The sequence below is a fragment of the Cetorhinus maximus genome, chromosome 2 (genome assembly GCF_964194155.1).
Source record: "Cetorhinus maximus chromosome 2, sCetMax3.hap1.1, whole genome shotgun sequence".
NCBI lineage: Eukaryota > Metazoa > Chordata > Chondrichthyes > Lamniformes > Cetorhinidae > Cetorhinus > Cetorhinus maximus.
In genome coordinates, this window is record NC_135880.1 from 132,049,364 (window position 1) to 132,121,452 (window position 72,089).

The 72,089-nt window shown below is 43.2% G+C and overlaps 1 long non-coding RNA gene across 1 annotated transcript; it reads right to left on the minus strand.

Moving 5' to 3' along the window:
- Window positions 1–37,459: 37,459 nt before the first annotated feature.
- On the minus strand, window positions 37,460–48,536 carry LOC144690585 (uncharacterized). The gene is made up of 2 exons (XR_013578908.1): window positions 48,247–48,536; window positions 37,460–37,850 (listed from the first exon to the last, which is right to left on the minus strand). It is a non-coding gene; the product is annotated as an uncharacterized LOC144690585 (long non-coding RNA).
- Between the last annotated feature and the right edge of the window lie 23,553 nt (window positions 48,537–72,089).

Genomic DNA, 72,089 nt, shown 5'->3' on the forward strand with positions numbered 1-72,089 from the left:
GGATGCAAAACAGGCAGCTCACCCAAATCACCCCTTTCCCACAAAGTTAAAATGAGCCCCCAAGTGTATATAAAATTAGCAAAAGCTGAGCAAAAGGAACCTTGACTTGTATCCTCATTGTGGCACTTGTGTTTCATCTGACATTTTGATTTGCAGTAACAGTGGTTAAAGTCCAAAGAGTACAATCTTACAGTTATCGTTTGGCTGAATGATTAGACCCATTATCCTGATATTCATTAGCAAAGCTGTGAGCCAGGCCTCCTTTTGTAGGCAGATGAACTGTGGACTCGACAGGTTACAGGTAAATTGCAGCAGTGGGTTTGAGCTTATGATAAGAAGTAATCAGGCAACCACTCGTTCTTTCTGCCTCAGCCACACAATAAACTTTCAGTGATCTATTGATTTTTGGATTCAGTCTCCAGCGTCTAAGAGCCATAGTGTTGGTAAAGTTTTAAATTGGTTAGCACAGTCCTCTGTCACGTCTTGCAAATCCGTGCCAGCTACTAATCTTTGCTCTGTAGTTTGTGGTGGCAAAAAAAAACGGCTTCCTGTAACAGATGAAGCTTATCTAGACTTCAGTCAGTGATTTCATTTCAGTAAATAGCTGGTACTATTGTTCAAACAAAACTTGTATGTAAAATGTTTCTAGATCACTGAATGCTTTTATAACCCTAGTGCTGACATTCACTCTTAGGTAGCTGCAGTCATCATTCCTTTACCAATGTTTGCTTAATTGTTTAATTTTGTGCTTTGATTTAGTGCCTTTTTGAAGATTATGAAGAGAATTGACAAAGTTGATCCAACGGCATTGTTCATCATGAGAGGGTTCAAATACCCTCCAAACACAAGTTTAAAACATAGGAAGTTAAAAGAAAGGAAATAAATCACATGAAACATTTAGCTCTATTGTATGGAATAAGACACCAGAGACTCTGATGCAGGCAATATAAATGGGTACAATAATATTTAGATACATTACTGCAGAGAGAAGGGCAGCAGTAACCCCCAAACACAATATGCTTCAGAGACTTGGACAACCTACAGAAGGCACCTCAAAGCACTGGAGAAGTGCCACCAGTGGTGCCTTCACAAGATCTTCCAAATTCAATGGCAAGAAAGGCATTCCGAAAACAGGGTCCTCTGCCAAGCCAGCATGTCCTGCGTCAAGGTGCTAATCACTCAAGACCAGCTCCGCTCACATGTCTGACACCAAACTCCTGAAGCAATTGTTCTACTTGGAACTGCTACTGCACAGGAGACTCCCAAGAGGACAGTGGAAACCCATTAGGGATGTCCTCTGCCAAAGTCTCCAGCTTGTGTACTGAACATATCAGCCATCTCAGAACCCATCAAACTGAAGCAAGTCATCCTCAATCCCAATTGAGGAACCTCCTAAGGGACAGAAGGTATTTATATAGCACCTCTAATGTAATGAAACGTCCCAATGCTTCACAGAATCATTACAAAACAAAGTATGACACTGAGCCACATGAGAAGATTTTTTTTTGAGGAGGCCCATACCTGTGATTTTTGGCTCGCATAGCAGTGTAAGAAATATGAAACAATTTTAACAGGTATTGATTAATTAATTCTGTTAATAATGCCACCCTGATCTTCTTTTGATGGAAAAAGATGGTCTATGACAATAGGATCCACTGTGGTTGGTGGAGCAGCAACTCAATGAAGTCCCTCACAACCTTCGAACAAAGGTTGCAGGCCTACAACCAGATGAAGACTGTCAGAGAATCTATGTTGAACTCAAAGGTGGATGCACGCCAGTCAATATTTTTACAAACCATGCTATTTTCAGATTTGGACCAACTAGCACGTGTGGCAAAGTGCTTTCACAAGAAGAATAATAGTTTTCAACATTACTGTACATTAAAGGGATCTGGTGAAGTGGCATGGTGTACTTATAAACAAATAATTATGCCTTCTGTTCATAATGATGCAGGAACTAATGAACAGAGTCAGAATGGGAGCAGCAGGTGCACCAAAGGACCTAACATTGACACTTGGGTATTCATGAAGTGTCAGCCCAATTACCAGCATCTAAGAATTCACAAATGTGCGGAGACAGGAGGAAGCACCAGGTGTTCAGGAGTGGAAAATGACAAAGGGGTGGATCTGGTTAAGGACAGCGGGTGGAGAGCAGGGTACTGTTGTGCTGACAGCACCCCCTCCCCTCCAACTTTATTCCCTTTAGGTGGAGCCTTTCTACAATCGGTAATTAATTTATTGAACGTATTGTGTGGAGAAGCCCCATGAGTTAGAAGCTCCTACAGTTAGAAGGATAGATAGATAGTTGGAATGCCACTGGAGTACTATTCAAGATAACGCGCTGTCCATCAAAAAGGGTTACAGACATCCATCAAAAGATCTTTCAAGATGTGTAATCTTTTATCCCCTGACATATGAAAGTGATTCCTGGGATACCTTGGAACAAGAGTAGGCTATTCAGCCTCTGGAGCAATAAAAGCAAAAAATGCTAGAAAAACTCAGCAGGTGTGGCAGCATCTGTAGAGAGAGAAGAAGAGTTTGCGTTTCGAGTCCGTCTTCAGAGCTAAAAGCTTCTTGAGCATGTTCCTCCATTCAATGAGGATGGTCTGAGCAGAGGCCTTTAAGCAATGGAAATTAGACATGTGCACATACACATAATATACAGAAAATATTTGTGGAAGTTGTGGAAGTTATTAAAAGTTGTGCTCTGTGGCCTGTCATAGAAAATTGGTCGAAACTCAGCTATTTAAAAAGTGATGGGGTTGGGGGGGAGGAGGAGGCCGCAGCGAGAAATAAATGGAAAAAATGTTTAGATGCAAATAAGAAACAAGTCTGTTTAAACATTGTTGGCCTGCTCGAAAAAAGATGGGTTATAAAGCTTGATAAAAGATGTAGCTTTTAAGGAATGTCTTAATGGAGGAGAGAGGCAGGAGAACACAGAGGTTTAGAGACAGAATTCTAGAGCTTAGGGCTCAGACAGCTGAAGGCATGGCAGCCAGTGGTGGGGCAATGAAAATCAGGGTCACACAAGGGCCCAGGAATGGAGGAGAACAAGGATCTCAGAGGCTTGTAGAGCTGGGAAGGTTACAGAGATTTGAAAGTGCAAGGTCATGAAGAGATTTGAAAATGAGGATGACAATTTTAAAATTGACACATTGCTGAAATGGGAACAAATGTAGGTCAGCAGCCACAGGGGAGCTGAATGAATGGGACTTGGTGTGAGTTAGGATAAGAGCAGCAGACTTTTGAATGAGCTCAAATTTATGGAAGGTGCAACATGAGAACCCAACCAGGAGATGACTGGAATGGTTGAGTCTAGAGGTAATAAAGGTATGGATGAAGGTTTCTGGAGGAAATATTTAATGCCATTACTGCCTTTCTCAAGGTATTGGGTGTCACCTACAAAGCTCACTTGGAGATAAGGGTGTGCACAGACAATCCCATTGCCAAAACAGCGTCACAAGTTTCTAATAAATTGAAGTGCAGGCAACATGCAATCCATACTGAATTTTCTTGTATGTGAAGACAGAGTGCCCATTTTTGACAGATGTCCATCAGCCTTAGCTAATTAAAATCATGAAATGCTTACAGCAGAGAAAGAAGCCATTCAGTCCATTAAGTCCTGCTAGCTCTCCACAGGGACAATTTAACTCATCCCACTCTCGCCCTTTCCCCATTGTCTTGCAGTTTTTCCCTTTATCTTCAGGTGCTCATTCAATTCCCTCTTGACAGCCATGACAGATTCTGCCTCCACCATTCTCAAGCAGTGCATTCCAGATCCCAACCACTCGCTGTATAAAAAAGACATTCCTCGCATCACCTTTGGTTGTTTTGTCAATCACCTGGAATTTGTACCCTCTGCTTCTCGACCAATGGTGACAATTTATCTCTTTCTACTCTGTATAGGCCCCTCATGATTTTGAACACCTCTAATACACCTCCTCTCAAACCTCTGTTCTCTAAGGAGATCAACCCCAGCCTCTCCAATCCATCCAATTAACTTAAAGTCCCTCATCCCTGCAACCATTCTCATCAATCTTTTCTGCACCCTCTCTCAAGCCTTCTGAAAGTGCAGTGTCCAGAGTTGGACACAATGGGCAGGATTTTGCTGACCCACATGATGACAGTGGGGGGCGTGGGGAAGTATGGAGCAATGGCAGATCGGCTCTGCTAGCATGCCCCACTGTTAGGGAATTATATTGGTGGCTGGACCAGCTTCAGACAGGCTTCCTACCACAAGGAGGCTGGTGGCAAATTTAAATATTCAAATTGCCCAATAATGACCATTTTACCAGGTGGTTGGCATTTTGCCGACACTGCGAGGTGAGGAGGCTGCCGGCTGAATGCAGGCAGCCTCACAGTGGCAGATGGGAGAAGGTGGATATCTTTTCATTTAAAGAGGTGGCCGCGGACAGGGATTGCAACCCTCGCAGCCCTTGTGATTAGCTCAGAGGGGTTTCCCCTCCGTCAATATCATTTTTAAAGTTTTTTTTAATGTTTCTACAGCCTACCTGGTGTAGGCTGCAGGACCCCTGCCTTCCTCAGCAGTGGCCACCATTCCTGGTGACTCTGCTGAGGCTGCAGAGCTGCTGGCCCTCTGATTGGGCTGGCAGCTCTCCGGGACAGGTGGCTGGCCTGAACAGGGTGGCAAGACTGGTGGCAGCTTATTCGTGAGCTGCCGCCTGCAAAATCAAGGGGCAAGTCCCATCAGCCAGCTGCACGTGTTGCTGACACACATTGCTGGCCGCTGTCAAGACTCTAACCTTTTTGATAAAATTCTACCCAATACTCCAGTTGGGCCAAGCCAGTGGTTTTTAAAGGTTCGTCATAACTTCCTTGCTTTTGTACTCAATGGCCAGAATTTTTCGGTCCCACCTACCGACGGGATCTTCTGGTCCCGCCAAAATCAATGGACTTTTGGCTGGCTCACTGTATCTGCCATGGGGGACCCCACCATGGCAGTGCTGGAAAGCCCCACCCTATGCCTCTATAAAGCCCAAGATCCCATGCGCCTTTTTAACAACCTTCTCAACTTGCCCTGCCAGCTTCAACGATTTGTGCACATATATCCCCAGGCCCCTCTGTTCTTGCACTCCCTTTAGAATTGTTCCCTTTATTTTATATTGCCTCTCCTCATTCTTCCTGCCACTTCAAACTCCCCTGTTTTAAATTTCCTCTGCCCCTTGCTTGCCCATTCTACTAGCCTGTCTATGTCCTTTTGAAGTCTGTCACAATTTTTCTCACAGTTCACAATTCTTCCAAGTTTTATGTCATCTGAAATTTTAAAATTGTGCCCTGTACACCCAAGTCTAGGACATTAATAAAAATTAAAAAAAAACAGTGATCCTGGTACCGACCCTTGGGGAACTACACTACATACCTTCCTCCAGTCCAAAAATAAATGCAGAAAGGTGGATTTGATCACACGACATCTCTCTCCATGATGATTAGGTATTGCATAGAAGGTAATGATTATCTCATGTCGGACAGACTTTAACTGTTGTGTTATGGCCTAGGTGATCAATTTTTAATGTCTAAGCCATCACTTCTGAATGCCCCATTCTTCCATGTGATTAGATAGGAAGAAACATATCAACACAGGGTAGCTATCGTTTCTGTAGACTCTCTGACTCCAGCCTGATAGAATGGAATGTAGCCGTATGGTGATTCAAAATGTGGCAGACATTTTAAGTTTCAGTCTATCTCTGAAGTAATTATTGATATCCGCAGATGTGAAATTTCATAGGAGGGTTGTCTGGGCATATCCCAGTTGTGATCCATATTGGAAACCTTTTGAAGCTTGACCAACATGCGGTTGCAGACATGTCAGGTGACCTCTGGCAGCCATCTAAAGTCAGCTTCTTTGTTTCAATTGTTGAAACTGCCTTTTTTTAAAAAGCTCCAGATTGAGTCCAGCAGATTAAATTGAACTTTAATATTTAACATCAACACAGCTCTGTAACAATTAACCACAATTCATTGAACCCAATAATATTACCAATTTTTGTTTTCTAGCACCAACAGAAAAAAATGCTGCAGTTTTAATGTCAGAAAATAGGAACCATTCATTAGGAACCATCCACTGAGACTTTTTTTATTCTTCAATGGGATGTGGGCTTTGCTGGCAAGGCCAGTATTTGTTGCCCATCCCTAATTGCCCTTGAGAGCAGGTAAGAGTCAACTGTATTGCTGTTGGTCTGGAGTCATACGTAGGCAATACTAGGTAAGGACGGCAGATTTATTTCTTTAAAGGACATAGAAAAATTATTTTTTGCAACAAGCAATGACAATTTCATTGTCACTATTACTGACACTAGCTTTCAATTCCAGATATTTTTTAAAATTGAACTCGAATTCTACCAACTGTTACAGTGGAATTTGAACCAATGTCACTGGAGCCTAGGCCTCAGGATAATTAGTCTGGTTACATTACCACTACACCACTACCCCACACTTCTCACCATAAGCAGAATATCAAACTTCACCACTGCCCCATATGATATATTTCAACGTAAATTGCTTCATTCAACAAATAATTAGCAAACATTAACAAATAAAAGACATTAAAAAAACAATTACACTTTTCAAAGAATAATTCTACCTTCAGCTTCTGCTCATATTCAAAATGATTGATGTTCATTTGTGGGGTTTTGCTCATTCTCTGACTAGAGGGTGTATGGTTTTATTTCATGTGTAATGTACCTTTAAGAATAATACTTGTTAAGGAAGATCACATGATCTGTAGTAACCAATAGGAGAGTAGCATGGGTTACCTCAGCAGTCAGTGTAGAGTTGGAGTTGAAAGCACACGTATAGTTGCTGCTGAATATGTAGTAAATAAACTTTAAGTTTCCACACAAGAAGTGTCTGCTGATCAATACTATCAATAGTGGAAACTCAGCCACCCTTACAACAAACTGGTGATGAGGATAAAACAGGATTGAACAGAAGAAATCAAGTTAAAAAGAAATTGGCACTGTACCTCATCCAGTGATTGTAAGTAGCAAACTCTGTTAGAATTGAAGAAGTAACCCCTCTCAAAATGCTGCAGTTTGGGAGAATTGATCCTTTTGAACCAGCCACAGGTAATTGGTGTCATTACATAGAACACCTCACATTTCAAGCAAATGAGGTTACGGGGGAAAAAAAGGGGCGAGCAATCCTCGTGAGTACTTGTGGGAGCTAAACCTACAGCCTGATTCGAAGCTTGATGGCTGGCACCCAATGCCCCGGATTCGAAAAATTTCGATGAATTGGTGGACCTTGTGAAGGGTCATTTTCAATCAAAGCCCTCAGTCACCATGCAGAGGTTTAAGTTTAATTTGTGAAATAGAGCCCTGGGTAAGACAATTGCATGCTACGTGGCAAATATGAAGCAGCTAACGGAACATTATGAGTTCAGTACAACTCTAAATGATATGCTCAGAGGTCATTTAGTGTGTGGTGTTAATGAGGACACTATTCAGGAAAGATTATTGTCTGAAGTGAATCTGGATTTCAAGAAGGCGCTAGAGATAGTGCTGGCCATGAAATGCATAGTAACAGATCCAAAAGCAGTACAGGGTGCGCAAAATGGCGCCGTCCTCTACATTGGGTGAGGAACCCCAGCCGAAAAGGGCGCGAAAATGCAGGACTCTGCCGAGAAGTGGGAAACAGCTGAAGAATAAAGAAAAATTACTGCAGCAAAATTGAAGAATAATTTTAATAGAGGTGGAAACGAGCAGTCTTTTAGCGATTGGCAGTTTAAAAAAATCGTATGCTACTATTGTCACAGAAATGGACATATAATGAGACAGTGCAAGGAAAGATTCAAGCAGGCTGGTAAACAAAAGAAGAAGCTCAATGAAATCTACAATGTAGAAGAGCCTGAAACAACAAATTCAGACATTTACTCATTGTTTAATCTGAAAGTTGGAAAGACAGAACCAATTTGTCGCAGTGAAAGTAGTTGGCAAACTTGTTAAAATGGAAGTAGACACGAGAGCTTCCGCTACAGCAATTGGGACATACCTTCAGATATTTAAATAATGGTGAACATCAATTATGTTTAGAAGAAACAGATGCCAAGCTAAAAACATAAAAGGGTGAAGACATTCAAGTAAAAGGCACAAGCAAAGTAACTGTCCATTATGGAAGCCAATCGGCTTGATGGTGGTAACAGGTGAAGGGCCAAGCATCCTGGGCTGAAATTAAGTTAAAGGAGATTAAGTTAGAATGGGCTGAAATTTTTGCAGCTGAGAGCAAGTGGGCTACCAGAGCTACTTCAAAAGTCTTCAAGGACGAACTTGGGAAAATCCAGAACATACAGGCAAAGATTCATGTCGATCCGGGAGCTACCATTCGCTTCATGGAGGTGAGACCGGTGCCATATGCACTGCGAGAAAAAGTCGACATTGAACTGAACAGACTAGGGAAACTGGACATTATACACCCTGTGCAGTTCTCAGAATGGGCAGTGCCCATAGTCCCCGTCCTTAAACACTACCAAAGCACTGAATTTGTGGAGACTACAAACTGACAGTTAATGAAGTAGCTAAGCTAGACAGACACCCCATTCCAAAAATCGAAGACCTGTATGCCAAACTGGCAGGAGGAACTACCTACTCAAAGCTTGACATAAGTCATGCTTATCAACAACTAGAGTTAGCTACGAAACACATTTTCCCTTCACCCCCCCCGGTGGCATTCCGCAGGGATCGTTCCCTCCGGGACACCCTGGTCCACTCCTCCATTACCCCCTACACCTCAACCCCCTCCCACGGAATCTTCCCATGCAACCGCAGAAGGTGCAACACCTGCCCCTTCACTTCCCCTCTCCTCACTGTCCAAGGGCCCAAACACTCCTTTCAAGTGAAGCAGCATTTCACTTGCAATTCCCTCAATTTAGTCTACTGCATTCGCTGCTCCCAATGCGGTTTCCTCTACATTGGAGAGACCAAACGCAGACTGGGTGACCGCTTTGCGGAACACCTTCGGTCTGTCCGCAAGCATGACCCAGACCTCCCTGTCGCTTGCCATTTCAACACTCCACCCTGCTCTCATGCCCACATGTCCGTCCTTGGCCTGCCGCATTGTTCCAGTGAAGCTCAATGCAAACTGGAGGAACAGCATCTCGTCTTCCGACTAGGCACTTTACAGCCTTCCGGACTGAATATTGTGTTCAACAATTTTAGATCATGAACTCTCTCCTCCATCCCCACCCCCTTTCCGATCCCCCTTTTTTCCAATAATTTATATAGATTTTTCTTTCCCATCTATTTCCATTATTTTTAAATGTATTTCCATCCATTGTTTTATCTCTGCTTTTTAGCCTATTTTGATCCCTTCCCCCCCACCCCACCCCCACTAGGGCTATCTGTACCTTGCTCGCCCGGTTTCTACTCTTAATGTCACCTATTAGCACATTTCTTAGCTAATATCACCAGCATCAGCACCTCTTTGTTCTTTTGTCTTTGACATCTTTTGGCAATCTCCACCTATCACTGGCCCTCTATCCAGCTCCACCTGTCCCACCCCACCTTAAACCAGCTTATATTTCACCTCTTTTCTATTTTTCCTTAGTTCTGTTGAAGAGTCATACGGACTCGAAACGTTAACTGTGTTCCTCTCCGCAGATGCTGCCAGACCTGCTGAGTTTTTCCAGGTATTTTTATTTTTGTTTTTGTTTTAAATTTCCAGCATCCGCAGTTTTTTGCTTTTATCTTAGAGTCAGATAATGCCTCCTGGGAGTTTGTCACAATTAATACCCACAAAGGGTTGTACCAATATACACGATTGCCTTTCGGTGTCTCCTTAACTTGCACCATCTTTCAGGGAACAATGGAAAGCTTACTGCAGGGACTGCTCCAGGTTGTAGTCTATTTAGACAACGTATTGGTGGCAGGATTCACTGAAAAAAGATCATTGGCAAACATAGAAGTCTTAAAATGTTCCATTTAAAAAAATAAAAGTGCACGTTCCAAGCGAGGGAGGTAATCTATTTGGGTCTCCGGGTAGGTTCACAGGGCCTCCACATGGTTCAGGAGAAAGTGAGAGCCATGAGAGAGGCACCTGTGCCAAAGAACGCCTCAGAGCTCAAATCATTCCTAGGAATGATCAACTATTATGGGCATTTCTTACCCAATTTGTCGACAGTGCTGGCTCCACTGCATTCTCTACTCAAAAAGAACCAGCGTTGGTCTTGGGAGGCGCCCAGAGAGAAGATTTAATAAAGGTGAAACAATTGTTGCACTTGTCCAAAATATTAGCGCATTATGACCAGACGAAAGAATTGGTGCTGACATGTGATACATCTCCCAACAGAGTGGGAGCAGTGATCTCTCATCGGATGGATGACGGCATGGAACGGCCAATAGGTTACATATCAAGAATGCTCACCACAGTGGAAAAGGGATACTTGCAGATAGAAAAAAAAGTCCTGTGCATCACCTTTGGTGTCAAGAAATTTCACCAGTACGTAGACGACCACCATTTTACAATCGTTTCTGACCACAAACCATTGCTAGGATTTTTTAGTGAGGACAAGGCTATACCACCCATAGCTTCAGCAGGAATACAACGATGGGCTTTAATTCTGGCAGCATATGAATACACTTTCATACACAGGCTTGGCAATCAAATCGCAAATGCCAAAGCCCTTAGCCATTTGCCTTTGCAAGAATATGATGAACACCTCCCAATTCCACAGGAAGTAGTCTTATTGTTAAGTTTCTTAGATTTCTCGCCGGTATGTGCTCAACAGATCAGAGACTGGACAAGTCGGGACACAGTCGTATCTCAGGTAACAGAACAAGTGCTACAGGGTTGGTCACAGGAGCCCGTACCTGATAAAATGAAACCGTACTTCAACAGAAGACATGAAATAACCAGCCAGGATAGTATTTTCTTGTGGAGAGCATGAGTGATAGTTCCTCCAAAGGGAGGGGAACCACTTTTAATTGAACTACACAGTGCCCATCCAGGAATTTCCCAATGGAAGACCAGAGCACACAGCTATCTGTGGTGGCCTGGGATGGATGGTGATACAGAGAGTTTAGTAAAGCACTGTGTGCAATGTCAGCAACTGCAAAAGTTGACAGTGACAGCTCCATTACACCTTAGGGAGTCGCCAGGTAGACCCTGGGTGCAGTTACACATTGACTATGTTGGACCATTCCTGGGAACAATCCTTCTGCTCATTGTCGAATTCCATTCCAAACGGTTGGACATATATGAGGTGAAGTCACCAATGTCAGGTGTTAAAATTGAGAAACTATGTCAAAGTTTTGCTATTCACGGACTACCGAAATAGTCGTTTCTGATAATGGCATGGCATTTACGAGTGCTGAGTTTCAACAGTTTACCAGCCTCAACGGTATCACTCATGTAAAAACTGCATCCTTATTCAAACAGACTGGCTGAAAGGGTGGTTCAGACGTTCAAAGCAGGCATGAGAAAGGTAACTGGCGATTCCTTGGCAACCAAGCTAGCATGCTTTCTTTTTCATTACAGGACTACCCCTCACACAACAACAGGTGTCACACCATTGTTGAAATGTGGTCTCAGGACGAGATTGAGCTTAATAATGCAGAACTTAGAGGGGAAGGTGGAAAGGAGTCAGGGAAGTCAGAAAACTAAACACGACTGGCATAGTCGTGAAAGGAAATTTACTGTGGGAGAGCCGGTATACGTGAAGAACTTCGCAGGAGGACCAAAGTGGTTACCGGATGAAATAAGTGCAGTGATTGGACCCCTATCTTACCATGTCAAGGTGGAAGGCCAGATCATCCATAAACATTTGGACCATTTAAGGATGAGACAGACAAATCACCAAGATTTGGTTCCACCAGTGATCATGACAGGGTCTGTGTTTCCTGTTGAGGATACTCAACCCAGGACTGACACATCTAATGTTCCTGTAAGAGTTGAGGATACAGAACTGCAAGTGCCCATCGAAGGACCTGATGTTCAGGCAACAAAACAACAGACAACAAAAGGATGTTCCTGACAAAGAATCTGAAGTTGTGGAGCTGCGACGTTCCACACGTATCAGGAAAGCACTCGAAAGACTGAACTTTTAAATTCCTTACCCAGTGTAAATATTAGGTTGTGTGGAAAAACATGTACTTGTAAATATAATATGTGTAGCTGAGTTAAAGGGCGAGGAATGTAGTAATTATGGTTTTATTTAGTGTGTAATGTACCTTTAAGAATAATACATGTTAAGAATGATCACATGATCTGTAGTAGCCAATAGGAGAGTAGCACAGGCCAGCTCAGCTGTCAGTGTAGAGATAGAGTTGGAATTGAAAGCACGTGTAAAGTTGCTGCTGAGTATGTTGTAAATAAAATTTAAGGGGAGGATGTTTCCCTCGTTGGGCAGGTTTGGCGGGGTCAGGTGGGGGAGTTGGGAAGCCGACTGCCACCCGTGATTGGGCCGGACTGCGATTTTGCGCTGGTGGGCCAATTAAGGGTTGCCCAACGTGAGTCGCACGCGGCAGCGCTCAGTGCTGCCTGTGGGGGGGGAGGTGGGGGGGCAGGAACGCGAGAGCGCAAGTTGGCGCATCTACACAGGTGCACGCTGGAAAAGCTCCCTGAGGCACAGAACTGCCTTAGGGAGATGAAGAGTTTAAAACATTAAAAATAAAAATTTTAAAAAGGTTGTAAATAATGTCCCCTCATGTGACTGTCACATGAGCAGGGGCATGTTATTAATAAAACGTTCTAATTTTTATTTAATTTTTACTTGCTGTTCGAAATCTCATCCTGTGGATGAGGTTTCCTAAAAAAATGCGAAGGCCTCTTGGCCTTTTCGCCTGCCCGCCAACCGTAATTTTGGACGGGCAGTGAAAAAATTCTTTCAATTATAACTTTAGTAGCCTCAATAGGCCTTTTAATTGTAGGCGGGCGTGCCGCCAACTCCCATGTGCACCCGCCGACCGAAATAACGTGCGAGTGCGCGATGATGTCGGGACACTGGCCCGATGTCATTGCGCATGATTTTACACTCGGTCAGGTCTGGCACGCGCCCGCCCGACGAGCTAAAAATTCTGGCCTAAGTTTCCACCCAAGAAGTGTCGGCTAATCAACTCTATCAATAGTAGCAACTTGGCCATCCTTACAACATAGGGTAATCATTTTTGTGTTTCCAAAAAAAAAGTTGCTCGACCTGAAAAATATTGGTCCAAAGAGATAACTATCTCCTGTTTTGCACAAGTGACTAAGATACTTATAGACATATTTGCACTTGAGCATCTGGACAGCACCCTTTTTTACAAACTTACACAAATGTTAGCCACAAAGCTTCATAAAATCATGTCTTCACATGACCAGCTCTCACTGACTCACTGATGATCCATTATAGATAAATTAAGTAGCTGCAGAAATTTGAATCCCTCGTCGAAGTTGTAATGGGCAGTGTTGAAATCCTTTGCATGCATAGGTCATGAAGACCCTTAGTTCTGCACAACCAAATCATATTTCTGTGGAATGACTGTCAGGGTGTTGTTGGGTGGAGGGCCCAATGATATATTTCATTGTATGACTCAGCATACGTTGGGATATTATGTAACCCCTGAAAACTGCAACATTATTCATATCCTAAGTAGAGAAGAGTGAGCTGTTTTTTGGCATAGTATTGCATGTGAAACGTGGAATGGCTGCCCGTCTGGTAGGTAATGCCAAGCTTGTTCTGTTGTAGCTCTGATCAGAGCTCTTGCTGCCTTTTTTAATATATAATTTATAATTTATATGGCACCATTACATTGTATGCCATTGCTTCACAATTTAATTAGAACATGTTTTGGATAGTCATAAGCAGACACTGTGACTGATCTTCGATTTCCACTCAAAGCAGGCATGAAGTCAGTGAAGCAGCCACACTGCCTTCCCAAAACCAGTATCAGGGCCCCTGAACCTTTTTCAGTTCGGGCTTCATTTGACTGCTAATTGGACATCCCGCTGCAGCTTGCCAGTTGTTGAAGGGTGAGAAATTGGCTAGCTCAGCATGGAAAGCAGGCCACTTCTGCGGGGGAGGTGGTGGGCAGCGGGCGGGCAATCTTGGGGGCGGTGGTCTTACACAGGTGGGTAACAGGTTGGAGGTCATTTGCAGACCAAGGAGGAGACAAAGTACACCTCCTGGGTCATAAGAATAAAAATACTAATTTCCTGGCCATCTTTAAGCAGCCTCCAGAGAATTAGGTCATAGTTGTTTTTGTATCTTCACCCTCCTCCTTTGGAGGATGGTGTGAAGCAGTGGACAGATTCACAGGTCAATTAGCAAACAGGCTGAAACACTGCAACATGAATATTCCTTCTATGGCCATAGCCACCTCTTATCCAGCTGATTGAGTGGCTAGCCCTATGGAGACTTTTATGGACTCCCAAAAACCATGAAATGGGGATTGGTCAGGGTATCCATAGCCACCAGGTATCTCTCTTGTTGTCAGACCAGAATTTAGAACCAAAGTTCTAGTCTCCATTCACCAAGAAACATGGTTTGAACCCTGCATCTTCTGACCCAGAAGTGGGAACTCAACCACTAAACCAAAGGCTTGCTGCCAGCAGGTTGCTCAATACCTGGGGCTGGATTTTACCTGCCCCGACCTGCCGTGTTTTTGTGGGGGGGGGTGGGGAACATAAAATAGGTTGAGTGCCCAGCCCACCACCTCCCCACCCACACCCAATCTCATCCCTATAACACAGTAGGTGGGCAGGCGCCAAAATCGGCAGTTCGTCCATCTTATATCAATAAATAATTAAGGGTCAATTGAGCTTGTTAACTGGTTAATTGGCCCCAATAATCCACTGCCTATGCCACAACACAGTTGGTGTGAGCAGTTGGGTGGGAGTGGGCATGCAGCTTTTTGTAAAAATGTTTTTAATAGGGCAGGAAGGAAAGGGGGGGTGCTATCTTTGGGGGTGCACTTTGTGCATTGGTGAGATGTCGCCTGCCCAACATCCCAGACTTGCCTCACCCTGTGATCCACTGGCCTTTTCCTTGGGACTAGTTGTAGTTCTGGCAGCACCCACTACTGAGCTCTTGGTGCTGCTGGGACTGTTGGAGCTGCCGGCCAATCTGATTGGCTGGCAGCTGCGCAGAGCGGGACTTCTTCCCCAGGGAGAGGCAGAAGTCCCACTCTCTGCCAATTTAGTCAGCCTGCAGCATGTTATGGCTGCATAGAGGGCTGGTGTGGAGAAAGTCAGCTTCCAGCTGACATTCCTTCTGGCAGGGGGAGGGTGGGTGAAGGGAGCCATCTGCTCCCCACCCCACCCCCCTACAAAATGCAGCCCTTGGTTACAAATGATGGAGCATGCATGACACATGCATCATTCATTCATACCTGAAAATTACAACTGGTGAGCTACAACTGCCGTAGAGCCCTGATTTGCATATTTAAGCTGCCTCCCACCAGTTTCAGACAGAATTGCTGCTCGCCACTTAGAGCCCCAAATGAAAGTTGCATCAGGTGGGCCTTTGACATCAATGGGATGGCTAACATGGAGCCCCACCTCCCTCCACATTTTAGGTTGCCAGCCTCCTGCTTTTCAGAGGAGATAGGAGCAGCCAACCATTGAAAATTGTCTCCAGAATATTTGCCAGCATTTTTGGTAAGAAATCTGAATCATTCCATGAATTTGATTCACAATATAATGCCCACATATTTTAATAGAAACTTCACCATGAAGGAAAAGAAGAGAAAGAATTGCATGCACATAGCACCTTCCATGACCTTCAGACATCCCAAAGCACTTTACACTCAACAAAGTACTTTTTGAAGTGTAGTCACCGTTGTAATATGGGAAACACTACAACCAATTTGTGTACAGCAAGTTCCCACAAACAGCAACATGATAATGACCAGATCATTTTTCTTCTCTAGTGATGTTTATTGAGGGATAAATATTGGCTCGGGCAATTGGGATAATCTCCTTGCTTGTCTTTGAAAAAGTGTTGTGGGATCTTTTACATTCACCTGGGAGAGCAGTTGGGACCTCAATTTAACATTGCATCCAAAAGATGTAATTTGTCTCTGATAGTGCAGCACTCCCTTAATGCTGCACTAGGGTGTCAGCCTTGGTTTCTGTGCTCAAGTCTCTGGAGTGGGACTTCAACGCATAACTTTCTGAATCAGAAATAAAAGTGTACCAACTGTGCCATGGCTCAAAGAACCCATTGTAGCAATGGTAGGAGATCCCAGTACAAAATTGACCTGATTCCTAGTTGCAAATGTTCATAAAATGATTTCTCAACCAGCAAATAAGTCCCCTAAATGCCCCCGCCACTCGCCCACCACACCCCACCCCACCCCACCCCACCAACAAAACGGTCCAAATATAGAGAAATATGTTATCTGATCAAAGATTTAATCAATCCTTAATATTTACTCAGTTCTTCATGCAAGCAAAGAACCCATATGTTCTTTCTCACTTATATACAAATTTGGGTGATTCGGTAATAAGTGTAAAGTGTCTTGTAATTAACTTTCATTGTTCAGCTGTGATTGTGAAGAAGCACTCAGCATGAGAAAATTTTCAGGTAGTTATTCAGCAGCAATTGATCAAGAGTGTTTATCATTTTATTTATATCACAAGCTGCATCTACTTTATAAATATAGAACACTATATACTCAGAAATGTAGTGAACAATGAGACAGATCATAATAGATTTCACGAAGACAAAGATTGGTAAAATAAACAGGGTTATGGTAGATGTAGTTTAACGCAGAGAAGTGCGAAGTAATACATTTCATAGGAAGAATGAGGAGAGACAATGTAAACTAAATGCTACAATTTTAAAGGGGGTACAGGAACAGAGAGACCTATATAGGGGCATCGGCATGCCAATCTTTGAAGATCACCTTTGGGTGATTCATTTTTTAAAAATGGGATCTTTGGCTTTATTAATAAAGGGATAGAATGCAAAGGCAAGGAAGTAATGCTAAAACTCTATAAAACACAGGTTAGACCTCAGCCTAATTGTGTTCAATTCTGAGCCCATTCTTCAGGAAGGATGTCAGTTAATTTAAATTAATCAATGCTTGAATCACTTGGATTTAATGCATGTGATGTTCCATTTTAATATACAATCTACAATACCAACAATTCTATTTTTGTATTCAGATGTTTTAGAAGAAAATATGTTACAACCCCCTGCCAACATGAAGTATGAATTTGTGAACATTTAACTGGACTTCCTTTAACAAAGACTCAAGAAATATAATACACCAAAGTGATAAATGGAGTACCTATTTTAATAGCTTGGATATGATTTTTGATATTTTAACAGGTAAGTTCAATTCCCCAGTAAAAATAGTTAAAACATCAGCACAGATAAATGTGCATGTGTGAACAGAAATACATCAGACATCATCCTAGCTTTTAGAAAATAAAATAAATTTTTCCTCTGATAGTCAGTGATGTGGAGTAAAAACAGGTTATGTACAGAAATATGACTTAATTGTCCATCATACAGAAACAAGTAATAAACCTCTGAACTTAAAATTATTCCGTATTGAATCTCTCAAACTTGAAAAGACTCATTCAATCAGTGTTGTTGGAACAAGTCATACAGAATGTTTTCATTGTTTTTGGATTAAATCTTCTTCTCACAAAGCATTTTCTGCAAAGCTAGACTTGAACTACATAATTGTTCAGAACACCAGTAACTATTAAAGCTTTTGAAGTCAGACTTATTAAATTTGTCTTTTTTTATTCCTTGCCAAGTTTTCTTTGCCATTTTCTCCCTTCCATTCCTGTCCTGTAGGTATTGGGGCTAATTCTAACCTTATCTGCTGCATGGGAAATGGGTGGGTTTGGGTCGGCTGCCCTTTTTATACATCATCCAATTGTTACATTCCACTCATTCAATGAGGAGTACAATCAGACAGATATAAAGCTAGTTAAAATTAGCCCCATTGACTCCTTTTTGGATCAAATTTCATGGACAGCAGGAATCTTCTCCTAGCCTTTATTGATGTGTGATCATTGACAGTGAATGTTGCTAATATTCAACTTTGAAGCCCAATCCTTTCCTCAGCTGATGTCCACAGATGAGAAATTCCAGCAGGAGTCTTGGAGTAGTTATCAGGAATGGGAAATCTGACGACTCCTCCTCTTCTTAGTTTTGGAGCATGGAGGCCAGTTCTAATGTCTGATGGACCACTTGGCTGATGTCAGTCAACTCAACACAGGCTGGAAACAGAATGGTTTGAATAGTGTGATATATATGGTTTGGCCACCCACATGTTAGGGGCCACCAACAACAAAAATAATGTATATTTATATAGCATTTTTAATGTAATGAAATGTCCCAAGGAGTTTCACAGGAGCATTATAAAACCAAGTATGACGTCAAACCATATAAAGAGATATTAAGTCAGATGACCATAAGTGGGAGGAGGGCGCAGATATCTCAGGGGGCTGTGGGATTGGAAGGGATTACAGTAATAGAGAGAGGCAAGGCCATAGAGAGATTTGAAAACAAGAATGAGAATTTTAAAAACAAGACTCTGTTTGACTAGGAGCCAATGTAGGTCAGTGAGGACAAGGGTGGTAGTGGAACGGGACTTGTCAGCGAAGAACGTACCTGATTAATACTGAAACGGCTATGTAACTGACAACATTTTCAAGAAATAATGTCAGTACAAATCCACAAGTGGTTCTCAGTGAAAGAGACAATCTTCAATAAATGAATGGAAATGTATCAGTAGAGTCACATGGCCTCTGACTCACCTGCTGATTTTGTTCCTCAATTTTAATAAATGTGACTCACATGTCACTAAGTGTTTGATGTGTTATGACATGCTGATACACAAAGTTATTGACATAGCTAGGAGTTATTTCAGGTCAAGAAGTGTTAAATGGTGGAATAGGAGGAATATTTAAGGTATGAGTTGCACAGTAAACACTAATAAACTATTGGAAAAGGATGATGCCTTTGGAGTAGGTAGGTTGTTTTCCAGCCTGTCCATTTTCTCCAAATAAATACAAATATATTTCTCCAAATACAAATCCTTTCTTAAAAAAAATAGTATTAATTTGCAGCAATTGACCTACATGCTTTGACACGAACTGCAATCTGTCCCTGTCTTTGTGTAGAATCTATATAAGTTGATACAAATATTTAAACACATAGGGCAGGATTTTACTGTCGGCGAGCGGAGGCGGGGCCCACCTAACAATGCATAAAATGACGCGCGGTGAAGTTGGGCGCCCCATTTAAATTTTCAGGAAGGCGGGGGCGCACCAAAATCTGCTGCACACCCGCCGACCTGTCAATGGCCAATTGAGGCCATTGACAGATCAATTAAAGTAATTAGCGGACCTGCCCGTCCAACCTTAAGGTTGGCGGACAGGCCAGGAGCCCTGGCGGGAAGTGGGAAAAAACATGAAACCTCATCCATAGGCGGGATGAGGTTTCATGTAGGGTTTTAAAAATTTTAATAAAGTTTTTTTGGAAATTATGAACATGTCCCAACTCATGTGATGTTGTCACAAGGTGGGTCATGTAAGGGAAATTTTTTTTTTCTATTTTTAATATTTTTGAAAGTAGAGGCGATCTCCCTGAGGCAGCACTTTGCCTCAGGGAGATGAGTGCATTCTTTCATGCGCATGTGCGAAAGAGTGCACACTCAATTTTAGGCATCCCCCTCCCCGCACAGGGAGCGCATAGCCTTAATTGGCCTGCCAATGTAAAATGGCGCTGCGCCTCTGATCGGGGGCGCCAATCAGAAGTGCGGCTGCATGTGCCCGCCCATCAACTTCCCCCCCAAGAGCGGGGAAATTCTGCCCATTTTCCTTGTATTTCTAGTATATTCTGAATACATTAATGGACAATGGACTCCAGAAAGTTTGTGCTTATCTTTTGAAACCATATTGCACTAATAAGTGATGGACATTACTATAATTGCCAACAGTAAGGAAGTGTTAGGATGAGATGCTTTGCAAGCCCATGTAAGCTTAAGGAATTACATTTATTTTTGAGGTTACAAATATCAAAATAGGTTGCATTTTTAAATCAAAGTAAATAAAAGACCTCTCCTAAATGACAGATCTGTGCTATGCATGGAGGAAAACAAGTCAACAAACTGCTCTAGTTAGCAGAAGCAGGCACAACTAGCTTTGCAGGTTTGATGCACTGTAATGATTGTAAACTCTGTAAGAACTATTTTCAGTAGCTTTCCTACCACGTACATTATGAACGAGAGCTTACTGAGCCGCACCAGCCTAGGGAATATAGCTGCATTTGTTCTGTTACTTTTTTATGTTTTGCTGCTCCTGTTAATAGTTTGTCTTCATATATTCACTATAAAAATGGACGATTTAGGAAATTAAATAAAATAATTTTCCTTGCACTACTGTGAAAGCAAAGAATAATAATTACCTCTGTTGCTGATCTCAGTTTGTCAAAAGCAAAGCTTTTTCAAATAATCATTTGCACATTACTAATCTTTAATTAGAAGAAACACTCACTGAGTGTAATTTTAATCATTGTAGGGCTGTTTTGTCTTTATCAGCTGAGTGCAAAGCATTGTGCAAGGACAACAACTGGATGGGGAAGAAGGCCAACATATTACAGAACACAAGCAATTTTCCTTCATTGCATTCAAATGGCAGGTAAATCTGGCAGATTTTGTTAGAGTCATACAATACCCCTCATGAATTTTCCTCAGGTAATGCTTAACACTCAGGTGTTAGGAACAAAATGCAACTCTATCAACAGCAACTTCTTTCACCCAATCCATAATAATTTATTTAAAGCATCATATGAGTTGGTAGGATCTTTCAGGCATTACTTTGATTGCAATTGATTTTAAACTGTACTGCTCTCTTATTATTCTTAATTAACTTCTGCTGAAAATACTGTGGCCTTGCAGATATCATCCCAAACATGGGCCTGGGAAGTAGAACAAATGGAGTGCCAACCTGAGGTACAGGTGCAACATCTAGGAAATGGACAACTGGGTGCTGAGGCCAGGGAAAAACACAGACGCAATTGCCTGATAAAAGGGCTACTGAAATCTGACAGAAAACAGTGAAAGGCTGGGGAGAGCGAGGCTGGCAGTTTGGGGATGGGAAATTTAAATCCAGATTTGACCAAGAAACACAGAGCTAGGCCCAGAGTCAGTCTTGTAAACGGTAAAACTGAGTACAGATTTGGCTCCAAAACAGTACAGGCATGACCACTTTGTTGTGTTTATCTCCTCTGATTGGCCAGTAATGACAAAGGGTTCCATGGACAAATGAGCTTGCTACAAAGTGACACCTACTTAAAATGATTGTCAAGATACTCACAAATTTTGGTAGGTATAGATTGGGAGAAAAATATAAATAATACACACATTTCTGTCTCACACTCTCACTGTATATTATATAGTTCCGGATAACAAGATGTCAGGTCAGTAGTGGTGATACATCACCCATATAACACTGAAGTGAGATGGCCTTGCATGGTAAGATGAGATCAACTCATTTAAATATTAGAACAGATAGAGCCAATGGGCACCAACATCTCTTAAATGGCAACTATTTCAATGTTCCAAAAATATTAGCAGGGATCTGTAGATGCAAATGGGGTATAACTTTAAGGAACTGTCTTAAGGTAATTTCTTGCAAAATAGCTTTAACAAACAAAGCCAGCATCTCCTGGCAGAAAGTCACCCCTAATAAAACAGTGATTCAACTTAGGAGAAAGAGCCTTGTCATGTAGCACCTTTTCCTTATGGATGCTAAGCATCTGGAGGCCTGGTTAGACATTCCAAACATACGCACGGGCTATTGCCTAGTTTGTATGAAATTCAGGACTGTAATCACCAAGCCTATGGTAATTTAGGGATTAAATTGTGACATATGCTGTAGCACCACAGGGACTTAAAATTATATTAATGGTATTGTGAATTTTCCACCCAATGATAGTCAGTAGGTGGAAAATCTGTCCTGTATCATCATTATTCCAGAAAATTTCAATGATGAGTTGGGAAACCTGGATGAAAGATCAAGGAACAAAGTGAAGAACACCAGATAAATTCAAAAAATTCTACCTTCCAAAATGGCGCTTCTGACATGTCTTCTTTTTTCCTTAGTCAAGGGTTCTGCACATCCCCCCACCTCCCCCCGCCCCCCACCCCCCACCACCACCCACAGTGGTTGACAGGGCCCTCAACTGTGTCCGGCCCATCTCCCACACCTCTGTCCTCACCCCTTACTCTCCTTCCCAGAACCATGATAGGGTCTCCCTTGTCCTCACTTTTCACCCCACCAGCCTCCGCATTCAAAAGCTTATCCTCCACCATTTCCGTCAACTCTAGCATGAAGCCACCACCAAACACATTTTCCCCTCAACCCCTGTCGGCATTCCATAGGGACCGTTTCCTCCGTGACACCCTGGTCTATTCCTCCAACTCCCCCAACTCCTCATCCCCTTCCCATGGCACCTTCCCATGCAATCGCAGAAGGTGCAACACCTGCCTCTTTACCTCCTCCCTCCTTACTATCCAAGGCCCCAAACTCTCCTTTCAGGCGAAGCAGCGCAGACTGGGTGACCACTTTGTGGAACACATTCAGTCTGTCTGCAAGCATGACCCAGACCTTCCTGTCACTCGTCATTTCAACACACCACCCTGTTCTCATGCCCACATGTCTATCCTTGCCCTGCTGCAATGTTCCAGTGAAGCTCAACGCAAACTGGAGGAACAGCACCTCATCTTCCGATTAGACACTTTACAGCCTTCCAGACTTAACACTGGCCTGAATTTTCTGTGTCTGCTGTTGTTGGGTGTACTCGGTGACATGAGTGGACAATGTGGCAAGAAGGCCAAAAGTTGGTTTCATGACAACATGAAACCAGTTTGCGATCATCCACACAGCCCAATGATGGCAGCTACAACAGGGATATTTTTCTTGGTGTCCTACCATTGGATGTCAGGAACCTCATTGTAATACATCAGCATATCATTATAAGGCCAGCCCACTGGACTCATCCAGCACCCCCACCACCCCCAGCTAGCTACCTCCCCACCCCCACCCACCCACCCGCGCTGCGCCCCGCATCCCTCCCCACACATGGGCATCTGTCACTTTTCTCTATGTTGTGCTACCACAGGACAAAGGGAGTGTTAAGGACTAAAGAAGGTGCTGATAGTGGCATCAAGGTAAGAGAAGAGTGCGTTAATAGCTGAACACTCCCTTTGTCCTGTGTCCATGAAATCTTCGTCAAATTTCTCCTTAGCTCTCACCTATCCCTGACATTCTATTTTGCTCCACCCCCTCTCAAACAGTATAAAATCCATCACATTTCTACTTCTCTTTAGCTCTGAAGAAGAGTCATACAGACTCGAAACCGTAACTCTGTTTCTCTCTCCACAGATGCTGCCAAACCTGCTGAGTTTTTCCAGCATTTTCTGTTTTTATTTCAGATAAATTCGGGCAGTCAGAGTTAGCAGATTGCAAATTTGGGCTTTAAAAGCCTGTAGGTTGTAAGGTGAAGGAAAAACTGAGGTTTTATATTTCTCCAGCTTAACTGGTTGACAGATGTATGAGGAATTAATTTTTAGCCTTTATCAATCATTTTTACTGATGAATCACCAGATTTTTGGATAATTCCTTAACATTTTTAACACCAAAACTGAGCCTGACAAGACTTCATAAGCTTTGTAAATCTACTGAGATTTGATTCTGCTCACCTCACAGCTGCAACGTGGCCTATAGCCAAGTTTCTCATTCTCCTTCAAAACATTATCAAAAACATTTTAAAAAACATAAATCTGAATAAAATAAAACAAAACGTTTTAGCGAGTGTGTAACCAGTGAAGAGAGATTAAAGGTTGTATTTTCCATTGTTTCCCAATTTTAGTAAAAGATGTCCTCACAAATCAGTGCAAACTATTTCATACTCAAGGCTAGTTTTGCAATTAGTGAATCTGGTAAATATGTCCAAGTGAATAAATGTGCAACAGATTTTTCTGAATTGAATATATTCCTTCCTTTTTTTTTTACCTCTACTTTTCCTTTAGATCTAATTGGATGATTTAAAGCCTCTTAATTATATTCCAAAACTGTAGATTGTTAACATTACTAATCTATCAGGGAGCCAAGAAACATCAAAGTCTAATAGGTGTGCATAAATTTGCATCTGGGTTGGTTATGAAATTGACTCGCTTGCAGTAATAACTGAGTTAAGTTCTGTTTGCACAGCAAATGAATTATTAGTTAAAAACATTTCCACTGGAATGGGAAAGCAGTAAAATGTTCTGACATCAGAACACTTAAACTACAGAGATTATTTTTTTTCGAATGCATCATTGTTTCCCAAGCAACGTGGGTAGGCATGCTAACCTTGTCGTAGGTAGCCTACAGTAAAGTTAGTGAATAATCCAACCTAATTCAAATAAAATGCAAATTAAGCAAGGCACCAAATAAGTTGGTTAAATCTATTTTGCAACATTGCCTACTTTTAATATAAAAAACACTCAGCAGGGTAAAGGGAAAAATCTTCTTTAAGAGTAACATTTATTTAAAATGAATGTTTACGTCCTGAAGTGACATGTCTGGTCTCCTTGCTGCCAGGTTATTTCAGTCATGTCACCAATTGGGAGCCATCCCTGAGCAACTTCAAAGAAACTGAGAACTGAACCACACCCGACGAGCCCAGAGGAATACACCAGTGGTTGCATTTTAACGCTGGGAATGAAACAGTACAGCAAAAAATTAAAAACCACATTTTTAGTGAGAAGTAACTCAGCACTGCCCTTTAAAATTGGAACAAAAGCAAAATCTTTATTGCAAAGATAAAATAGCCCAGAAGTTGCTGGAAAAATAATGGCACATTCACCATTATTGGTATGTAAAAATGCAGCAATCTGTGATAAGCAAAGAATATGCCATGAGTGTCCTGAATTACCACAAATTGCTGGATGATTTGCACCACTCTGCTATGAGCCTCACAAAAATGGGAGCTCGCTATCAACCGCCCTATGAGTGGCAAAACATTACAGGATTTGTGAAATAAATACAAATGAATTTTGCCACGTTTAGAACTGCTATTTTATCTCATAAGGACCCTGTTAATGAAACATAACCTTGAATTCCCAAAAAAGTTAACAATTGAAACTGAAGCTTTACACCTGCAGGTATTTTTGTTTTATTCATTCATGGGATGTGGGCTTCGCTGGCTAGACCAGCATTTCTTGCTCATCCCTAATTGCCCTTGAGAAGGTGGTAGTGAGCTGCCTTCTTGAGCCGCTGCAATCCATTTGGTGCAGGTACACCCACAGTGCTGTTAGGAAGGGAGTTCCAGGATTTTGACCCAGCAACAGTGAAGGAAAGGTGACATAGTTACAAGTCAGGATAGTGTGTGGCTTGGAAGGGAACTTGCAGGTGATGGTTTTCCCTTGCATTTGCTGCCCTTGTCCTTTGAGATGATACAGGTTGCGAGTTTGGAAGGTACTGTTTGAAGAGCCTTGGTGAGTTGCTGCAATGTATCTTGTAGATGGTACTTATTGCTGCCACTGTGCATCGGTGACAGAGGAAGCAAATGTTTAAGGTGGTGGATGGGCTGCTCTGTCCTGAATGGTGTTTAGCTTCTTGAAGGTTGTTGGAGCTGCAATCATCCAGGCATGTGGAGAGTATTCCATCACACTCCTGACTTGTGACTTGTAGATGGTGGACAGGCTTTGGGGAGTCAGGAGGTGAGTTCTTCTCCATTGTTCATCAATGGTAATCCTTGAATGTTGATAGGGGGGATTCAATAATGATAATGCTATTGAACATCAAGGGGAGATGGTTAGATTCTCTCTTGTTGGAGATGGTCATTGCCTGGCAGTTGTGTCTTGTATATGTTACTTGCCACTTATCAGCCCACGCCTGAATGTTGTCCAGTTCTTGCTGCATATGAACACAGACTGCTTCAGAATCTGAGGAGTCACAAATGGTGTTGATCATTGTGCAATCATCAGTGAACAATTCCACTTCTGACCTTATGATGGAAGGACGGTCATTGATAAAGCAGCTGAAAATGGTTGAGCATAGGACATGACCCTGAGGAACTCCTGCTGCAACATCCTGGGACCGAGATGATTGACCTCCAACAACCACAACCATCTTCCTTTGTGCTAGGTATGAATCCAACCAGTGGAGACTTTTACCTCTGATTGACATTGTGAAAATATATATTTTTTAATATTTTTGGGAATACGGTGGTATTCTGTAAAGAAGGCTGTGTGTGTGTGTGTGTGTGTCTGTGTCCATGATTAATTAAACTGGGGGAAGGTTAGTAAAGACAGTTTGTCTGTGGGAACTGAGAGATGAAAGGTAAAGATACTAGATGCATGCATTTGTAACGAGAGGCTTGGGTGAAGTGGATTTACAAGTAAATAGGTTGGGTTTTTAAATTTGCATAGGTGATAGGTAGGGACTTGACTTTTCAGCTGTTAAATTTCAAAGGGGAGTTTAGAAGTGACAAGGGACTTTGGCAATTTGCAAAGGTTTCATAAGTAAACAAGGGAAGGTTATTAAATTTTATTTGACCCAAAAGTGGAGGCAATAGGAAAACATGAAAGATTTTTACATTTTGGAGAAGTTGAGTTCAAAGAGGTGCTTAGGACAATGGAATCTAAGATGAAAGGGGAAAATGATATTTAAGGAACGATGTTGAGTTGAGTTGGTTGGCTGTGTGGGGGAAATATCCTGAGAGCAGATCTGTTCTGGGGAAAGGTGTGAAAGTCATGAATTTGAAGCAGCCATCGAGTTTCCAAGCCAGAAAAGTCTTTGTGTCAGAAAGCAGTTTGTTTTCTGAACTTTTTTGGATTTCCACAGCAGAATGGAAGAGAGTGAGAAGTCATGCAATAATCCTTTACTAAAGTGAAGCAGCCTTGGGTAGTATTACTGGATTTTATGGTTAAAAATCTATAAAGGAGCTGTTGCCAAGTAATTTACTTGTACATCCTGACCAAGGGCAGAGTTTTCTGCCTGTCAGGCGGGCGGTGTGGGAGCGAGCGAGGGCGGGCGCAGACCTGCTCGCTGCCTGTGGTGGAGCCCGCATCACCATTTTATGCGGGCAGGCCAATTAAGGCCTGCCCAGAGTGAATCGCGGCTCTCGAGAACAGCGGGACTGCGATGACTGCTGGGTCCAATGGTAACCTGGCAGCCTGTTTTAAAAAGCTGCTGCAGCCCTTCAAAGGCTGTGAATCACGGCCAGTGGAAGGGCTCCCCAGGCCAAGCAGGAGGGTAGGGCAGGGGGGTACTGTTACCCTCATTTTTCTGATGATTGCCATGCTGCCCTCCTCAAGGAGGTGACAGCATGGCGGGAGGTCCTGGTATCCCAGGACAGGAGGAGGAGGCCCCCCAACATGACCAAACATCCCTGGGAGGAGGTGGCGGAGATTGTGAGCTCCCATGAAATGGTGTGGCGCACCTGGATCCAGTGCCGCAAGTGCTCAGGAATGGCGAGTACCATGTTGGCATTGGTCGCTTAACCCAGCAGGTAGGCTTTCCCCCCTGGTGCCCCCCCCCCTCAACTCTGAGTGTAGTGACTGCATTGAATCATTGACGGCATGTATCCTTCGCTGGGTGGGCCAGCAGATATTGCCCATGCCAAGGTCACCCTGAGGGGGTGATGAAGAGATGGGTTCTGCCACCGCAGCATTTGGTACACTGAGACCCACATTACTGTTCTGGGGGCAACCTGGAGGAGCTGCACCTAGGCCCAGTGCTGGAACTCCAGGACATGTCAAAGTCAGGGTGAAGACATGCTGGGAGGGGAGCTTCAAGGTGGTGGGGCACCAATCGATCTGCTGTCCTCTACGCTCCACATGCTTGCACCTCCTTGCTATGGAAGGTTAGACCGTGTGGTGCCTAATGTGATGTAGGCAGCATTTGGCCAAGGGGGTTGGTGGCGGGGGAACAGGCCTGGCATCTTTGTGTGAGTGTTCGACAGCAGCGGGGTGAGAAGGCACTGGAGCCCTGCAATGTCCCATTCTGGTTGGGGTGGGCTGTCCAGGGACAAGTAGCACTAATCAATGCTCTTCTCTCCATTTCAGGGGAAGAATGCACATAATGCTGCCGAGAGGGTGAGGACTGGCGGAGGGCTGGCCCAGTTGATGATTCTCAGCTGCTTCGAGCAGGAGGCCCTAGATTTGGAGAACCACCATGCGCCCAGGTCCACCGGTGTAGGTGAGTCTGGGGTGCCACAGGCAGGTACGTTTGCCCAGCACTGAGGTCACCATTGTTCTCTCAACAGCCATGGCAGTGCTGAATGTTCAGTGATTGAAGTTTGCAACATGGCTTGGCCATTGCTTATGGAAGGATGAGCGCACAATGATCCGGGGGACAGGGATGCACATTGGCATTGTCTCCACATTAACTGATTCAATGCCCTTGTTCTTACTTTCAGCATCAGCGGAGCAGGGCCAGGAGGAAGAGCAGGAGGGAACCCCTCTCACATCTGAGGGCCCTGAAGTCACGGACTCACCAGCGTCACACCATCTCTGCCAGGCAGGCACCAGCGCAGATACTAGCACCTCAGTGGGAATTAGAACATTGGCTAGTGTCCCAGGGCACAGCAGTGAGGGCACTTCACAGTCGCTGGAGGAATTGGCAGAGACAGAGAGTGCCCATGGCACCAGCAGTCGGAGACTCTGTCGGTGCCTGATGCTGTGCTTCTGGAGTCATCCGTGACACAGCAGGGGCAGGAAATGCGGCTGGGTGTGTGGGAGCATCTGGGGGAGATACATGAGGCTATGCTTGGCTTGGTGTCGGTGGTGGAGAAGTCTACACGGATAATCACCGAAACAATGAGCACCCTCATGACCGAGCGTCATGCGCCCTCCATGGAGACAGCGGCGACTCTCGTGGAGAAGCTCCTCCAGGAGACCCGCCAGGGCTTCCTGGGGATGCGCTCGGACCAGCAAGCCCTCACATCGGCATTGACTTCAGCTGGTCAGTGCCAGTGTGGGAGATGGTCTGGGCATCAAGTTTCCCAGCTCGGTGAGCAGGGAGGGCCGAAGCGATCTCACGTTGGTGCAGCAGCTGACTGGTGTCTCTGTGGGCTCCTCTTAGGGTGCTCCAGATGAGGTGGCAGCTCCTCTGCCCTTCTGCCAGTGACCGTTGCATCTGCTGAGGCTGCAACGACTGAGGAGATGCCAACTGTGGAACTGGCAGATCCCTCCCAGGCGGAGCCAGCACAGGCTCCGTGGGCCAGAGGATGCCCACCAAGATCATCGAGGCCAACAGGACAGCAGAGTGAGCAGGCTGTCCCCAATGCCAGTGCCAGCAAGGGGGGCAGCACCAAGACATAGCACCCAAAAATGTAAACGTAAGGCACCTTAGGCACACCATGGGTTTATCACTGGTGCTTTTGTGTTGGTCCGCAATGAGGTCTTTATGAGTTGGTGTGATTTTTAACACATTTGTCATTTTGTTTTCTTAAGTTCCTTTGGTTGTAACATTAAATTCAGACATGTCACCATGGCTGAGGTTGCCTCTTTTCTTCTGCAGGTTGATGATTTCCAATAACATTATGAGTGATTTGTGGGACATTCAGCTTTATTAACAAGGCCCTTAGTTAATGTTCCTATCCAGGCAGATTTTGCACTCAGGTATCGAGTATGGAGCCTGCAGCCCAGGCTTGTCTTGATGGTCCATATGAGGTGTGCTAGCCGAAGATTCGTTGGATTAAAGCCTCCCGGGTGTCCCTGCCTCCCTGGAGTATTCCCGGGTCAGCGTCTACCCCCTCAGCATTTCCCTGTGCATGCTCATCCTCGGACTTATTGCTGGAATTGTCGTGTGCAGCCTCAGCCACTGTGTCTACATCTTCATCATCCACTGCGTCCCCCTTTCCAGCGCCAGATTGTGGAGAGCGCAGCATGCAACCACTATTTGTGACACACAATCTGGGGGGTACTGGAGTGCGCCCCCTGAGCAGTCCAGGCATCGGAAGCACATCTTGAGAAGACCGATGGCTCTCTCCGCCATAGCCCTTGTGGAGGCGTGGCTCCTATTGTAGCGCTGCTCAGCTTCTGATATTGGATGGCGGAGAGGCATCATGAGCCACCTTCTGAGGGGATAGCCCTTGTCACCCAGCAGCCAACCATCCAGCCGGGCTGGAGCACTGAAGAGCCCCAGCACCTGGGAGTGTCTGAGGATGTAGGCGTTGTGGGAGCTGCCTGGGTACCTTGCACAGACTTGTAGAATCAGCATCCTGTGATCACACACTCTGCACGTTCATGGAGTGGAAGCCCTTCCTGTTGATGAAGGCACCGGGCTCACCTGCTGGCACCTTGATGGCCACATGTGTACAGTCTATTGCACCCTGGACGCGGGGGAAGCCAGCAATGGCCGTGAAGCCTCTGGCTCGCTCTGTCTGACTGGTATTGTCCCAGCGGTAGTGGATGAAGGTCAATGCCCTTCTGAACAGAGCGTCTGTAACCTGCTTGACACAATTGTGGACAGCTGATTGGGAGACACTGCAAAGATCACCCACCGACCCCTGGGAGGAGCCAGAGACATAGAAGTTGAGGGCAGCTGTGACCTTTAGAGCCGCTGGCATGGGATGCCCACCCACACAGTCCACGGAGATCTCAGGGCTTATCATCTGACAGATATAGTTGACTGTCTCCCTTGAGAAACGGATCCTCCTTTGGCACTGCACCTCAGACATATTGAGGTAGCTGCTTCACCGCCTGTATACCCTGGCAGCAGGATAGTGGCGTCTTCTGCGGCCCCTTCCACGTTGGACTACCTCTTGGCCCTGCGCCCCTTTTGCCTGCGCCAGACCTCCCAAAGGTGGCTCCCCTGGAGGCTGAATGTGCTCTTCTGACCTCCTCCGCCTTCTAGCCCTCCTTTCCTCCTCAGAAGAAGTGCCTCCAGAGGACAGTTCAGCTCCCATTCCCAAGCTAAGGGAAGGCTTCCTGAAACCTGCAGGCCCAAAAATGATTCCTCACTGCAGAGTGCTGACCTGAAGGTTGTGAGTCCAGACCAAGCAGCTGATATACGTTTTGAAGTATTGCAGATCACACAAGCAAGTACCAGTAACTTTGAAACATCAATATTTGACAGAGCAGACTCGTGACCCCAATGAGCCCTCTTATCCCGCCCGTGGGTGAGGTTTATAGAATTGTGTCCTGCCCGCCTGCCTGTTGCACCCATGCACTGACCCGAAGATCGCATGGGCACCAAAAAATCGCCATTGATTCATGCCTTTAGGGCCTTAAGTGATCGGATATCATTGCGCGCCCCAACGGGAAAATTCTGGCCCAAGTGTTTTTTGGGGTGGGGGGGGGGAATGTTTTGTGAGACTGTTTTAACTGTGTAACTTTAATCCTGTGTGCTTAAGTTTTTTTCCTTTTGTTAATAAATCTTTTAATTTTAAGATTCTTAAATTTTACTGGGATTCTATGCTTCTGGGATCAATAGTTCTTTTCCTCATTTTCAGAATACAAAAAAAATGTTATGATCTGTGAGACAAGTTTCCCTCTGAGATTTGGCTTGCTCAGCGAATAACATTGGCTATGGTCATCACACCATTGACTCCAGTCTTGCTGGGGCTCCTTGATACCACACTCAGTCAAACGCTGCCTTGATGTCAAGGACACTCACTCTCACCTCACCTCCTGAGTTCAGCTTTTTGTCCACGCTTGACCAAGGCTGTAATGAGGTCAGGAGTTGCATGGCCTTGGAAGAACCCAAACTGAGCATCGGTGAGCAGGTTATTGCTAAGCAAGTGCCACTTGATAGCACTGTTGATGACCCCTTCCATTACTTTACTGATAATGGAGAGTAGATGGATGGGGCGGTAATTGGCCGGATTGGATTTGTCCTGCTTTTTGTGTACAGGACATACCCGGTCAATTTTCCATATTGCCGGGTAAATGCCAGTGTTGCAGCTGTACTGGAACAGTTTAGCCGGGGTGTGGGTAGTTCTGGAACACAAGCCTTCTGTACTATCACCAGAACGTTACCAGGACCCATAGTCTTTGCAGTATCCAGTGCCTTCAGTGCCATTAAATGCCCTCTGAATGCCTTGAGCCATTTTTTGATATCACGCGGAGTGAATTGACTGGCTGAAAACTGATGTCTGTGATGCTGGGAACCTCAGAAAGAGAGTGAGATGGATCATCCACTCGGAAATTCCAGCTGAAGATGCTTGCAAATGCTTCAGCCTTGTCTTTTGCACTGATGTGCTTGGATTCCCCCATCATTGGGGATGGGGATATTTCTTGAGCCTCCTGTTGGTTGTTTCATTGTCCACCACCATTCATGGCTGGATGTGGCAAGACTGCAGAACTCTACCCATAGTACATTCTATGCCCTTGCCATCTTCAGTGCTTCTGGCAATTGGTGTTCAACATGGAGGGGTACTGAACCATCATCTGAAGTGGGGTGGGTTACAGTAGGTGGTAATTAGCAGGAGATTCCTTGCCCATATTTGACTTGATTCCATGAGGTTTCATCAGGTCTGGAGTTAATGTTGAGGATACCCCAGGCAACTCCCTCCTCACCATATAACCACTGTGACACCCGCTCTGGTGGGTCTGTCCTGTTGGTGGGACAGGACATACCCATGGATGGTGGTGGTGGTGTCTGGGACATTGTCTGTAAGGTATGATAATGTCAGGCTATTGCTTGACTAGTCTGTGAGACAGCTCTCCCAATTTTGGCACAAGACCCCAGTTGTAAGTAAGGAGGACCTTGCAGGGTTGATAGTGCTGGGTGTGCTATTTAAGTTTCTGGTGCCTAGGTCGATGTTGGGTGGTCCATCCGGTTTCTTTGCTATTAGATTTTGTAGCGGTTTGATACAATTGTGTGGCTTGCTCATTCATTTCAGAGGGCATTTAATGGTCAACCACATTGCTATGGGTCTGGTGTTACTTGTAGGCCAGTCTAGGTAAGGGCAGCAGATTTCTTTCCCTCAAGGGGATTAGTGAACCAGATGTGTTTTTATGACAAAAGTTTCATGGTCACCATTACTAGGACTAGTTTTTAATTCCAGATTTATTAATTGAATTTAAAGTCCACCAGCTGATATGGTGGGGTCTGAACCCATATCCCCAGAGTATTAGCCTGGGCCTCTGGATTACTAACCCTAGTGGCATTATCATGACACCACTACCTCCCTCTAAATTTTCCTGAGAGGGTTTTTAGATTTTACATTTCATTTTTTTCTTGATTTTCCCAAATGTCTTTTTTTTTATCTCTCTCTTGATGCAATCTTTCTTTCCTTTCTTTATTTCTCTTTCTGTATCTAATATGACTTTAATTCATCTAATTTCCTTCTCTGTCATTCCCTCTGTTTCTTTATCTATTGTAAAATTTAATTGGTTAAGGAGATAAATCATTGGATTCAACATACCAGGTGCCCTGTTGACTTCATCACTTTGTTATCAACTTTCATTTCCAGCAATCTGCAGAGCAGAAATAATAGGATCTGAAGGCTGAGTTTAAAAAAATCCAATTCACTGCACTCATAATAAGTTGCAAAAGGACAACCGCAGAAGAAAGTTGTCCAGCAAAGAGTCGCTATATTTGTTCTCCTGCCATTATTTCTGCTTTTGGTAAAAAAATGCCATATCAATCTCAACAAACTTCATATGTACTAATTCTAAAGAATTTTTTTTAAAATGGCTTTCAATGTAGAACAATCATGAGATAAAAAAGGTCAATAAATAAACTTGTATACAAAATAGACGATAAATATCAAAACCCTGATATTTATTCTGTGGATGAGTGGCCTGAACATTAGTGTCAAAACATTATGGCCAGGACTTTTCACGCATCACATGGGCTCGGCGGGGGCGTGTGGGGACGGTTGGGAACCTAACCGCCGTCCGCGATCAGCTCCTCACTGTGATTTTACGTGGGCGGGCCAATTAAGGCCTGCTTAGCATAAAACCCGGCAGCGAGAAGGGACAGGTGGGGGCAGGAACTCAATGTCCGCCGGGTCCAATGGTAACCTGGCGGTTGATTCAAAAATGGCCCAAAGCAGCCCCTGGAAGGCTACTACAGAGGGACGCAAAGTCGTCATGATGGATCCGGTTGCTAGTGGACACAGCAGGCGGGAGGACAGGTTGGCGGTGCAGTCAACCCCGCGTTTCTCTGACGAGTGCCTTGGTGCCCTCCTGGAGGAGGTGGCAGCCAGAAAAGAAATCCTTATCCCCAGGGATGGGAGGAGGAGGCTCACCCCTCCACCTCACCAAAAGTGCCTGGGAGGAGGTGGCATCCAGGGTCAGCAGCCATGACATGGTCCAGGGGTCCAGTTCTGGAGGCGCTTCAATGACCTCCTGCGATCGGGAAGGACGAGTATCGCTTTGGCATGGGTCACTTAGCACAGCAGTTAAGTGCTGCCCATCCCCTCCTTGGACCTCACAGGTCTTACAGTGTAAATGGCAAATATCAATGAGGCAGCATCTGGACAAGGGGTTGAGCCCTGGCTGCTTGGACTGAGTATCTTGCGGCTCCAGGGTCACAAATCGGCTGAGCCCTGTGAGGTGTTCCTCAGGTGGGGTTGGCCAGGCTGCAATGGCGCTGCACGTAGAGGGTGGTCTAATCAATGCTCCTCTGTCCATCGGAAGCGCATCTTGAGAAGACCGATGGCTCTCTCCACCACAGCCCTTGTGGAGCCGTGGCTCCTATTGTACCGCTGCTCAGCTTCTGTTCTTGGATGGCTGAGAGGCGTCATGAGTCACCTTCTGAGGGGATAGACCTTGTCACCCAGCAGCCATCCATCACGCCGGGCTGGAGCACTGAAGTGCCCCGGCACCAGGGAGTGTATGAGGATGTAGGCGTTGTGGGAGCTGCCTGGGTACCTTGCACAGACTTGTAGAACCTGCATCCTGTGGTCACACACTATCTGCACGTTCATGGAGTGGAAGCCCTTCCTGTTGATGAAGACACTGGGCTCACCTGCTGGCGCCTTGATGGCCACATGTGTACAGTCTATTGCACCCTGGACATGGGGAAAGCCAGCAATGGCTGTGAAGCCTCTGGCTCGCTCTGCCTGGCTGGCCTCGTCCGTGCGGTAGTGAATGAAAGTCAATGCACGCCTGAACAGAGCGTCTGTCACCAGTTTGACACAACTGTGGACAGCTGACTGGGAGACTCCACAAAGATCACCCACCGACCCCTGGAAAGAGCCGGAGGCATAGAAGTTGAGGGCAGCCGTGACCTTCAACGCCACTGGCATGGGATGTCAAACGTATTGAGGTAGCTGCATCGCTGCCTGTAAACCCTAGCAGCAGGGTAGTGGCATCTTCTGCAGCACCTTTTGCTATGGATTTCCTGTTGGCCCTGCGCCCCTTGTGCCTGCGCTTCTCGTCCCACAGGTCACTCCCCTGGAGACTGAATGGCCTCCTCCCCTTTCTGGCCCTCTCTTCCCCTCAGAGGAGATGCCTCCAGTGGAGACCACAATCCCCATTACCAGAGTAAGCGAAGTCTGTCTGATACCTGGAAAGCCCCAAGTGGTATGAATCCCCCAGGGGCCTGGATAACAACACTGAATACTGAACTGAAGCCTCTTATTTCTGTCAAAGCAGCTCTGAAGTGAAATGAAGATGCCCTGTTCACACAAGCAAGCAGCAGCAAGTTATAAGCTAAAGTAGAAACTACTCACATTAACAAGTGCACTTACCCCACTTATCCTGCCTGTGGATGAGGGTTTTGAAAATGTGGCCTGCCCGCCTGCACGATTAGCCCGTGTGACAGCCTGAAAATCGCATGGGCCAAGTAAACTATGGGACAATTGGTGTCTCAAGGGCCTTAACTGGCCAGTTAATTAATGGTCGGTGCGCCTCTGTCTTCATCGCACACCCGTCTAGCAACATATCGTAAGGGTGCACGTAGACGTTGTCACACCTGGCCGACGTCAATGTGCCTCATTTCTCGGTTGGACATGTCGGGCACGCACTCTTACGCCAACCCAAAAATTCTGCCCATGATAAACATTGGGCAGAAATTTCCTAGCCTGTAGGGGACAGATTTGGGAGTGAACGGGGTTGGGAATGTCCCAGAAATTGATATTGGATTTCCACAGTGTGGGACTGAAGCCCAGTGGGGAATTCCCTTTGATCTATCGGGTAAGTAATCATGAAGTGGTTGAGGTTACTAAGAAGTCGATTAAGACCTGTTTTAATCCAGAAGATGTGGGATTTTGCACCTGAAAGTGCTGTACCACTCATCTGTCACACCCTGTTGATATCTTGGATCCTCTTGTTTCATTGTCTGAAGGTTGGAGAGACCACAGTCCTGCTGCTGACTTCCTTGGTTGCTTCCATCCATACTTACTTGGTTGGAGAGATTGTCATCTTCTTCATGAGCAGAATTTTGCCCTCATTGGGTGGCCAGGCCTGGGAGCGGCCAAGAAGCTGACCGCCGCCCATGATTTCATGCTGGCTGGCCAGTTAACAGCCAGCCAGCATGAAACATGCACTGCAGTTCTGTCTGTGTTGTGAGGGGGGGAGGAGGGGGGGAGGAGGGTGAGCGCGGAATTCTGCGCATGTGCGCGGGTGTGCTCAGTAAAAGCTCTCTGAGGCACAGAGCTGCCTCAGGGAGCTGAATGTTATCCAAATAAACAATAAAGAATTAAAAAATGTTAAAAAAAACATGTCCCCTCATGTGGCTCTTTCACATGAGCAGGGACATGTTAGAGATGAGTGCAAACAGTTTTTATTTTTCTTAATCACTGGATGAAACCTCATCCCACCCATGGATGAGGTTTCACCAAAAATGCAAAGGCCGCTTGGCCTTTTTGCCTGCCCGCCAACTGGATGGTTGGACGGGCAGTGAAAAAATTTTGATCAATTAGTTCATTAAGGGCCTTAATAGGCCATTTAATTGTCGGCGGGTGCGCTGCTGACTCCCGCGCGTGCCCGCCGACTGAAATATCGCTCCAGTGCGCGATGATGTCGGGACGCTTGCCCGATGTCATCGCGCATCATTTTACGTTCATTCGGGTCGGGCGCATGCCCAGCTGATGAGCACAATATTCTGCCCCATGTCTTTGGGAGAGCTTACCTCACTTTAGCCCCTCAGATCCAACATCAGGATCTCCAAGTAAGAGTATGAGGCCCAGGGGAGCAGCCTTCCCAGGTCTTCTCTCCATTCTTATGCTTGCTGCAGCTTTAAAAATCAACTGCTGGTGAGCCTTTTCTGATCCATGCTGCTTTCTCTTTAATTAGAAGCCCTTCCTTCGACAGAATGGAGATGTCATCACGCCTCCCTTATCGGTTGGGAAGCCCAAAGGCAGAATGCTAATGCTGCTGCTCTGGTAAAGAGCAACTGCTGGGCATGTTATTCAGAGAGTCGAGTTCCAGACGATAAAGTGATCCTGCCATTCGGCACAGACTAAGGTGAAAAGATTCTGCCCATTATATTGAATGGATGTTTGACATTGTACCAAAGAAATGAAGAAAAAACAATGACGTAAAATGATATTGGTAAATGTGTACTTAGCCATCAAAATAGAAATAAGCAAGAAATGACAATTATTCTGATATTGAGTGATTTCATAGCTGGTGAGTTTTAATTAATTGACTGAACAATATAGTGTAAGTTTTTTTATTCATTCAAGGAATGTGGGTGTCACTGGCTAGACCAGCATTTATTGCCCATCCCTAATTGCACTTGAGAAGGTGGTGGTGAGCTGCCTTCTTGAACCGCTGCAGACCATGTGGTGTAGGTACACCCACAGTGCTGTTAGGAAAGGAATTCCAGGATTTTGACCCAGTAATAGTAAAGGAATGATGATATATTTCCAAGTCAGGATGGTGAGTAGCTTGGAGGGGAACTTCCAGGTGGTGTGTTCCCATCTATCTGCCACCCTTGTCATTCTGGATGGTAATGGTTGTGGGTTTGGAAGGTGCTGTCAAAGGAGTCTTGGTGAGTTCCTGCAGAGAAAATGAACTTGCATTTATATAGCCCCTTTCAGGATATGCTAAAGCACTTTACAGCCAATGAAGTACTTTTGAAGTGAAGTCATTGATATTGTAGCACAATGAAAAGCACAATACCAAGTCCTAGTGAGTCCTACTGACTGAGATATTGCACACTAATACATAGCAAACAGTTAGACTCCTAAAGAAAGATTAACTCCCACTATTGCTATTTATATCTTAAATAAATTATGCCAATTTAACAACAAGCATAAGACACCCCAATGCATTTGATGCTGCATCCGTGGCTCAGTTAGTAACATTCTGAATTACAAGGCTCTGGGCTCAAGTCCTACTCCTGGGTTTGAGCACAGAAATCAAAGCTGACACTCCAGTGCAGTACTGAGGGAGTACTGCACTTTTGGAGGTGCTGTCATTCAGATGAGATGTTAAACTAAGGCTCCACCTGCCTGCTCAGGTGGATGTGAAATATCCCATGTCACTATTTCAAAGAAGAGTAGGGGAGTATCCTGACCAATATTTATCCTTCAAAAAACATCACAAAAATAGATTATTTGGCCATTATCACATTGCTGTTTGGAGGAGTTTACTGTGTGAGACCTGGCAGCGTTCTTTCCTATATTACAACAGTGACTACACTACTAAAGTACTTCATTGGCAGTAAAGTGCTTTGAATCATCCAGTGGTCATGAAAAGCACGAGACAAATGCAAGTCTTCCTTTTTTGCAATATACGTCCTAACCTGACTTGATCTAAAAGCTGCAGGTTTTGCTGTAATCATCTCTCTTTCCTGTTCCAGCATGTTAATATATTTTCCTTTAATTGCCATTAATGGAAGCCCAATTATTAAAAGCAATGGTACTCTGCATTATTACTGATGATGCTGCATGGCACTCATGAATAGACCTGTCTGCTCTGAGGAATATGATAGTGAACATGTTCCTTTCACAATCCTGGCTCTATACTGACCAAATTTTTTTAGGTGCAGGCACCAGCAACTTGTTAATTAGTAATAAACATAACTACCAAACCATTAATCGCTAATTTAAAGAATTCTGTCATAGGAAAAATGTCTTTGTTAAGGACTCGAATTCATTTTTTGGCACAAGGACATTATATTTGGGGATTGAAATCAATTTAAAATTCAACTGAGTGCCAGCCTGAAACACCCAGTATATTTGGTTTATTGATGTGTTCAGGATAGATGAAAATTTAAACAGCAGACCATGTGTGCATAAGCCAATGATGGGACATCAACAGTCAGACTATATTTATCCTCATTCCACATGTCCAATCCCATACTGACCTTACGCAATGTTACCACACAAGCTGATGCCAATTTGCATCTATAATGGATTTTCATCACTACAAAAGAATTTCCACTTGTCAGTGGTGTAAACGTTGATATATAATTCCAGTGATAGATGCTAACCTTAAAGTGAGCAGTCAGAGACTTCTGCAGCAGGGAGCTCTGAATAGGAGGAGGTGGTGGCATAACAGTGGTATTGTCACTGGACTAGTGTTCCAGGGACAAATCTCACCACGGCATGGAATTCAATAAAAATCTGCAATTAAAAGTCTGATGATGACCACAAAACCATTGTCATAAAAACCCATCTGGTTCACTAATGTCCTTTAGGGAAGGAAGTCTGCCACCCTTACCTGGTCTGGCCTATATGTGACTCGAGACTCTTAAATGACCTCTGAGCAAGGGCAATTAAGGATGGGCAATAAATGCTGGCCTAACCAGTGATGCCCACATCCCATCAGTGAATTTTTAAAAAATTAGCAAGAGAGTGTGCTGTCAAAGTCTTTTTCAGAAGCAGTTAGGATGTTTGTCAGATCTCATGGAAACTTAATAAATTCAGCAGGAGCTTATTTAGCTGTACTTACAGTATGAATGTTCCTGCTCATAATCTCAACTTGTTAAAATTTAACAGACCCAGGTCTGGCAGTCAAAATCACAGCTGAGTAAAAAGGACACTAATCACAACTTTACATTTAAAACTTATTCCACACATGATTTTTTTCAACCCTCACTGGATTATTTTTGGTTTGTTTCCTGTTTGATCATTTGAAAGGAAAACAAAAATTTTCCCATAGTTCTTGTTTGAAGGGACAAATATGATAAGCATTGCAAATAATGGTATTTTTTTTTGTGTGACTCAGTCAGCCTCATTTGTTGGGTTTACTTTCCTCTGCTGCCCAGGAATTGACCGTGATAACAGTATCCCTCTCCCACGACTATTATTGGTGTTATCATAATGCTGATGCCAATGTTCGCAATCATGTTAAACACTATTTTAACAGATCGCCCATCAGCAACCAAGGAAGTAAACAATGATTAAAAAACACTCTGACTTACATTTTACCACTTTAGGAACATATATACAAAATAAAGTGCATACACCTTGAAAATTTAGTATTGAGATTACATTCCCAATGGAAGTTTCTATTATTCATTTTTTATTGACTAATCAAAAATGCAATTAGTCGCATCTGGATTTCCAATTAGCCACACGTGGGTTATATATTGGACAACAGCAAACTGAGTCCCTGAGGAGATAATGCTGTGTAAATTTTCTCTCTGGACCCTAAAAGTCAGGCTCTGGAGAGAAACTCTGGATATCAATCTAGTATCGTGATCTACAATGGCCAGATGTAACTAGTAGCCGCAGAGGTAGTCATTTTCAAATGTATGTTGTAGACCTAACCCAGATAAAGGCCACCATATGACTACTGGATATCAGGAATTAAAGTATTAAGTTTTGATTAAAATTTGAATAGTTCGATCTCTCGGTATTCTTGTAGACTAACTAAACAACTTAAATATTTTTTTTAAAACACCTATCTTCAACGCCATCCATTGTAGCCCTAAGCAGTTTGAACTTCACACTTTAACTCAAGTCTGGTGCTAAACCCAATTTGAAAAGTTCCGAGGTAGTACAAAAGGATCTGTGAGCAGAGCTTCATTTTTGGCAGTTGAGAACAAGGAAACCGGCAGTCCAACTCGGCTCTGTGGATTCTGCATTAAAGTCTTAATTCATCCTTAAATCTTACTGGTTGAGGAGATAGACTGTTTGTTCTACTGCTCACCAAGCTCCCAATACCACAATGCCCTTGCTTTGCAGGAAGAAATGCTTCGGACTGAAGGGTGCAAGAAAAAGTCTAACTGATTGAGTGAGATTGTCTTCCTCTCCACAGATGCTCTTCCTGTCTTCCTCTCCACAGATGCTGTCAGACCTGCTGAGTTTTTCCTGCAATTTTTGTTTTTGTTTCAGATTTCCAGCATCCACAGTATTTTGTTTTTATGATTGATTGAGATGCCCAGCTCCAATACATTTTGGCTCAATGCCTGAGTTATAAACTACTAAACCTGGCAGCACTGATAAATGCAGCCAGCAATTAAGAGGAACAAATTCCCTTCCTAAGTATCGACTGAGCGACATGGCAGGATCAAGGCTGTCCATAAAAAATAAATGGACTGAAGGGAAATGAAACTTCCCGGGAAAGGCTCGATTCCCTGACATAAGAAATGAGAGTAGGTTTGGTGGTCCTCCGAGCCTGCTCACCTCAGCCAGATCACCTCTGCTCCACCCTCCCGCTCTATCTCCCAGGTCCTTTGATTCTTTGGTACCCAAAAATCTGTCCATCTCTTTCTTGAATATATTGACAATCCATCACATATAATTAAAATAATCACATTAATAATTAAAACCACAAGGAGTGCTAAAGTGCACAATAATGGACCGAATAAACTCTGAGCCTGACTCCCCAGTGCTTTCATACTGGACAGCAAAAAAATGATCATTTTCTATTATTTTTATAAATCGTGTCGAAGAGGAGGTAAAATATTTTTCTTTTGGAGCTTGGTCGTTCCTAACGAATTATCGAGAGAACCAGGTGAAATGGAACAAATGTTAGTAGGTCGGTATAAACTAAATATTGGCGCGGGTTTCAAAGTAATTGCCAAGATAAACGCCGCTAAAACAAATAGCACCGCACCGATCCAAATGTTTCAGAGTGAAGCTGGGATGTAGGTGTGACAGTAGGAAGGTCAGTAACATAGCTGCATTGGCATGTTTGTATATGTGGAGGCTGGGCTGGGTATCAGATTCTGCCTTGTACGGTCCCAGCAAGTAGTCTCCGCTTGGTAACCTCTGTTTCATGCCCAAGCCTCTAACTCCAGGGGCTGGAGGGAACCGCGGGCTATCAGACACATGCCGACCTGCAATGGATCAGAAATACCGCTCTACAAACGACATGGCTCTAAGCCAGACACGAATATGGCTGCAGCAGAAACCAACCCGGAAATGAGCGTTGGGGGGGTGGTGGGGGTGCATAACACTTGAAATATAATTGAAACAGCAGGAGGTTCCCATTTTGTACCAGTTGAACCTATCGCTTTGAGTGACGACTTGCATCTCCAAGTTTTATTTGTTTCCGTTGTTCGGAAAATATCCGTTTTAAACAGATTTCAAAAGGGGGAAAACTTACTCGGATGGGGGCCGGGAGTTGATCCGGTTCCGTGACAGATAAGTAAGGTTGCCTCCGTATTCCGCCGCCTCTCACGTGTTATGTTTGCGCCGGGCGGGGTGAAATTACTTTTTTCAAAGGCTCCCAAGTTTTTCCAATTGAATTGTAATCTGCCATGCTTATTACAGATGACCTGCCTCCCCTTGATTTGAGCAAGACACAGTCAATTTTTTGTGTGTGAATATTCATCGAATTCCACGTCTTTCATTCAGCAGTTTTCGTCAATACCTGTGTAAATTAGTCACGGGAGGAGACAGGCACCTGCACGCTCCTGTCACTTTTACCGTGCATTGTGCCCTCCACACTGTTGAATGGGTTTAACAGTCAGTATAGTGACTAATAAGATATACTTGAATTTTGATAGTGTTTTTCACGACCTCACGACACCCCAAAGCGCTTTACAGCCGATGAAGGTAATGAGAGTCCAAATGTAGGAAAACGTGAGCACAACAATGAAATAATAGACAGATAATCTGTTTTTGTGATGTTGGGTGATAAATAGTCTGTTTTAGTGATGTTGGGTGACAGATAATCTGTTTTAGTAATGTTGGTTGGTAGATAAAGTTGACCAGGACACTGGGGAGAGCTCTTCTCCTCTTTGAATAGTGACTTGAGGGATCAGGTGGGTCCTGGGTTCAATGCCTCAGCTGAAAGACCCCGCCTCTGACAGTGTAGCACTCCTTCAGTATGGCACTGAGGAGTCAGACTACTTTCTGTTCCTTGGCCATTATAGACTTAAGATTTGTTTAGAAAACAAATGTGCATGATCCCTTTTTAGTGTAAACTGATTACAGTTGGTAAATGATGCTAATTTATGAATGTTACAGCACGGATGGTGTCTCACCATCTTAGGTATGGGAACGATGTGGCGCTTTGCAGTGAAACCGGCTTTCAGTGAATCTCCTGGAGAATATACAATGCTGGCATGGCCAATAACAGCAATAGGAAGGTGCCTGCACAAGATTATAGATGGAGAAAATGCAATAACACACCTTCATTACTTTCAGTTGTGGTTGTAAACAACAAAGGTGATTTGTTCTAATAGAATGGCATAATTATTGATATATGGTAGCCAAAGAAGGATGACAAAGTAGATCATTGAGGTAGATGTAGGGTTATGCTCATGATTCCCCACACTGCAAATTCACAATCTCAGCTCCAACATTAGAATGAAACGCAGTCATATTCCCTTAACTCGCAATCTAGTTAGTTTAGGGAAGCAAAAAGATTTTTTTTTCTCAAAATAACGAATTATTTCAGGGGAAAAATGCAGTCCCAAACCAGAACTTCTGCAGAGGATACCAATAAGCAATTATAACAAGAATATGGAGAAACATTTGTGGAAATACAGGGCATGTTTTGCTACTGCTGATATCCCAGTTACATTACAGGGCAGATTTTTATAAAAGGGAAGGGGTTATAGAAACAGAAGCAATATTGTTCACTCCTTAAATTTAAAATTTAAAAGAAGCAGAAATAAACATGACAGCAAATCCATCAATACAATGGCTATATACTGGAAATATAGGTTGATGCAGGAAGCTGAAAAGTCCAACTAAAAGCATGGACAGCTAAATATACTGTTTGACTATTTTCAGGCTTGTACCACTTAGGACTGGTAATTATCATCAGCCCAAGTCATTTTTCTTTCTGGGAAAATAGCCAATACAGCTGAATTATCGGTCCGGTTTCTACAATCTTCCTTATGATCCATTGAGATGTTCTTGGGCATTCCAGATACCACTTTTGACAGTTCCATTCGGGACAACAGCAACTTGCACTTATCATGACTTTAAAGTAGAAAAATCCCAAAGTACATCACGCAAGCCTTATCAAATAAATTTGACAATGAGATATTAAGTCAGATGACCAAAAGCTCCATCAAAGAGGTAGGTTTTAAGGAAGGAAGGAAAGGTGAAGGTTTTTAAGGAGGGAATTCCAGAGGTTAGGGCCTAGGCAACTGAAGGCATGGATACCTTTGGTGCAGTGGTTAAAATTGCAGATGAGGCCAGAATTGGAGAAGTGCAGATATATCAAACAGTTGTAGAGCAATGCCTGGAGGGAGTTGAAAACAAGGGTAAAAAGTTTTGAAATCAGAATGTTGCTTAGCTGGAAATGAATGTAGGTCAGCAGAGGTGATGGGTGAATGAGTCTTGGTGAGAGTAAGAACACCAGCAGCAGTGTTTTGGATTACCTCAAATTTACAGAGGATGGAACTTGGATTGGCCAGCAGTGTGTCTGAATAGTCAAGTCTAGAGGTATCAAAGGCATGATTGAGGATGTCAGCAGCAATGATCCACCATTCGCTGGAGAAGAGAATTCCTAACACTAATGACCCTCTGAGAGAAGGAATTCCTCCCCACCTCCATCTTAAATGGGAGACTCCTTATTTTGAAACAGTGCTCCCTAATTCTAGATTCCCCCATTGAGAGGAAACATCCTTTCAGTCTTTACTCTGTTCAAGCTCCCTCAGAATCTTATATGTTTCAATAGGATCACTCCTCATTCTTCTAAGCTCCAATGAGAACAGTCGCAGCCTGCTCAACCTTTCTTTATCAGCCCCTCATCCCAGGGATCAGCATGGTGAACCTTCTCTGAACTGCTTCAAATGTAAATATGAAAATATGACACCGTGGTTACAAAGAGTCTGGTTCAACCTCAGGCGGTTGCCAGAGAACGGGATAGAGTCAATGGCTGGAGAATGGAGTTTGTGGAATGGATTGAAGAGAATGACTTCAGTTTTCCCAATAACTAGTTGGAGGAAATTTCTGCTCATTCGTTACTGGATGCTGAACAAGCATTCTTGAAGATTTAGAGACAGAGGGATCGAGAGAGGTAATGGTAGAGCTGGATGTTGTCAGCTCTTATGTGCAAAGTGATACTGTGCTTTCAGATGATGTTGTTGGGGGCAGAATGTAGATGAGAAAAAGAGGGGGGGGGGTGCAAAAATAGATCCTTGGGGGAACAGAGGTAACATGGAAGTGGGAAGAGAAGCTATTGCAAGTGTTTCTCTGGCTACCACTAGATAGATAAGAATGGAACCATGCAGGGGAGTTCTACTCAGCTGGTAAACATAGGAGAGGCATTGGAGGAGGATGGTGTGATCAACTGTGTGGAAGGCTGCAGTTAGATCAAGGACAGTTTACCAACCCTTTCAAATGAAATAAGGGGCAGTTTAATTGTGGGACCAGAACTAGGGGGTGCTGGTGGCCATAAAGAGGGAGAAGAGGTTGGGGGAGGGGTGTGCTACTGACCATAACAGCAGGGAGGGTGGGGGTGTTCTGTTGACCTTAACTCCTTGCTGGTGGCCAACAGCCACAGTGCCCATGCTCACAAAACAAACAGGCAAAGACAAGAGGAGACTCCCAGGCTCAATCTCCCACAGGCCGTCAGGCTGTGCTGGACAAACAGTCAAAATAAGAGACAATCCCTTAAAATACAGGACAGTTGGTCACCCTAAGAATCACAGTCACTAAGAAAATCATTTGTGACTTTGATAAGGACCATTTCAGTCCTGTAGGCCGGCGGGAAACGTGAAGGATTCAATGTTGTGCGAATGATGGGCTTCAACAGGAATGGCACAATTGTATTTTAACTCTAGGGGAAGCCGGTGAAAGTCGTGTTCACTAGTGCGGACTGAGCGTGCTGGCTTTTGAAAGGACTCCTGTTTTGAGTAAAATGGAAAGGAGCGACTTAAAACATGTTTGAAGTTTTCAGGAAGCAAAACTTTACAAAAACGGACGAATGTTTGAACTTATTTTTTCAAGAATTACTACGGTATAATATTTCCAATCACTAACCCTAATTACAAGGCTGGAGCCGAATGTTGGGAGTGTTGTTAGCGGAGATGTGGTCTTGGTGAAGTGTTTCAAAGACTCTTCCTGATGTGATTTAGCCTGCGACCTCTACAGGAACTCCTGGTTTCAGGCGAGGTGTTGGGTTAGGGCTGGGGGGGCTGGGGGGAGCGGTTTGAGTTGTGAGAGTCGGTTTAGTTGGGCACGATGGACTTATGCACGAACCTTGCTTGGCCCCTTGTTTTTTTTTATATATTTGATGAGTGGCTGCCTCTCCCGCGGTTTCAGTGCAATGTTTGCCGGCGCTGACGTCAGCCTCCAGGCCACTTTCCAAGATCCGGGGCGCCGTTTATCTTTGGGCAGCTGGGAGCTGACTCAAACTGACACTGAATGGAGCCTGCGAGGCAGTTGCAAAGGGGCACACCGCTCCCCTTCCCCTCGACCCCTCCTGGTGGCTGGGGCCGGCCGTGTGGAAAAGGCAGCACACTGGAAGAGGGAATGACAGGTCCCTTTCTGGACTGAGCGAGGGGGGATTTTAAATCGAGGGGATTCGAACGAGCCGCTCCCCTTCTTGGCTTCACATAACCCCGGGAAAGGTAATGAATCGAACTCAGGTATGGCCAGTGCAGAGCGGAGAGTCTGTGAAATAAGATGCGTCTGCATGAACCGTTTTATATACGTGCAGAGAGACACTGTGGGAGAGGTAATAGGAAATCCAGCGAACTTTAACAGAGATACTTCGGAATTGATATGGAAACTCAATTTATGCGAGTGTAGACCGTTCAAAAGCAATTTAAAATAGAGCTCTTCTCAATTTAACCCAATTCAGACTACCAGCATGGCATGCGATTACACTAAAGACACATTATTCACTATACAGGAAGCGGCGTCTTTAAGAGCAGGAGTCCGAGTTTGAGACAGGACTCCAACCACCATCGACTGTGCGATGGATTTGTTTTAAACAAATGCCGCCTTGAATCTGTTTATTTGAACACAGAAACGGAAAGGAGCGAAAATATATTTCTAAGCCTCTTTGACGATGGAATTCTACACCGTCCCGCCGTGTAAGATTGATGCAAATAATTTCTAGGATATGGTTGATTTTTTTTTTGGATAAATGTTGCAGAGGTCACTGAGCTACATCTCGGCAAAGCGAGATCGGAAATGATTGGGCAGTGAGGGGTTGCCAACCCGTTCTCGCTTTTAATGTTGTCTGGTTGATATAATTTGGATATTCAACCGAAACGTATTGAAATCTTTCAAAGTCAAAAGCCGAAAGCAGGAAGAAATAGATCAAATCTGGTAGAAAGCATTGCGATGTAATTCTAAGTGAAATCTGTTACATTTGGAGAAACGGTATCGCAAAGTGCGTAAAGTGTTCATTATCTGTCTTATTTTAAATCAAAGGCACAGTGCTTCCCGTAGCTTCGGCGAATTGAACACCCATCAGCTAGTAAATTTCGGATCAATACTCCCCAAATATTCTACATGCTGTGTCTTTTTTTTAATTTAACCGGAATACCGTATCAAAGAAGGTCATACGGCCACGTTACACATCTGCACATTATCTGCCACAGGCAGAGACTGGATGTTTTCCTGAATAAAATATCAATGTACCTTTGCTATAACCAGGCCAGTCAACTTTCGGACCAGAATTTATTACATTCAAACTATAAGCCCAAAGCACTTATACAGGTCTATGAAGGAACACTTAATAAAGTTAGTGAAGTTGACGAATTAATCTTCCTAGTACTCTTTCACCCTCTGCCAGTAATATTTTGGCCTTTTGAAAGAATTACACAGAATGTACGGCACAGAAACAGGCCACTGGGCCCAACATGTCGCCGATGCTCCATAGGAACCACCTCCCGCTATTTATTTCTCTGCTTTTGAATTCGATTCCTCTAAAAATGTATTCACGCGTTTTTATGTCTTTGTCAACCTGCATTGCTACTTTTAAAAAAAGATTTGTGTAGTTTACCCGCGGCCTCCTTATCCCTCCGACCAGTCGGAACCATCCCACACTTATTCACACTGAAATTCATCTGTCACTTACACACCCATTCTGCTAGTTTGCTAATGTCTTCCAGTATGTTGTCACACGCTTAGAATTAGCTGCACCCCCCAAATTTAGTATCATCCACAAATGTTGATATTGTATTTCCGATTTCTGCATCCAAATCATGTATGTAAATTATAAACATCAGCGATCCGAACTTCAATTCCTGTAGAAAGCCACTGTCCGTCAGTCTGAGCAACTACCTTTTATCCCATTCTCCTCTTCCTGTTTTGCAATAATTTGCTATTCATTCTGCTACTTTTTTCTAATTCACAGGCTCTGACTTTAATGTAAAAGAGTCATAGTATTTTATTTTGTTCAAATTTGAATGTGTATTCAATCCTTAAAGTGACACAGATGTCAATTTTCATGAATTTGTTTTTAGAGTGTCGTATTTCTCCAGAAGAGACACTTGAATTTTCAGGGTTATATTCTCCTCTTCTTAGCAGATTATCAGTCAATAGCCTATAAATTGATTGGAACAAATTTCAAATGACAGATGGGAGCCATTTTGCTTTGGTGGCCTCTGTTATTTGCAAATTCACTGGATCATTTCTGTTAATGCTAGTTACTGCGGATCCACCTGTAATAAAAATGTCAAGATTTGTAAACAGAAAAGACAGGCTATGAAATATTGTATCAGCAATACACACTTCATCAGTCGTGATCTAGCATCTCCAATTTTGCTTTTTATTTACCCTAGTTCTAACAAAACACATTAAGAAAGACAGCACCATTCAACTGATGTAAACGGCAAAATATTCTTTCTTTCATCTAATCTCAAAAGGAAGGCTTGAGAAAAGATTTTATATAATTTGGTTCACCAACAAAGACCTGGATGTCCTCACGCATTAGTGTTCTGCCCTTCATAGCCTTGGGAGGGGTCACCTTACGAATATCATGAGGACCCACCATGCTGATCTGGAAATTACAGTTGGGGTGAACTTGAGTTCCAGACCATGCAGATCTAGGAAGAAGTCTGCATACTGGATAGGTGACCAAGGTAAGGCGAGGAAACTCTTTTTTTTATTAAGAATGATTTTTGGCAGCTGAAGTTTTAAATGGGAGTGTCTTCAATTTCTGAAAAAAAGTGTGAAATGATGTAATAAATGCTGTACACCTAAATACAAATGAATTATTGTCTCACCAAGTGATGAGGGGCATAGATAGGGTAGATAGGAAGAAACTTGTCCCCTTGGTGGAGGTGTCAATAACCAGGAGGCATAGATTTAAGGTAAGGGGCAGAAGGTTTAGAGGGGATTTGAGGAATTTTTTTTTTCACCCAGAGGGTAGTTGGAATCTGGACCACACTGCTGGAGGCTGGTAGAGGCAGGGACCCTCACAACATTTAAGAAGTATTTAGATAGCACTTGAAATGTCATAGCATACAGGGCTATGGGCCAAGTGCTGGAAAATGGGATTAGAATAGATAGATGCTTGATGCCCAGCATGGACACGATGGGCCAAAGGGCCTGGTTCTGTGCTGTATAACTCTATGACTCTATTAGTATATCATCTTAATTCATGCTGTTCTTATGTATAAGGTCAAAATCACATAGAGCAACTGGAACAATAGAAATCAGAGAACCTGTTAACTGCACATGAAAATTACATTCTGAAGTTTATAATCATAGAGGTACTAGTCCTCAGAAAGTTGGGGATGGAGAACACCACCTAGTATGTACTAAATTAATATATATTTTGTGCAGTGTACCATTCATCATGTTGCTTTTACTGAATTTGATTATGTTCAAAAATTTCATAGGTCATGTAACTAAAAATTCAGTAACCAATAGACAGGGTCTAATAATGCTCTTTCTGCTCTCTTCAAAGAATGTGGTGAATCAATTGGTTTGCAGCAATCCTTGGAACAGCATCGTTTAGCAAAGCATCAAGTTTCATCACTTTAAACAAATACTAAACAGTAGCTTAGATAAATACACCTCAAGCTAAAGACTGGATACATTAGGGTAAGGGATCAAGATGCACAATTATCCTGCATCTTATGGAAGTGATGCAGGCAGCATGAAAACTTTGTACCGCCTGCTCATCTCCATTATTGTAGTGTGCAGCCCAGTGCTAAATTCACTGCTAAGTGACTGCATGCTCAGCAGGGGGCCCATATTCATGCAAAGCTAGAACCGATAAAAGCTAACCTGCATTTCTTAAAGCTTGTCTGTGCCTCTTAAAAGGAAGGTGCATTCTGGCTGCAGTGGGTGCTGAAAATGGATGGGAGAGACTTTGTGTGTAGGGAGAAATCTGAGAAATGGAGCAGTATGCTAAAGAGAAGGCTTCTAGGTTCCCCAGTGGAGCACTGGAGGCTTCAATGCATGAGGTGGAAAGGAGGAGAGAGCTCATCTCCAGACAGACATTGAGAAGTGAATGGGAGCAACTAGGCACAGAGCTCAATGTTAGCTGTGTGGCCCCAAGGACTTGGTTACAGTGTCGGAAAAAGTTCAATGATCTCACATGAGTGGTCAAGGTCAGTGAATGCAGCTTCAAATGCTGTATCCCACCAACCTCACACACTATGCAATGTGCAACCATGCACCTCTTGCTTTCCAGATACCACCACTCTTTCCTCACTCCAATCCTCCCCTTGTAAATTTATACTTTCAGAGATCCAGTGCCTGCACCTGGCTAGCCAGTTGTGCATGATGATGAAGAGCGAGAAAGGAACACACCTCTAGGAAGAAGCACTGTCACTTGACCTGACCTTTGCAGCCCCAACTCGGATACTGGCACTGGACATAACTTGGAGGGTAAAACAGAACCTGGATCTGCATGTGGTGAGTCAGGTATGAATGGACTGCAGCATGGCCGACAGAAAGGATAATGCACATGCCAACTCCCATAGGGTGAGATTGCAGACAAGCCCTGCTGCAGAGAACTCAGATGAGGACTTGGATGGGACAGAGTACAGACATGTACACCTAAATGCTCAGTGGATTGGCAAGCCAGCCAGAGAGTTTCTTGTCACTGTCAAGGAGCATGGAGGAGTCTAGCTCCAACTTGGCACAGGGTTTCCTGCAGAGTTTGGAGTCCATTGTTTCCACTGTGAAGTGGTGCCCAAATCCATTCACACTTCTGGATCCACTCATGATGCAGCATCTGATGGCTGATATCTCAGCTTCCATTGCAACACAGGCAGAAGCCAATGTCCAAGTGTCACGCAAGCCCAGTTTTAAGCCATGCAGGTGCAGACTGCAACCATCGTGGCTGCAGATATCAGAAAGGTTAACAGGGTCTCATAGCAGTCCAGTTCCAACAAATTACTAGGAACCCTTAAGTGCCACCTCAGGAGAGTGGTAGTAGCTCTGTGTAGCATTATCTTTCTGACCACTCACAGGATGATAATACTCATTCTCCCACTACTGCTATTCTGCCAGTACCCTTGTCAACCAGCCAGCCCAGACTGCTGTTCCTCATGCTGAGGTGACGCAGCTAGGCCCTGAACACTCAAGGTCCTGAGCTGCTGAAGGCCACTTGCAGTCTCCCCGCAGTCAACAGTCTTCACTCAATCATGCTGCAGTCACTGGGGATGACTAGGCCAGGCAAAGGCACCCGCAAGACAGGCACCAAGGGAAACCACAAAGGTGAAGAGTTGAGTTTTTGTGAAATGTTAAGTGTGGTTTGGATAAAGTTGGCATGGAATGGTTGGTTTCTGGTGTCTTTTATTTCAGGATTTTGAACATGAGGATGCTGATGTTCAATGCCAGGGGGCTGGGGAAGTGTGGAGGAATAGTAATCCGATAAATCTTTTCAGGAGAACTGGAGTCTGATAGCCTCACCTCTTTCTCCTCTTCATCCTCCTCCTCCTCCTGAGATGGCTGCTGAAGGTTTGGTGACCAAAGGACTTCATGATTGCCAGACTGTAGGACATAGCGGACCACCACGAATCACAATACATGCGCTGGTGAGTACTGGAGGGATCCTGCGAGTGGTCCAGGCAGCAGAACTGTTATTTTAGAACACCGATGGGCTGATTCACAATGTTCCTTGTTGCAGCATTGCTCTCATTCTAGGAATGCTGTCCAAGTGTGTTTGGATTATGGATGGCGTTATGAGCTACAAGTAGAGCATGTAGCCTGTGTCACAGAGGAGCCACCCTCTAGTTCGACCTGGTGGCTCAATGATGGTGGAAACGGCTGGCTGGCACAGGATGAAAGCATCATAACTACTGCCAGGATAGCAGAATTCACCAACATCATGGTCTCGCCATGGTCACATACCAACTGCATGTTAGGGTTGTGGCTGTGGAACATTTTCTCATTGAGATGTGGTGCCTACAGATCCAAATGCATGGAACTAATGGCTCCCTGCATCATCAGAAATCCTGCTATCCTTGCAAAACCACATTCCCTTTCCGTTGTTTCTCTCTGGTTAAAAAGAAGGCAATGAAGACCCCTCTCCTGGTATATGGGGCCTCAATGACTGCCCGGATGCAGCAACGCAGGATGAGCTGAGAAAAACTTGTGATGATGCTGGTTGAAGCGCGGTGTAGAAATTGAGGGCCACTGGCAGTGCCGTCCTTGCTCTGTTCTGCAGCCACAAGTCCGGTTCTAAAAGGTTTTCTGGTGAAGTGTAGCCACTACAGCCATTACCGCTCCATCAGTCTGCTCTCAATCATCAGCAACGTGATGGAAATATCATTGACAGTGCTATCAAGCGGTACTTACTCAGCAATAACCTGTTCACCAATGCTTAGTTTGTGTTCTGCCAGGACTATTCAGCTCCAGACCTCATTAAAGCCTGGCCTAAATATGAACCAAACAGCTGAATTCGAGACATGAGGTGAGAGTGACTGCCTTTGACATCAAGGCAACATTTGACCAAGTGTGGCATAAAGTAGCCCTTGTAAAATTTAAGTCACTGGGAATAAGGGGAAAAACCTTCATTGGCTGTAGTCATACCTAGCACAAAGGAAGTTAGAGGCCAATCATCTCAGCCCTGAAACATTGCTGCAGGAGTTCCTCAGGGTAGTGTCCTAGGCCCAGTCATCTTCAGCTACTTCATCAATGATCTTCTCTCCATCATCAGGTTAGAAGTGGGGATATTCACTGATGATTGTGCAGTGTTCAGTACCATTCACAACTCCTCAGATAATGAGCCAGTACAATGTGCAAGAAGATGTGGACAATATTCAGGCTTGGCATGATAAGTGGTAAGTAACATTCTTACCACTCATGTACCAGACAATGACAATTTGCAACAAGAAAGAACCTAACCATCTCCCTTGACATTCAATGGTATTGCCGTTGCTGAATTCTTCTACCATCAACATCCTAGGGATCACCATTGACCAGAACCTTAACTGGACCAGTTACATAAATATGACGAGAAGATCAAGTCAGAGGCTGGGAATTCTGCAGCGAGTATCACAACTCCTGACTCGCAAAGCCTGTTCACCACCTATAAGGTGCAAGTCAGGAATGTGATGGAATACTCTTCACATGCCTGGGTGAATGCAGCTCCAACAATACTCAAGAAACTCAAAGCAGCCTGCTTGATTGGCACCAACTCCACCACCTTAAACAATCATGCTACCCATCATAAGCACACCATGGTTGCATTGTGTACCAACTACAAAATCCGCTGTAGTAACTCACCAAGCTTTGTTCGACAGTACCTTCCAAACTCGCAACCTCTACCACCTAGAAGGGCAAGGGCAGTAGATACATGGGAATACCATCACCTGTAAATTCCCTTTCAAGTCATACATCATTCTGACTTGGGTCTATATCGCTGTTCCTTCACTGTCGCTGGATCAAAATCCTGGATTTCCCTCCCTAACGGCACTGTGGATATACCTACACCATGTGTACTGGGGTGGTTTAAGAAAGAAGCTCACCACCACCTTCTCCAGGGAAATTAGGGACGAGCAATAAATGCTGTCCTTGCCAGTGATACTCACATCCCATGAATGAACAAAAAAGAAAGGTCTTCCTTCAAGCAGGTACTGGTAGAATATATGAGACATGTTGAGACAGGCCAGTCAGTCTAACCTCGGTGGTGGGGAAGTTACTAGAAAGAATTCTGAGGGACAGAATATATCTGCACGTGGAGAGACACAGATTAATCAGGTATAGTCAGCATGGATTTGTTCAGGGAAGGTCATGTTTGACAAATTTGATTGAATTTTTTGAGGAAGTAACCAGGAGTGTCGATGAGGGTAATGCATTTGATGTGGTCTACATGGACTTTAGCAAGGCTTTTGAGAAGGTCCCTCATGGCAGACTGGCCAAGAAAATAAGAGCCCATGGAAACCAAAGCAAAGTGGCACGTTGGATCCAAAATTGGCTGAGAGGCAGGAAGCAGAGGGTGATGGTAGAGGGATGTTTCTGTGACTGGAAGTCTGTTTCCAGTGAGGTTCCACAGGGCTTGGTGCTGGGCCCTTGCTGTTTGTGGTGTACATAAATGATTTGGACTTAAATGTAAGGGGTATGATCAAGAAGTTTGCGGATGATACGAAAATTGGTAGGGTGGTAAATAGTGAGAGAATAGCTGTAAACTGCGGGAAGATATCAATGGATTGGTCAGGTGGGCAGAGCAGTGGCAAATGAAATTCAACCCAGAAAAGTGTGAGGTAATACACTTGGGGAGGGCTGACAAGGCAAGGGATTACACTATGAATGGTCAGACCCTGGAAAGTACTGAAGATCAGAGGGACCTCAGTGTGCATATCCACAGATCCCTGAAGGTAGCAGGGCAGTTGGGTAGGGTGGTTAAGGAGGCATATGGGATACTTGCCTTTATTAGCTGAGGCATAGAATACAAGAGCAGGGGGGTTATGCTGGAACTGTATAAAACACTGGTTAGGCCACAGCTGGAGTACTGCGTGCAGTTCTGGTCATCACATTATAGGAAGAATGTGATTACACTGGAGATGGAGCATGCAGGGGAGATTTACCAGGATGCTGCCTGGGCTGGAGGGTTTGAGCTATGAGGAAAGATTAGATAGGCTGGAGTTGTTTTCCTTGGAGCAGCGAAGGTTGAGAGGGAACCTGATAGAGGTGTATAAGGTTATGAGGGGCATAGATAGGGTGCGTAGGAGGCACTTTTTCCATTAGTGGAGGGGGGCATAGATTTAAGGTAAGAGGTAGAAGGCTAAGAGGGCAGTTGAAGAGAAATTTTTTCACCCAGAGTGTGGTGGGAGTCTGGAACTCGCTGCCTGAAAGGGTGGTTCAGAAACTCTCGTAACATTTAAAAGTATTTAGATATTCACTTATGTTGCCATAGCCTCCAGGGTTATGGGCCAAGTGCTGGAAAATGGGATTAGTTTGGTCAGATCTTTGTTGACCGGCGCAGACACGATGGACCAAATGGCCTCCTTCTTTGCTGTAAACATCTATGAGTTTATGGGTAGGCATTTCATTCCATAGCTACATTGATGCAGCGAATGGAGGAATTGAAGTCTCCAGGATAAGCTACAATTTAGCAGGAAGCAAACCAATGTTACTCTTTGCAATAGCCTCACTAATCAAGGCTACAATAGTTTTCAGGCTTTTCCATTAGTTATTGACATGGGTTCAATGTTACTAGTAGTCCCATCGCATTCCCTCTGATCTGGAGTGAAAGTTTAACTGCTTGTATGGTACCCTTGTTGGTAATATAACTTAGTGACCATAGCAGTGATTCCACATTCCATTCCCAGGCTACTGAAATATCAAGCATTCTCTTCTCTTCATACAAGAAAGACTGAAAAGTACTGTATCAAGATGAGCTAACAGTTTCAATATAACAAATTGGTTTATTTCATATAAAATAGATAAATAAAAAGTATTTAGCTTTCACCATGCTAACAGCCAATTTACTATCCTCCAAAGCTAGCTGCTACTGTCTGAAAAGGTAGACTCCCCCACTCTGTCTCTGCGAGAAAGAGATAGAGAGAAAGACACCTTCACTTATTTGAGATTAAGGATTGGCCCACATCAATGAAAATCATCACTTGATTGAAATGTCTTCATTTGCATGTAAGAAGCCAAATATCGGTCTTAGCTCAACCCATATTATTCTATATGGAGCAAGGCATCACTTAACTGTCACAAAAGAACCATATCATTAAAACAAAATGTTTGATATTGTACAGAACAATCCCTAATTGCTTAATAATTAGCATCCCAAATTACTATGGCAAACAGGATTCAGTGCTGCTGGCTTAACCGCAAGACAAAATTCAGAATTTAACAACATTGAAATGTAATTTTTTTTAAAAATCTAGTTAAAGTAATAGAGGGGAAACTCAAATCATCATACAGTTCATGGGCACAAAAGGGACATTTCTCATAAATTCTCACACTATTGCTGTGGATGCTTTGGGCCCTAAGATCCCAAGAAAGACTGGTTGATCAAAACTATGTTAAGTTTTGTCAGCAGAAGCCCTGTGCTGCCACATTACCTTTTACAAGTAATTACAAGCACTGCCTCAGAGACATTGAGTATTCCATCAATTACATCACAGGTCACTCCAAACACTGTGGCAAACAGTTCACAATTGGTGCTATTTGAATCTCAGGACACTCACTAGTTAGTTCAACCATCACAGGGTACAAAATAGGAGTAGGGCATTGAAATTTACTGATTGCAAGTAATATTTTAAAGCATCACAGGAGAACATTATTAATATATACATCACATGCCCTGTATTATTTCTTGTACTGAGCCCTCACATGACTTCAAATATAATATGCATTCAAGCATTAGAACCATTCATTCATAGCTTTTTTTAAACTGCAGATAGGTGTTATAGTTTGTCATTTTTCCAGTTTACTGAACTAGAAGCTTATTTTGTTCCAAAGTACATGAAATGAACCCTAGACAGTTGTTTGGCACAACTAAAGAAAGAGAGAAAGTGCCAATGCATATTGTGAGTATGTTCAATAGATGGAGCCCAATTTCGGACTGCACAACAAGCTCCATGCAGAGACAACCACAATGCTTCTACTCCTCATGGCTAGCAGCAGCGGGTCATGTGGTGCTAATGAATTTATGCAGTGTTCTGGAGCCACACTGACCTCCTATACATCCTTCACATTACCAACCCACAGGTTTAAATGCAAGAGCATCACTAAATATCCTTCAGTAGTTGAAGCTGATTCAATGTCAGATAGCTGTTAAGTAGACAAGCTCACAGTTTTGGAGCTAGTACAAAAGCAAAATGCTGCAGGTGCCAGAAATCTGAAATGAAAACAAAACACCTGATGAAAGGTCATCGACCTGAAACGTCAACTCTGTTTTCCTCCACTGATACTGCCTGACCTGCTGACTATTTCCAGCATTTTCTGTTTTTATTTCTTGAGCTAATTTCAATTAGCACATTTCAGCCTGAGAACTAAACTGGGATGAAAAGAAATTTCATTCAAAGAGCGCCTTTCACAAACTCAGGGGGGAGAATTTTCTCTCCTATTGGGGGGGAGTTGTGTGGGAACGGTCACGGGACTATGCACAGCCGATTGCCGCCTGCGATCGGGTGGGAGCCGCCATTTTATGTGGGTGGGCCTTACAGCATGACACGCACCCAGAAGCGCTGAGCGCTCCCTGTACGGGCGGTGGGGAGGGGGTGGTGTTTGCCTGAGTCAGGGCCTGCACTCTTTCGTGCATTCGCGTAAAACAGTGCAGAAATCTCCCTGAGACACAGAGCTGCCTCAGGGAAATTAGTTTAAGTTTAAAAAATGTTAATAAAGGAAGAAAAAAACTTTAGGACATATCCCCTCATGTGAAACTGTCACATGAGCTGGGACATGTCTATGAATTTTATTTAAAATGTTTTCAAACCTTTAAAAACCTTCATGAAACCTCATCCTGCCTGCGGATGAGGTTCCATGAAAAATGCGAAGGCTGCCTGGGCTCTTTGCCTCAGTTAATTGTTTTAATTGATAGTTAACTGGCCTTAATCGGCCTTTGACAGTTCGGCGGGTGCACAGCTGACTTGTGTGCGCGCCCGCTGAACTGAAAATCTGAATGATGCGCAGTGACGTCCGGATGCACACCCAACGTCACCATGCGTCATTTTACACCTTGGCGAGTGGGGGCGGGGCCCGCTCGCCGAGCCGAAGATCCTGCCCAGCATATTTCAAAGCAATTTGCAGTCAATTGAGCACATTCTTTGATGTGCAGTCGCTGTTGTAGGAATTGCAGAAGCCAATTTGTGCACAATAAGGTCTCACAAACAGGAATGAGACAAATGACCAGATCATCTGATTTTAGTGATGTTGGGTGATGGCAAATGTTGACCAGAATACCAGTGAAAATGACATTGCTTACTTTTAGAAATAGTGCCACAAGGCGAATTTATGTCCAGCGAGAGGGCAGACAACACCTCATTCACCGCAGGTCACCTCAATACAACACTGGAGTCTCAATCTAGATGTGTACTCAAATCCCTGGGGTAGGCCAAAAATAGAACAAAATACTGTTTGTCACTAGTTTTGCTTATCTGTTTACCCATGTCCACCTCTCCAATAAACTTAACCCAGAAAGGGAAATACGGTGCTATAGGAATGCAGGGGGAGTCAGGCTGCTTACACATTATCATTGTACTCCAAATTGCTGGTGACCAAATGGTTGCAAACTTGCTCCCATGTGGCAATAAAGCTCCTTAATCCAGCCACATAATTCTGTCTCTGGGCCTAACTTTGCAGAGATAGATTTAGCAATGTAAATGACTTCCGGGACACCAGCCCTCAGAATCAAACTGAAAGGCATACGAGTATAAAAGTAACTTTACACCAAAGGAATACTTCAGGGGACCCTTCGGTTTGAAAGCACCGAGAGCCGTTTCTTTTTAAAAGGCTGTTTCAATATGATACAGTGAGATTTGCCAAGCTGAGTTGCTCTTTACCTGGTTACCACGGAGACGGGACAATGTGGCTGGGGTTTAAATGAAAGGTTTTAACTGTAATTTATGTGGACGCTTTAAATAAAACTAGATGAAACTAGTCACAGCTTTCACTTGCTCTGGGCTGCCAGACAAGTGGCACCTTTTAAATAGAATTAGTGAGTGATTCCATGTTCCTCGTGCCCTGGTTACCTTTCCAGTATTTGGCCCCTGTGAGTTTGTTGCCAAGAGCATGCACACACAAATCAGGATAGAATAAATGTTCCAGCAAGTTTACTGGGATAGTCTCCATGATTGATTAGTTCCTTGCTGCTTAGCATGATAAACACATGGGCAGTTTGTTTTTTATTCTTTCACAGGATGTGGGCGTCGCTGGCTAGACCAGCATTTATTGCCCATCCCTAATAGCCCTTGAGAAGGTGGTGGTGAGCTGCCTTCTTGAACCGATGCAGCCCATCTGGTGTAAATACACCCACAGTGCTGTTAGGGAGGGAGTTCCAGGATTTTGATCCAGACAGTGAAGGAACTGCGATATATTTCCAAGTCAGGACTTGGGAGGGGAATAGATGGATCCGGACTGACAGAAAGATAGCTGGTGTCAGCTGTTGTATTGTGGCCCCACCTGCCTCCTGTACAGTACTCCAACATAAGAATAATATATTCCCAGGCAGCACGCAGCCCTCGGAATATTTCACATTCAAGTGAGGCGTGGATTGCAGACGCTCACAGTGAGAAATTGTTGCATTGCATCAGAGATTGCTCAATTGTGCCTTTCTGACTGAGTTTTTAGAGAAATAGCTTGAATTTATGTAGCACCTTTCCCGACCCCTTGGCAGTAAATGAGGGCCATTTTGTCGCGCAGCCAAGTGTGGGAAATGCGGCAGCCAATTTGTATACAGCCAAACTTTGTTCCGCAATTTGCACAGAAACATTTTATTATCGCCGTCTCGTGCCTTTTTTTCTGCAAAGTGCGGCGGAAATCCCACAAACTGGAAAGATATTGGAATGAGTTAAAATGCAACGGAACATTAAACACGCTTTCCAAATGACAACGAGGCATTAAACACGGCTTAAGTACAAACCTAACAAATTGCAGAATGGGAATTCGTTGAAAGTGTGCTTGAAACGACACATTGGTTTGCTCGCATCAATTTACGAATGAGGCAGCGGTGCTGTGTTAGAGTTACTGACCATCCCTTCCCGGCCTCATAACGAACTTCTGATACACAAATTGTGGGTTATTTTTTTATTTCTGTTTTGGTGGAAATACAGACACGTCTCAGCCCCAGTGGATTGAGCTTCATTGAGCAAAGAGCACGCCAGTGAGATTGATGTGTAGATTCTTGGGGACCAGCGAGTGCAGTTCTACTTGTGTACAGTACTTCACGGAATCAATCTACCCTACACCTTGAAAAGTTCCGTATGGGAAAAATGAGCTGCAGTGTCAATGATTTCTTACTGTCTGCGTTGCTACGGTGTGGTTATGGGTTACAGTTTACATTTAAGCTGCCAGTCAAGAACAGCTTCAAAAACTTGAATTCTGTACAACCCCGATATAAATACATTGTAAAACATTTTGGAAAGCCGGTGAATGTACTGAATTAACCACGGTTAGTTCATGCTGGTTAGCTCCTGTTGTGTCCCAGGTGGCCATCGGGTATCAATTGGGTGGCCTCTTTGCTGATCAGGGTCAATCGCGTATTGAGAATCTTTGGAATATTCTGTTACAATTTTTTAAAATATTAACTGCATTACAGCGGAAGACTTTCTGATGTGTTTCACTGTCTTTGTGTTTGGCTTTACTCTGATATCACTGTATTTCGGACCCCTGCCTCTTTTTGGACAAGGGAGGCTGCTGTGTGTAATATGACTGTGTGTATGATTTGGCCAATGCGTCTGGATTGAACTGATCCCGTTTTAATCGGAGTACCAACAATAACCGTAAATACAAAACGGTTTGGAACTTCCAATTTCATGTATTCACTTAGCTGAAGTTAAACATAGACTGATTTTTTATCGATTAGGTCAACCATAGCCTTAAGGATTAAACAGAAACCATTTACAGGGGCATGCAAATCAGCTGTAAATGAAGTACAATTATATATCCAAAATCTTACACCAGACAGGTCTTTCAGAACAGAAAATTGGCCGTGCCCATATATACGTGCCCCAACACGATTTACTGACGGAGAAGCTATTGTTGAATTTCTTGATATGCAGTACTGCTTCCCTCGTTCAGTTGACGGCAACATCAGAGCTACCTGATTAAATTCTAATTTTTTTTTCAATTACTTTTCCAGTGTTTAGTTAAATTTTGAAATCTGTTGTAAGAAGTTTCAACATACTTTTATTTCAATTCAGACCTCTGCGGAGCTAAAGAGCAATAGTGAATATTGGAACTAACAGGCATCTTATTAATTTCAACTTTGATCATAATTAGCATTCTTAATTTTTCAGATAGCAAATACATGACCATTCTATATTAAACACCTAATGATGGCTTTTAATTTAGAAAGCGGATTCATTTCAGCCTCCTACCGAGGTCCCTGTAGACCCCAGTCTTCAGCCAATTCAATTCAATCCACGTGATATCAAGAAGTGCGCTGGAGTGCACTGGACTTAGAAAAGGCCATGGGCCCTGAGGACATCCTGTTGTAATCTTCAAGTCTCTGCAACCAGCAGCTCCTCTAGCCAAACTGTTCTGGTAGAGCCAGGACACTGGCCCCCTACCCTATAAACTAGAACATTTGGTAGGTATGCCTCTCCACAGAAAGCAGGTCAATAGCAATCCAGTTATTTACCACCCGCATCAGTCTACCCTCAGCCATCAGTAGAGTGATGGACAATGTCATTGACACTGCTCTCAAGCAGCAATTACTCACAATAACATACTCACTGATGCTCATTATGTGTTCTGCCAGGACCACTCATCTCCAGATCACATTACAGCCTTGGTTCAAACATGAACAAAAGAGTTGAATTCAAGAGGGGAGATGAGAGTAACTGTCTTTGACATCAAGGAAGCATTTGACCAAGTGTAGCATCAAGGAGCTCGAAAAAAATGGAAGTTAATGGGAATTAGGGAAAACACTCCACTGGTTGGAGTCATATTTAGCACAAAGGAAGATGGTTGTGGTTGTTGGAGGCCAATCACCTCAGTCCCAGGACATTGCTTCCTGACTTCCTCAGAATAGTATCCTAGGCCTAACCATCTTCAGTTACTTCATTAATGATCTTCCCTCAATTATAAACCAGAAGTGGGAGTGTTCACTAATGATCGCATAGGGTTCACCATTCGCAGCTCCCCAAATAATGAAGCAGTTCATGTTGGACAACATTCAGGTTTAGGCTTATGTGGCAAATAACCACAGAAGTGCCAACTAATGACCATCAGAAACAAGAGAGAGTCTAAGCATCTACCCCTTACATTCAGTGGCATTACCATCTCTGAATCCCCCACCATCAACATCCTGGGAGGGGGGTTGGGGGGTGCGTGCGGCGGGGGGGGTGCACCATTGATCAGAAACATAACTGGACCAGTCATATAAATACTTTGGCTACAAGAGAATCTGCAAGTAGCCCTCCAAGTCACGCAACATGCTGAATTGAAAATTTACCACCTTCCCTTCGTCATTGTTAGGTCAAATCCTACAACTCCCCTAACAACACTGTGGGTTTACCTTCACTACATGGACTGTAGTGGTTCGAAATGGCAGCTCACCACCAACTTCCCAAGGGCAATTAGGGACAAGCAATAAATGTTGGCCTTGCCATTGAGGCTCATATTCCATGATTGGATAAAAAACTTAAAGTTGTATATTTTTTCATATTTGTGAATTATATGGTTGCTTATAAAGAATATTATAGAAATGGAATGACAGCATAACACCCTCTTGTAAAGCCCCAAGTATCAGTCACTTGACTGAGGTTAGATGGCTGTGTGCACATTCCTGCATAAGTGTTCCTTGCCATGTCGCCAATGCCCACTCGCCTTTTCCTTGCCATTCCTATTAGACTTTGGTTTTCCTGTTTTTTACTGCATGATTATTTCACCCCCAAGATTTCCCTTTCTCCTAGATGTATAGTCCAAACTATTTGAATCTTTTTCTCCAGCCAGGTAAGCATCATCCAAATTAGCAAATTAGGACTTAATCCACTGGAGGAATCTTACATTTTGAACAGATTTTAGAGTTACACCACAATTCTTCACTTTTTTGCTAAGAGCTGGAGGGAAGGCAAGATGTTGGCATAGCAGTTGTGGTTGTAACCTGCTATGCCTACGTACTGCCATCTTTCCTGTCTAACAGCAACCAAGATATGCAATCTCCACTCTGTGCAAGGACCTGCTCATCATTGAAATATCTTCATCTATTTCCAGATTTTTCTATGAGATTATGGGTGGGAGGTGAAATAGAAACATGTACAAAATAAAATTGAATGATGTATTTTTTGTGCCCTTGTTACAACTATCTCCATGTAGTCCCTTATGTTACAATAATTTCTGTAATATTTTATTCTTGAATAGTTTTTCCTTAAGAGCTATTAAACTTCATACCCTAACCATGAGAATTAATTTCATCATCTCATGAAATGGAAACTTTTATTTCTCAGTTTTGTCTTCTAATTACTGAGGACTGTGCTTCTCAAATGAGCATAAAGACCCTAAAACAAAGCTAACTAATTTTAAAAATATAATTAAATTACATTTCTGGCGTGTACATTGCTGAAGTCTAGGCACCAAAAGTTTAATGTCACAGTAAGCAAGAATTCATCATTTAAAAACAGTGATACAATTTGTTTTAATCAGTAAAATGACCTAGGATGCACAGTAGCCTATACAGCTTTTTTAGTCTTTCTGCACTAATTCCTGTCTTTTTGAAGCATCTCTGAAATTATACTAAGCAATGTAATTATAGCCATCAGCATGGTTTCATTAGCATGTCACCTACTAATCAGTGATTTCTACCATATACTCAAATACAGACTGCCAGCAAGCTAAGTGTTGAGGGTTGTAAGGAGAAACCCATTATCTACTTTGGTTAGAAGTAACATTTATGCTGTCATTATACTGCACTTTGCGCACTGGTGCTATGTTGATGTATTTGTTGTGCTGGTGTTAAAAGTTCAGCAAAATGCTGCTAGCTTAACTCCTAAAGTATCAGTGTGAACAAGATTATCTTAACATGGTCAGATCTCAAGGTATTTTATCTTCATAACCAATGAAATCCACTCTCTATTTACTTCAAAGACTTCTTTAAAACATAGGAGGCCAATTGTATCATCATTTTATTTCCTACTGTTTAAAGAGAGATGCCGTACAGTCACCATTTGTCAGTCATTGAGCAATGGAGCTGCAGGGCATGAGGCTGGCCAATTGCAGGCTATGCATGAGGCCTGTTACCTCCATCCACTGCTGTGAAAGTAAATTCACATTTCCTAATCATGCTGCTGTACAATCATTGTGGTACTATACTGGCTAATTAGAAAGGTAGCATTACAGTTTGGCCCAGAAGTTAGGCAGTTTCCCTTACCATTCAGCTCAAAAGATTTTTGTGCTGAAAGTGTGAGTTGACAAATGGGCAGTGAAAGCAACAGGGCTTCTGAGATCTTTGTGAACTTCTGGACCAACAGTTTAGCTCCATAACCAAAGAGATTTAAATTAAAGAAACAGAAGGAAGTAGGGTGACATAGAGTCAAATCAGGAACAGAAAGAGAAGTAAAGGGAGAGAAAGTAAGGTTTGATGAAGAGACAGAAAATAAATAAATTGATAGGAAAAATAACAATTATTTTCATTTAATTTTTTTAAAGCTTCTAGGAACAATTTAGGAACTGCAGGAATAAGACTTCACAGTTTCAATTGTTCCCTTCCTGGGCCAAAGAGGTTGGATGGCATTGCAAGAACATAGATCTCTTCATTAAAAGGGTACTTACATTGTTAAGTACCAGCCCATACTTTCTAAATCCAGTTTAATTGGCAATGAATGCTCAAATGCAGTCATTTCTTGAAACTCGCAGGAATGTTGAAGGTGAGCTATAATTTTCACAAGGCTAATCACGGAGCAGCACAAGTCACCCAGCAAAGTGTAGCAGTTCACAATTCACAGGGTATCTTCCTTGCCAAATTGTCTCTTCTGGACAATTTCCACATTAGTAATGATGTGCACATTAAGCACGCTGTTATTTTTTGGGCATATTTGGCCTATTGTACTGGTGTTTATCAAGTCCTCCATGGTTTTCATGGTAACTATGACACATTAGAAATCATGCTTTGGTTAATTCTCCTACATCATGGATTAAACAGAAAACTTGCAAATGCTTTTGTTTAAATATGTTAAAATTTTAATGAACAGAGTGGAATTTTATTTTTGTGGCTCTTTGATGATGCATGTGGGGTTGAGTGGTTGAATAGCTAATCTTACTGAGAGTATGCCGTATCTTGGGAGCCTCGTCTTGACGAAGGCAGACATAGACACTGAAATTCATCGCTTCCAATGTGCTAGCTCAGCCTTTGGCTGACTGAAGAAAAGAGTAGTTGAGAACCAGGACCTCAAACCTGAGATTAAGGTCATGGTTTACCAGGCAGCAGTGATCACCACACTCCTATATGCTTCGGAGACTTGGACAGTGTCCTCTCCCCAGCCAACTTGTCCAGCATTGAGGCACTAATGACTCAACACCAGCTCCGTTGGATGGGGCATGTCATTCGTATGCCTAACACCAGACATCCAAAGCAATTGCTCTACTCTGAACTCAATCACAGCAGGAGAACCCCAGAAGGATAGCAGAAACACTTTAGGGTTGTCCTTAAAGCATCCCTGAAGTGATCAAACATACCTGCCGATGGACTGGAGACCCTGTCTTCTGACCAACCAAAACGGAGAAGGCTCATTCAGGAAGACACTGAACACATTGAGACTAGGCATTGGAGGGAGTGCACAAACCTCCAAACAACCCACCTACCCAACTCTTCAAACATCATCTGCTCCACATGTGGCAGAGACTGCCAATCATGCATTGGACTTATCAGCCATCTCAGAACCCATCGAACCGGATCAGAAGCAAGTCATCCTCGATCCTGAGGGGCTGTTTAGGAAGAGAAGATGCTATTAATAAATTTTATCAGCACAATTTTATTACTTTGTTTATCTGACTTATAATGTTGTCATGAAACTACCATATTTTTCATAATATTATTGCGGGGTATTGTAGGCTTATGTTTGTATGTGTGTGTGGATGGTTCTGTCTGTGTGGCTGATTTAATTGAATTAGAGTCAGACAGACTGCCAGGTTGAAATTATCAAGAGTTGGGTGTAAAAAGGGTATTTGAAAAGCTAATGAGTGAGCTAGGTTAAAGTAAGTAGATTGGGTGTGAATGAAATTTGCATTTTAAGATAAGTGGAGATGTGTTTGGTTTTCAAAGAAACATGACAAAGCTTTACAACTGACAGGATAAATAGGGCAAGGTTATTACATTTATTTTCCCAAAAGAAAAAGCCATATTGGCAACATGAAAGATTTTTATAATATGAAAAAAGTAAATTCCAAAGACATATGAAAATAATAGGACTTACAGATTATAGGGGAAGGAATATATTTAAAAAGCAATGGAAGGTTGGATCGGGGTGCCTGTGTAAGATCTAAAAGATACGCCTTGTGAAACAGGCTTGGGGAAGCAGCTTCTAGCCACTTTGCAGAAGTCTGCTTTTCCAGTAACCAAAGTTGTTTTAAAAAGCCTTTGGAATTCCACTGTCGAGTGGGTGTTGTGGTAACCACGCTGAGTTGCCTCTCTACATTTAAAATCAATTTTGGACTGTTGATTAAAGGGGGTGTAGTTTGGAGTCAGGTTAATTAGAAAATTTGGGATTTGTTATCACATTGGGGAGAATGTTTCCTATGGCACGCGGGCTGGGCAGGAGCGGGCGGGCGCGGAGCCGATTGCCACCCATGATCGGCTGTGCGTCGTCATTTTACGCGGGTGGGCCAATTAAGGAGCTGCCTCAGGGAGATTGAATGGATTAGAAAATGTTTTAATAAATAAAGTAAAAATTTATTTAAGCATGTCCCCTCATGTGACAGTGTCACATGAGCTGGGACATGTTTGTGAAGTTAGGAAAATGTATTTATTTATTTTATAAAAGCTTCAGAAAACCTCATCCCGCCTGTGGATGAGTTTTCCTGAAAAATGCGAAGGCTGCTTGGGCTCTTCACTTGCCTGCCAACCTTAAGGTTGGACGAGCAGCATTCTTAACTAGTTTAATTACTTTTTTAATGGCCTTAATAGGCCATTGACATTTCGACGGGCGCGCAGCCACATCTGGTGTGCAGCCACCGAACGAAATATCAAGATGACACGCGATGATGTCGGGATACAGGCCCGATGTCATCACGCGTCATATTATGCATTGGCATGTCGGGCCCACCCCCACACGCCGACTGGAAGATTCAGCCCATTAAGTAACGGTGTAACTATAATCTTGTATATGTGTTTTAATTATTTTCTTTTGCTAATACATGTTTTAATTTAATTTTTAAAATCTCTAAAGGTGTTAGCAGACTCATTACTTCTGAATGCAATACACAAACATTCTCGTAATAAATACAAATTGCAAAACCGTTGTAATAGTGTAGCCCATGTGGATTTGGTCAGCCTGGCAAATACCAGCTGCCATATCTTATCAAAATTGGGTACTCTTTGTGGGATTATTGAGATGGATTGGAGTTGGTGAATCTTAAGGCTATGAGCATGAGAAGATCATTGAACTCGGGAGCGGTGTTGAGGGATTTTAAAGTGGCGAGACTACAAACAAGGCTTTAACCATTGCTAAGACTTTTCTGGGAGTGGAAGATATAACTCTGGTTGGTTTACAAAAAGTAACTAAGGTTAAGTTAATAGAATTGGTAGATAAGTTGCAGTTAGGATTAACTGCGGGGGCAAAGAAAATGGACACAATTGAAGTAATAGTGCAACACTTGAAATTGGAAGGGATACTAGAGAGCCCAGGTTCTCTAGGGAGTGAGTCAGTTGGATTAGCTAAGATCCAGTTGCAAATGAAGCAACTTGAACATGTAAAGGAACTGAAAAAAATGGAAATGGAGGAGAAGGAAAAGGAAAAAGAGACAGCATTTCAATTGGAAATGGAAATGAGAAAACTTGACCTTCAAAGGGAGAAATTAGCAATGGAGAAAAGAGAAAAGGAAGGGGAAGGTGAATATCAGTTTAAAAAGCTGGAAGTTGAATACAAGATCTCAGATGGTGAGGAACGTTCTGATGTGGAAGAGCCTACTTTTAACTTAAACCCCAGTGGGGAGATGTTTAAATTTGCACAGGCTCTTTCGCAGTTTGAGGAAAGAGATGTAGAGGAGTTCTTCATTTTGTTTGAGAAGATAGCTAAGCAGATGAAATGGCCACAAGAAACATGGACATTGCTTTTACAGTCTAGGTTGGTAGGTAGAGCTCATGAAGTACATGCATTACTGTCAGAAGAGGTATTGGTGGATAATGAGGCAGTCAAAAAGGTTATTTTGAGTGCATATGAGTTGGTTCCTGAGACATACAGGTGGAAAGTTAGGAATGTAAAGAAGCAGCCTGGTCAGACTTATATTGAGTTTGAGAGAGTAAAACAAAGTAATTTTGACTGGTGGATACGGGCATTAAAGGTAGAGACAACATGTCTAGCTCTAAGAGAAGTAATTACTTTGGAAGAATTTAAAGATTCAATTCCTTCGGTAATCAGAACTCATGTGGAGGAACAGAGCTAGGCAAGCAGCAGAGATAGCTGATGGCTATTGAGTTAGTTCATAGATCTAAACCATTCTTCATCAGCCTTTTAAATCAGAGAAGGATAGAAAGTGGGAAGGTGACAGCCAAGGAAGAGATGGAGCAGTCAGAAATTTTCAGGAAGTTTCTTCTGAGACCAAAAAAGGTGGTGAGGGTAGAGGTGACACTTGAAAACTTAGGTGTTTTCATTGTAATTTGGTGGGGCACATGAAGTCAATGCACTGGAGGTTACAGGGAAAGCCTATTGCAGTAGTTGGAACACAGAAAAGTTCTGGAAATAAGAGTACTGTGGGTTTTGAGATTCAGAAACAGAAAAAATCCAATGGTTTGTGTACAGTGAAGCAGGAAGAATCAGTGATAGGTAAAGAAGTGAGAATGTGTTCACAATTTACCCAAGGGAGTGCCAAAGGACAGATTACAGAAATGTTTAAAGATTTTTTTGTGTGAAGGGAAAGTCTTTCCATGTGTACAGGGTTGAGCAGGCAAAGATATTAACATTTTAAGGGATACAGGGGCTAGTCAATCCTTAATGTTATGGGATAGTGATATTTGTTGTTCAGAGGGAGTATTGCAGGAAAAAGTGGTAATAAGTGGAATTCATGGAGATGCTAAACCTATTCCATTGTGGAAGGTAAATTTAAAAAGTAAGTTAAAAACAGGTGAGGTGATTGTTGGAGTGGTGAAAAAATGCTCATTGCAGGGGTTCAATTCATTTTAGGTAATGATATAGCTGAGTCCCAGATGTTGGTGATGCCTACTGTGGTTGAGCAGCCTGTGGAGGGGCATTCGGCAGAGGTGTTGCAGAAATAGCATCCTGGATTGTTTCCAGATTGTGTAATATTGAGATCACAAACTCACAGGTTGAAACAAGAAGAGGAGGAGTTTAAAAGACGGGGGAAATGCTGATATTCAATTAGCTGGATCTGTTTTTGAAAAGATTGTACAGGGAGAGAAGGTTGAAGAGAATGGAGTGGAAATGTTTCATTCAGTTAAATTGGTAGAGTTAGCTAAAGAACATTTAAAGATATCAAAGCAGGTGATGAAGGCAAAGGCAGATAAGAGAGCCAAAGCTTGTAATTTTGTTGCTAGGGAGAAAATGTTAGTTTTGTTACCAGTCTCAGATGAACCATTAAAGGCAAGGTTTAGTGGGCCTTACAGGATTGAAAAGAAACTAAGTGAATTAAATTATTTAATAAATAGTCTAGATAGAAGAAAGAAGCAGAGGGTGTGTCATGTAAATATGCTTGAAAAACACTTTGACAGGGAGGACAGCCAAAAGGAGGTATTAGTGGTGGTTGATAAGGAGAAAGAGGTAGAAATTAAAAATTCTGAAATTGATTTTCCTCCAATCAAATTTGACAATGAGGGGGTAGTTAAAAATTAAATGTGATCTTAAGTTCTCTTCCAGACACATGTCAGAGTGATTTGGAAAAGCTGTTGCAGTCACACAAAGCTATTGTGGGATTAAGCTAGGAAGGACAAATTTAGCTGCGCATGATGTAGATGTGAGTAATTCAATTTCAATAAGGCAACATCCTTATAGATTAAATTCAGTAAAATTATCACAAGTACAAAAAGAAATCAAGCTCATGCTTCAGAATGACATCATAGAACCTAGTCGCAGTACCTGGAGTTCACCTATTGTGATGGTACCAAAGACAGATGCAACATAAAGGCTGTGCGTTGATTATTGAAAAGTAAACGCAGTGACAAAAGTGGATTCATATCCTATTCCACGGTTGGAAGATTGTATTGTGGAAGTGGGACAACCAGAGCTTATCACAAAGATTGACTTGCTGCAAGGATATTGGCAAGTACCGTTATCGGAAAGAGCAAAAGAGATATCAGCTTTTGTGACACCAGATGGACTATATCAGTTCAAAGTTATGCCATTTGGTATGAAGAATGCATCAGCAACATTTCAAAGACTGACAAAGTAATTGCAGGACTGAGCAATTATGCTGTTTATATTGATGATGTGGTAGTTTTCAGTCAAATGTGGGAGGAGCATTTACAACATCGGAAAGAACTGTCTGATTGACTGAAAGAAGTTAATTTGGTGGTGAATTTGTAAAAGCGTAAGTTACATATCTAGGCCATATCATTGGACATGGTAAGGTGGCTCTGAGAGATGTGAAAGTAAAAGCCATCCTGAATTTCCCTGTGCCTAAAACAAAACAAGAAGTTTTGAGATTTCTGGGTATGAGAGGATTTTACTGCAGGTTTGTGCCAAATTTTAACAGTGTGGTTACTCCATTGACTGAACTATTAAAAAGAACAAGAAGTTTCAATGGACACAGGAGTGTCAGAACACATTTGACAGTTTAAAAACTGTGTTGACTACAATATCAGTTTTGGCAGTACCTAATTATGCCAAGCAGTTAAAGCTGCCGGTAGGTGCAACTGATTTGGGTATTGGTGCTGCATTGTTACAAGAAGATGAAACTAGAATTGAGAATAGGATATTTTTCACAGAAGCTGAATGTACATCAGAGAAGATACTCAAACATCGAAATGGACCCTCTGGGTCTGGTGTTAGCATTGCAGCATTTCAAGGTTTATGTTGCAAGCAATTGGTCAGAACCAATTGTTTATGCAGACCATAATCCTTTAAAAATTTCCGGACAAATTCTGAGACCAACGTGCAAGGCTATTCAGATGGAGTTTATTACTGCAAAAATTTAATTTACATTTTATACATGTGGCTGTATGAGAAAATCTAATTGCAGGTGCATTGTTGAGAGTTTAAAGTTCAAAGGAAATTGAACATTTAAAACGTGGACACTGGGCTGAAATGACGTCTGTTACTACAAAGGATTTGTATATATTGTTATGGTAATGCATGTGCCTGGAAATGCAATAGTTTGTCTATATAGTTAAGTATAGTAAGTAATATAAGATGGGTTGAGAAAATGAAGCCATCTTTTAAAATAATAACATTCATTTTTCTATAAGAATGGAGGTGTCATGAACCTACCATATTTTTCATAATATTATTGTGGGGTATTGTAAAGCAGGCTTATGTATATGTGTGTGTGGATGGTTCTGTCTGTGTGGCTGATTCAACTGAATTAGAGTCAGATAGACTGCAAGGTTGAAATTATCAAAAGAGTTGGGTGTAAAAAGGGTATTTGAAATGCAAATAAGTGAGCTAGGTTAAAGTCAGTAGATAGGGTAAGAATGAAATTTGCATTTTAAGATAAGTGGAGAGGTGTTTGGTTTTCAAAA